The sequence below is a fragment of the Lycium barbarum genome, chromosome 7 (genome assembly GCF_019175385.1).
Source record: "Lycium barbarum isolate Lr01 chromosome 7, ASM1917538v2, whole genome shotgun sequence".
NCBI classification, from domain to species: Eukaryota; Viridiplantae; Streptophyta; class Magnoliopsida; order Solanales; family Solanaceae; genus Lycium; species Lycium barbarum.
In genome coordinates, this window is record NC_083343.1 from 104466640 (window position 1) to 104538728 (window position 72089).

General features: G+C 36.4%; 4 protein-coding genes and 1 non-coding gene across 17 annotated transcripts; 3 read left to right on the forward strand and 2 right to left on the reverse strand.

The window, feature by feature from the left end:
* Positions 1-25005: 25005 nt before the first annotated feature.
* LOC132603675 (probable sulfate transporter 3.4) lies at positions 25006-30841 on the forward strand. The gene is made up of 12 exons (XM_060316816.1): positions 25006-25619; positions 26368-26575; positions 27603-27774; positions 27905-27970; positions 28363-28476; positions 28558-28674; positions 28930-29056; positions 29290-29576; positions 29661-29851; positions 29937-30022; positions 30114-30190; positions 30287-30841. Exons 1-12 carry the CDS (start codon positions 25202-25204, stop codon positions 30440-30442), a joined length of 2019 nt encoding a protein of 672 aa, XP_060172799.1. The 5' UTR covers positions 25006-25201; the 3' UTR covers positions 30443-30841.
* Positions 27771-42595, reverse strand: LOC132603676 (uncharacterized). 8 transcript variants are annotated; one of them, XR_009568487.1, is made up of 5 exons: positions 41351-42586; positions 35004-35230; positions 32269-32469; positions 31378-31582; positions 27771-29684 (listed from the first exon to the last, which is right to left on the reverse strand). XR_009568487.1 is itself a non-coding variant. In XM_060316820.1 (3 exons), exons 1-3 carry the CDS (start codon positions 41572-41574, stop codon positions 29677-29679), a joined length of 459 nt encoding a protein of 152 aa, XP_060172803.1. In that variant the 5' UTR covers positions 41575-42589; the 3' UTR covers positions 27771-29676. The 8 variants fall into 8 exon arrangements, 4 of the variants coding, with proteins under 4 accessions (XP_060172803.1, XP_060172802.1, XP_060172800.1 ...); XR_009568486.1 differs by having other exon boundaries at positions 31378-31643; XR_009568485.1 differs by lacking the exon at positions 32269-32469 and having other exon boundaries at positions 41351-42589.
* Positions 42596-49871: 7276 nt separating this feature from the next.
* Positions 49872-49945, forward strand: TRNAR-UCG (transfer RNA arginine (anticodon UCG)). The gene has a single exon. It is a non-coding gene; the product is annotated as a tRNA-Arg (tRNA).
* A 4638-nt stretch (positions 49946-54583) lies between these two features.
* LOC132603677 (trihelix transcription factor ENAP1-like) lies at positions 54584-57112 on the forward strand. The gene has a single exon (XM_060316822.1). It carries the CDS (start codon positions 55735-55737, stop codon positions 56923-56925), a length of 1191 nt encoding a protein of 396 aa, XP_060172805.1. The 5' UTR covers positions 54584-55734; the 3' UTR covers positions 56926-57112.
* A 611-nt stretch (positions 57113-57723) lies between these two features.
* Positions 57724-68554, reverse strand: LOC132603678 (pentatricopeptide repeat-containing protein At3g16010). 6 transcript variants are annotated; one of them, XM_060316824.1, is made up of 5 exons: positions 68242-68553; positions 64626-64748; positions 62237-64084; positions 61903-62051; positions 57724-58377 (listed from the first exon to the last, which is right to left on the reverse strand). In XM_060316824.1, exons 2-3 carry the CDS (start codon positions 64699-64701, stop codon positions 62247-62249), a joined length of 1914 nt encoding a protein of 637 aa, XP_060172807.1. In that variant the 5' UTR covers positions 64702-64748; positions 68242-68553; the 3' UTR covers positions 57724-58377; positions 61903-62051; positions 62237-62246. The 6 variants fall into 6 exon arrangements, with proteins under 6 accessions (XP_060172807.1, XP_060172810.1, XP_060172806.1 ...); XM_060316827.1 differs by having other exon boundaries at positions 61903-62090; XM_060316823.1 differs by having other exon boundaries at positions 61903-64084.
* Between the last annotated feature and the right edge of the window lie 3535 nt (positions 68555-72089).

The window sequence follows — 72089 nt, forward strand, 5'->3', positions numbered from 1 at the left end:
TGTGAAATTCCTAGAGTTTTCGTCAGAAATTCGCTCGTTGGAAACATTTCATCGAAAATTCGGAAGCGTTCATCGGAAGTTCGCTTATTGTAGTAACTTGATTTACGTACCTTATTTTAGTGACTAAGTAGTGAATAATACCTACCGATTTTGTTAGGTCATAAGGACTAGGGGCTTTTGAGTATCATCATGTGATCATGTTACTAGTCTAGAGCGGAGAGTAATTGATAAGGATTCAGTTCCAAGGAAAGTTGAAGTTGGAGACTACAATACTAGGAAGTTCAATGCTTCATATAATATGAGTCAATGTCCCTATCATTATTAGTTCTCACTCCTTTATGGCACTATAAATAGTTGAATGGTATATTCGGAGAATAAACTTGTCCACTTACTGCCAACAAACCCCTCTCTCCCATTTTCGTCGAGTGCTAGAATTGTGGGGTTGTTATATATCTAAAGTCTTGGGTCACTTCAACTGATTATCCAAATCTATTCACTAAGAGTTTAGGGTCCAAAACACTAGTATCTCTTTTTGTTAGTGGCTCCAATTCTCTCTGATTTTTTTGTCATGAATTATTTCTTCCTAGCATTCCATGGCCGAACCAAAAATTTATATAAAGAAAATAAAAAAGTTCTACAATCAAATTTCTTTATAATGATGTTGTTTGTCAGGATATTTAACTGCTATAAGAAAATATTACTGCTATAGAGAACATATTCCAACAAAAAACTTCACTGTTATAGTGAAATGTTTTATGGAGGATGGATGTTATAGAGAAATCTGACTGAAGAATACTCCCTCCGGATAAAAAAAAATTCACTTAGTCATTTGAACACCCCTTAAGAAAATACTAACTCCTAGACAACAATAGGTAATTTGACTAAACTACTCCTAATTAAATAAGCATTGGGATTTGATCATATAACATTTACTAGGGGCAAATATGTAAAAACAAGATTAATTCTTTCTTGATTTGCTAAGTGGACTTATCCAAGAAAAAAAGGCTAAGTGAACTCTTTTTTTGAGCTGGGTGGAGCATTATTAATGAGATTGAAATTTGTGACCTAGCTAAGGCAACTTTGAACTCCATTTACCATTACACTAGATTAGGGGTGAATTTATGTGTAAATTTTGGGGCACGTGAACTCATGGTCTTTCCGTAAAACTAGATATTTTATGCACATATTTTTTTGAATTGATCTAATATTACCTGATGACATCCATGTTACAAAAAGGCTTAATGATGCACTTGGTTAAAAGCTTAGTTATTTATCAAGAGACAATAATCAATTCCCACTTAGTGCACTCATATTGTAGAAATCCTAGATTCGCCTCTTCACTAAATTCTTTTTATGCTACATTGCATTATTACCATATTTTACCGGTTAATTTCATGGATGCTAGATCACTCACTCAACCTTTATATTATTGTATCAAAGTCGTTACATTATTTTTTGAAACAAAAATCACTCAACTTCATGTAAGTTTTATGAAAGTCAAAAAACTATTTAGGATCAAGATATGCTCATTGATAAGGAAAAGACTTACCTAAATTATTGTTGGTTGCTGCTAACTATTTGTGGCCAATATCAGAACTCAGGATAATTGTTCTTCCTTATGATTGACCTTAGGCAACGAATAGAAGATCTCTATCTCAACGCACAATTTTCCCTTCAAGTGTTTGCGTGTTCGACATATGGAACTCTTAAGATGTGACCTTTGAACCAACTCCACAATAACAAGCACAACTTTACATGTACTTATCTTCTTCTTCCTCTTAATATTTTCCTGGAATTGCTCAAAACATCTCAAGTCTTTGTGGTGGCTATCTATGGAGTTGTATCTATCTGCCATGGCTAATATGAATACTAATTATTTACCTTCATCTTTAACTTCATTGATCCCTCTCCCATGCCAAGAAAGTCACACTTGAAGATAGAAATTAGAGGGTATAATTTGGATAAACTTATTATTAGCTGGTCGGTCAACAATTAAGCTTTTAAACACATTTTGACTTATCTATGCTTTTGATACAAAAGTACATTTATAAGATTTTAAGGAAAAGTAAGTCGATCACCCAAGCTTATGGCTTTTCAACTTTAGTACTTTCAACGATCACATTTTTTACTGTTTTATCTCAAATATCCTTTGTAACACTCGAAAAGTTCTTCCCAAAACAAACTTTGTAACTCCCTCTCCATTCATTTTCTACCATCCATCTATCTTTTATAAAGATACTTTTTTAATTCATATTTTTTATAACTAGCTTTCGGGCTTTTGTAGTCCTTTTTTCATAAAAATGTTTGTCAATATACTTTTGTAAAACGTATCAATTGCTTTTAGTTATTAGTATGAACAACTATATTTAAGTACATAACTATTTATTTATAAATCAGCACTTGATATTTATCAGCTACTTTTAATCAGCTAAACTACTTTTCAATGGTTGAAGAGTGGAAAATTTGTTTTAGGTTCGACTGGCCAACCCATCCGAGGCTTCTTGATACTAAAGATTAGTTACAGATTTTAAGTGGAGTTACTTTAAATGTTTAGTGATGAGTCATTGATTCACGAGTTCTTAATTAATACTACGGTACCTTTGACCAGAAATTATTATGTGTTTGTTTTTATAAATTGCATCGAATGTCTTATGTCCTCATGGCTTTAAGTGCAGTATTTAAAATGAGAAAATAGGAGAAAAATCTCCAACCCTTTGTTCTTGAAGATAAGTATATATTCTGATAAAAATTTCTTTTTGGCTCTCAACCTTAGAAACGCAACTAGCAACCATGTGTGGCGCCATTGAGTTGTGAAGGACTTGGTATCTTGCCGCTAATTAACTTCCTTATGAAATACGTAAATTTTGTTTGAAAAAAACTAGGAACAGCATTAAGTTGGAAATATGGAATATAACTAGCACTTGTTCTATTATCATTAATGCATATTTCATTATCAATGAAAAAAGGATCCCCATAAGAGAAGGCACATAAAATACATATACTAATTCCTGGACAGGTATGTTGCATGTCTATTTCATGCTAATTGGTATAAATATTTTATAATGGTATTAGTAATATTAGAATGTGTTTGACTACCGTAAAAAAGTCGTTATTTTTAAGAACTACAGCTATGTGGTGAGTTGAGAGACATTTAAAATGAAAGCTTTTAAATCTAATGGTCCTTAAGAAGACTGTATATCGCAAACTAAAGCTTTTGACATGCTGACATCCTCGACTTCAAGAGTTAATGTGATGACTATTTCCTTCAAATAGCTTGTTTGGCCAGATTTATTTTTCCAAAAAATGTTTATTTTTTTCAATAAGTGCTTATTTTAAAAAAGTAAGGTGTTTGATCAAGTTTTTGGGTGAAAAGAAATGCTTCTCGGAAGTAGCAGAAGTAGTTTTTCAGAAGCTAAAAAAAATAACTTTTGCCCAAACTTAAAGCACTTTTTTGAAAAGCACTTTTGAGAAAAATAAAATTAGAAACATTTTTTAAAAGCTTGGTCAAACATTAATTGCTCTCAAAAGTTCTTTTTAAATTAATTGGCCAAACACAATTTGTTTTTTGTCAAAAATACTTTTTGAAAAGCACTTCTGAAAAAATCACTTTTCAAAATAAGCTGATTTTAGAAGTTTGGCCAAAAAGGCTAAAAGTCTATATTATTTGTCTTTTACTATTTTTGCACTCATTAAAAAGGATATTAGTAGGCTTAATTTTAAGAGCGTTTATCCAGATTATATTACCCTTAATTTCTTTTAAAGCGTCTCAATTGATTAATAGTTCATCTAATTTGACTAGTAAGGGTAGATCTGAAAAAATTGTTATCTTTCTGTGTTCAAAGCAACAATTAGCAAAATCAGTTTCTGTTTTAAGAGTCCAAAAATTTGGAAAAACGTTAAGGACAAAAAAGTAGAAGAATCAGAATATTTTCGAGCCTATAATTTTCTTGTGTGTCCTTGAGAAATCTAATCTTCTCATAGTTGCCAAGGTTAATGGATTAATTCCTCTTAAGATAAAACGGAAAACTATTCTGCAATAGAGGCAATCCAAATTGCAGAATCAGCGACCTCAAATGGCGGCATCAAATTACACGACACTTATCTTTTGTTTGAAAACGATATACAAAGGAAGAAGAAGAAGAATTTCAGATTTTAAAAATTTCGGTGTTTTTATGCTTCAGTGAAATAAAATCTGAAGCAAAACTTCAACTTATATAGCCAACTAATGGGTGTTATGAAAAGTTGTGGTGACTATAAAAAAAATCACTTAATTTCCCATTCACACCACACAAAACCCAACAAAAATGTAGTGAATATGTTTTTGTTTATTTTTAAATGTCTAATATTTTGAAACATACTCCTAGTTAATTTTCCACACAACTAATATTTTGGGTCGATAATGAGTAATATATAACCTTATTATATAAAACTAAGACTGAAAGCTGAAAGGAATTACTAATATTATACTAGCATAGCATTCCACAAACAAAAGCAAAAAAAAAAAAATGAAAAATGGTTAGGCGAGGCATAATTTGGTCCATCGAAGGTGGATTCTTGAAACAGTAGTTATGATTTACAACTGTTTTTCCCATTCGCCGCATATAGAAAGGTCTACATATCACTGTCCTCTATTATTTTATGAACCTTCATTCTGTAAAGTTGACAAGTGTTAAAGTACACCATGCTACCTTTGGTATATAGGAAAAATATCGGCAGAAAGATTTATTCTTCTGCAATCAAATAGGGCGTCTAGTTTATTTTCAAAGGACGAATCAATCATGCATCAACATTATATTACGCGAAGTGAAAACTTTTGACCTTCATTTATTCTCCACTTCAATATTTATCAAAAGAAAGATACCTTTAATTAAAATGTTAGCCTCTACACAAATAGGATTTAAGTTTTATATATGATGGTGTACGAAACTTTTACAAGAGCAGTGCAATTAAATCGGCTATATATGACAATTATTTTAATTTTCATGTAACCAAATTATACTTATTATTGTAAAGTCACTCATATAGTCATGTTGTTATAAGTCAATTTAATTGATGATATGCAAAATGTTTATACATTGTTCGAGCATAAAACTTAAACACAGAGAAATATCATGCATGTAACGAAATGTTTATGTTTCTTTTTTGGATCAATTGACCGATCGAATTAGGTACTATTAATAAAGAATGATAAAGGACTTAGAATTGCTATAAATATTTAGAAAGGTTTTGAGTAGAATATGCATGTGTTTACATGCTAGAGAAAGATGCTAAAAATACTAAACTTTTCATGAGTTGCAATTAGCAAATGTAATTTAGAAGCTTTTCAGGGACGCTGCGCCTCCAATTAAGATCCCAAAAATAAGAAAGTAGAAGAATTTTAATATTGGAATTCCAATTTCACTTTAAGACTTGATTTAAAATATTTTATAACATCAAAAGGGAAAAAATGATATGATGTTATAGCTTTTCAATTTGATAAAGAAAGATAAAGAGAAAAAATAAATGAAGCAGTATCAAATATGGGGCATATTGAAGTGAAGCTCTTGGAATTATTTAGCTTGTGCAATGAGATCTTATTATCAAGATTCAAGACCAATAGATTGGAAAATTTCCCGAGTACTTTCTCAAATTAAATTCTGAATACCGCAATTTATCTATCTTCTCAAGTTCTTATCATGTTCAATGCTTATAAATCATTTTCTCGAAAAATAAACTGAGTTCTCTTTATGTTAAGCTTTCAAACTGAGGTGAGACATGATTGACATCCAATTTAGGGTCTGTTTGGGTGGACTTATAACTTATGACTTTTGACTTATTTTTGTTATTTTAGCTTAAAAACAAGTACTGAAAAACACTTTTTTATTTTATGCAAACACTACATTAAAAGCTATTTTAGCTTAAAAGCACATAAAATAAGTTGATCCAAACAGGCTCTTAAACCATCCGTCAAGAAAATCCTGAATCTTTAGTCTGAATTACTTCTAACAGACTTTAGTATCATAAAAAGGTTAAGTGCAATATATCTGAAACTAATTTAAATTGACAATTTAATAATTGATTTACGTAATCATATCGTAGCTAAAATTGTAAACCCACAAGATTAAGTCATGAGCCTCTAAAGAAAATTGAATTCTCTAAATAAATAGTGTCTTTGGGGCCTATCCCGAGATACTAATGTAACTGCAAACAAATAATAAGGAACGAGTTTCCCCCCGAATGATTAGTAGAAAAGTCCTTTAGCTGGGTACTGTGTCTAACTATAATGGCACTGAACTCGGTATTACTATGTCTGCATCCAAAAAGGAAGCAGGGCCTCTAGAGCTAAGTACCAACGACCAGGCACGTACTCAGCAGGTCTCATTGACTACTCCTAGAAGGTGGAGCAAGATTTACTACCAAAAACATGTAATGCATTTAAAAACAAAGATATGCAATAGAGGGGAGCTAGGATTTTGAAATTTATTGGTTCTGAATTTTAAGAAGATAGCTTATTAGGTTCTGGATAAGTTATCTATACATATTAAGTGAATGTTTAAACAAATATTAAGTTACTAAATCCTGCCGAACCCGAAAACGGATCTATAGCTCCCCTTTTGCAAATTCAGAACTGAATAACTAAAAACTAATATTCCAATTGAAAAACTGTTAAACTATTTTTTTGATAACTAACTTTTTCTATTAATCACCAAGTGAAAATAGTTATTAGCACCATAACTGGCTATACACAACCATATTGTCTAGTTAACCGTTTTAACACATTCCATGATCCAAGCTACAGATTGATTAGGTAATCTTAGTTCTTTCATTACTTGTTTCAAATACACACACTCCACATAATCACAGGCTTTTTGCAAGTCTATTTTAATCATGCACCTAGGAGATATATGCTTACTAATATAAGACTTAATCAACTCATGAGCTAGTATAATATTATCCCCCATTTTCTTCTTGTATAAACCCGCATGTGCATCACAAATGATACTTGGTTTTACCCTTTGAATCCTTATTTCCAAGGTCTTTCCAATCAATTCATATAACAGAGTGCAACAGACTATTGACCTGTATTCTTTGATACTGGCTAAATTTTCAGTCTGTGGTACTAGAGTGACTACAGTACAGTTGATAGACTTGTATAGTTTTTCTGTGGTGAAAAATTGTTAATTTAAAGAGCTAATAACCTGATTAACTGATAACCTACTAAATTGAGAGTCTGAATATATACTGAAAATGGATAGCTGAAATCACTTTGACAACTAATTTAATTGATAAAAGTATATTTATGGAACAGGTTTCAAGCAATAGCCATTCCTATACAAAATAATAATCGTAAACGGGTTAATGTGGGCATATCTCTCCAACAAGCAAGTAGCCCCTGCAAGTATGGAGTAGCTAACCCTAGAAACCTCAACATTCATGTTGGAGGAGGTTGTCTAGCTCTCTGCCTGAATGTGTCACAACCCATTTCGTGAACCAGGATGGCATCTACACTATTCCATCGGTAGGTGAACCATGCTCAAATATCTTGTGAAAAACATTAGATAAGAAGCAAGAGAATAAAAAAAATTCAAATCATAATCCAATACTGTCATAAAATAAGAAACGTGCAGAAAGAGTAGCAAAATCTGATTCAAACCCCAAAATCTGATATAGAGAATACAAGAGCACTAAATGTCTGAAACAAGTCCCAAAGGAGAAATACAACTGTCTGAAACAAATAGCTACAAGACTCATAAAGATGATATGTCCAGGGGCCACGAGTCACTATGTAGCTCACCTGAATATCTCGAAAGCAAGCCCTGGAGTGAGCCACGAGGGCCTGAGCTAGAACAGGGATCGGTATCTGTACATCAGAAAAAGAGTGCAGAAGTGGAGTATGAGTACAACACTCATACTCGAAGGCATCATAGGCTTGCAACGATTAGATATACGTAAATAGCGTGTAAATACCAAAGAAGCATCAAGTATGATAGAAGAGTAAACACCTTAAAATCGATTACTTAGCATGCTCTCATGAAGTCTAATAAGAAGTCAGATAAGTCATTCAAACATGTAGCACATAAGAGAGTAATGAAGTTCATGAATAAAGAAACTAAGTGCTATGCAATAGCCAAGAAAAAACTGGTACACAGATGCTATACGCCATGCCATATAATCATGACCCATAGGGGACTCATGAGGTCCATATATCTGTCACTGTACCGCCCAAGGTCCTTTCCCTTTGGACTGTGACCCCTCACTATACCCCCCTCCCCCACTTTAATGCCGACTGGGAGACACTCACTATACTGCCCGTCTATACCGCTGGACTGTGAGAATAATATCTTTACCTTTTTCGGTCCTTATATTGAATCACATTCTCAGGTAAACATAGCTCACTCAATGATCATAGATATAATAGCTGGTAAACATGAGCAACAATGCATAATATTCCATGACAACAACCACAAGAGTCTTCTAAAATGAGTATAGATCATCAAAATGTTTCATATGCTAACTCATGGAATTGAATCATTTACTTCAACAATTATGCGAGATAAGGAATGATGAGGTAATCAATCGAACCAAACAAGTAATAGTCAATAATGGCTATCATAGCCCACACAATGAGAAATCATATCAACGTAAGTGGATTTATCACCACAACCATACCCGAAGGCTTAACATGCTTCCCCGTCATTCTAACACCAATAATATACACTGATACCCCACCAAAGCGCTTATCGCAGTCACTACAGTGGGACCCCTATCACGCCAATACCCATCCAGAATTTATAGACTAAGTACGTACTCCAACCGGAGTCTAAAGGAGTAGACCATAATCTACCTCGGTGTTGCGAACAATCAACCATAAGCCCTTCCCTTTCTGAAATGCCTCAGAATGAGCAAAGTCCAAAAATCATGAATTCTACATTAACATACGATTCTAAAGGTACCCATAAAGTTATAGAAGAAATTTGGGCCAAACAGTTAACTTGAAAAACTCTTCCCAAACCCTGAGGGTCAAAACAATAATTTATCAAGAATTCGGGATTAACAAATTAAGATTCTATGTGGTCACGCGACTCTAACAACACCCATATTGCCATGGCTAAACCCAGAACCCAAAATAACCAAACCCGAGCCCCAAGGGAAAAATTAGAAATTGAACTTAAATTCACTGTACACATAGTCTAATTAGTCACAAGTCTTAATATCATCAAATTCTAACAACAAATAGGCCATCAATTTCATAAATTGCTCTAGTACCAAAAGGAGGAGGAAACCCAAAATCAATTCGTGAAAACACAGATTAAATAAGAAATTTGATGTTAGAAATAGTTTACCCAAAGCTTAAACAAGCTAAATGTAGGATGTCACACTAAACCCCACAAGATTTGGTCTCCAATTACAAGAAATATCCATTTCCTAAGTTAGGACTAAAAACCCCAAGTTACTAATCCCCAGAGTAAGAATTAATCACTAACTAATGGATTGAATCAAGGGAAAATGATAAAATAAGGGTTAAGATCTTGCCTCAACAAGGATTCTTGAATTTAGCACTTGATTTCCCCCAAAACCAAGCTTTGGAGAAGAAGTAATGAGAAAATGAGGTCAAATCCCAAAGTTGGAAATTAAATAATGTTCACTGAAGATTCTTCTTTGCGAACGCGAGAGGGACTACTGAACGCGGCCCCCGACCTGGCTAAAGCATCGCGAATGTGAGGCCTGGCTCTCGAACGCAATGACTAGGCTTGACTCGACCCAGCCATACACTCCCCTTCGCGAACGCAACTGAGGGCTCGCATTCACTTTGACAAATCTGGTCAACTCTTCGCGATTGTGTCCATCCTTCACGAATGCAAAAAAGGAAACCAACAACTGGACACCAGAAAATTCTGGTGTTCATCGTGGTTTTGATACCCGAAACTCACCCAGAACCCCCTTGACACAAACCAAATATGCATTTTATTATAAAACATGCTACGAAGTCACTTGCGCACTTAGATTTCCCAAAAGAGGTCATCTTGACCCGAGGTTTACTATGGTCAACTCCAAAACATCAAAAACTCAACTCTCCAACCAACTACCGAAAACACACTTGAATGCCTCAGGACCCGAACCAACTATCTCACCAAATCAAAGATCTCGCTCCTGACCTAACAGAACTATCAGAATTTGATTTCGGACGCGTTTACCCAAAAGTCAACTATTGGTCAAAGTTTCACTCAAAATCAAACTTTTCTTTTTTCAATTTTACCCATACGGGCCTTTTATTTACTCAAATAGGTCCAACAAAACTGGCCCAGATCAAGTCCAATCCAAACAAATAAATAAAATAAAATAAAAAATATTAAATCTTGTTCTAAAATTAAATTAGGAAAGTAAAAGGCATCAGATATTTTTTCCCCTAAATTCTCATGTTCCTCTCTCTTCATCACCGCTTCTCTCTCTTCAGTATAGGTGCAAAGATGATGATATAACCGGATTTCAGTGTAAAATTCAACTTCTTGATAGTCTGGACCTTATTTGTAGCTAAAATCATTGACCCAAATCAAACTTAAGGATTTTAGACTTAGATTTTTCACTCCGATTCTAATTCGATTGCCCGATACCCATGCCACTCATCCCCACAAGTCAAAAATACCGAACTAAGACAAAAGGAAGTGATGTTTAGGCAAAATTGGGCAAAATCACTAAAACGACCTTGCGGGTCGCTATAGATTGTGATCACATAAATGTATTGAACTGAATATTGAATTAAATTCATATATTGCATAAACGCACACATCACAATAACCAAACATAAATGCACACATCACAAGCTAGCATATTATGAGATCTATCTGTGCATATGAAATCTGAGCTAAATAGCATACGCGCGCGCGTGTGTGGCTTATAGGTTTTCTCCATATTTTAGGATGACTCTAAATCAGCTGAGGACTATTCTATTTTAGGGAAGTGCTGAATGCACCACCAACAACTAATCAGCTCATTTCAGCTGGCATAAATGATCACATTGCTGCAGCAACTCCGGGTACTCCCTTGACCACAACTGGAACTCCTTTTGAGTCTCAGTTTACTAGATCAAATACAGGTGATACTTTAGCGAACCTCAGTCCATTGAAATAAGTGGAGAATCAAGCATCTCAACTCAAGACAGTGAAGATATTGTATCTCCTAGACCTGATGCTTTCTCAGCATATGATCTATGAGGAATTCAGCTTGGAGTTGACTTGCCTCACTAGTTCAACACTAAAGCTAATCAGGATGAATAAACTACACTAACACTAGAAGAAGCTGTTGCTGAGACATAATCATCTAATGCACAGAATCATCACATGGTGACAAGGATACAATAAAAAATCATGTTACTAAGACACATATCCCAGGTTACAGCTAAGGATACCACATTAAGGAACTACAAACAGCGAATGAGGCACTCAACTCTCCATAGTGCCTTGCAGCTATGCAAGAAAAGATAAATGCAATTTACCAAAATAATATTTATACATTAGTACCTAAGGCAACCTGTATGAACATTATTGGCTCATAGGTGGGTGTTCAAGACCAAGATAAAGTCAGATTGATCAACTGACAAGTACAAGGCAAGACTAGTTTCCAAGGGATATTCATAACTTGAAGGAGTAGTTGAAGAAACCTTCAGCCCGGTTGCGAAAGCAACCATCATAAGGGTAGTTCTCTTAATTGTTGTTAGTCTCTACTGGTGCATCAGACAACTAGATGTAAAGAATGCATTTTTACATGGACATCTACACGAGGAGGTGTATAGGAGCCAACCAACAAGTTTTAAAGATCCTAGATATCCTGACAGTGTCTGCCTTCTAAATAGAGCAATGTATGACCTTAAGCATGCACCTAGAGCCTGGTTTGACAGGTTCATCTTACACTTACATCACCTTGGAATCAAGTTTAGCAAGGCAAACTCATCAATTGTAATGACCCATTTGGTCGTTATAGACGTTATTCTCTTTTACCTGAAAATACCCCCCTAATAGATTCTCTTCAGTATTATTTAACTCGTGGGGATGGGCAATGTAGTTCCTGAGGTAATCGGGTGAGTCTTAATTCATTCCAAAGTTGGATAATCGTCTACTTGAAATTAACATTAAGGGTTAACCTATAGTCAAGTTTTAGAAGTTAGTAGTGGGCCTAGTATTTTTTGGTACAGGTGCTTCGCACTTGCGAACGGCGGGCCGCATCTGCGAGCTCGTATCTACGTCGCTTCCTCCGCCTTTGCAGAAATATGAGTTCCTCCTCTGTGAACCTTAGTCCGTAGAAGCTAGGATGCATCTACGAGCCTCAGTCTGCTTCTACGGAATCACTGGAAATCAAAAAACCTTTTTTATACTTTGTTTCCAAACTCGAACCCCATTTACTCCAAATACATATCTAGACCTATGGAGCTGGAGGAAGGCCATTTTTGAGGAGTTTTCCAAGGTGGTTCATTTGGGGTAAGTTCCCTATCCCTATTTTATGATTCTATCTTAAATTAGTATAGGTTTTCATAGTGGGAACTTGTTTATGAAAAAGAGTCTATGACTCTTAAACCCTAGGTTATTAAATGGTTTTCTTTACTAAAATGATGGACTATTTTGGGAGGAAAGCATTTTTTTAAATTTGGGTTAGTTATTTCCAACTCCAATTTTGACTTCTAAATTAGTTTTTCTGGTGGGTTTACTTATGGGTTTCTTGAAATTGGGGGTTTGGGTAAATTAGAGGAACTTAAAGCTCATTTGGGGGTTGATGCATGAGAATTAGAATGTTGATTGCTTGAGCTTCAAATAGACTAATTTTGCTAAAAGTTTCGATTTTGCCCTTGTGGCCTGGGGTCATTTTTCTAAAGGTCATTTTCGATTCCATCTAGGAGTAAAGTAACGTGGGTTTTCGTAGACTTTTCGGCTAATATAGACCACTTATTTGATTGGACCTTACTTCGTTGGGATGGATGGTTCATGGTGCCTGTTCGGCTTCGAGGTAGGTTACGGCTTACTTGAGTTATACTTCGAATAGGGACACGTATGTAGACGGTAGTTGTTAATGGAGAAAGCATGATTAGGACTTCGGGTATAGTGTAAAGGTGAATTCCAATTAGGTTGGTATTGTCAGATTTTATGTGGGCTTGTCGCTATATTTGCTTGTGATTGTGACTAAGACTAAGGTGGACTATTTTCCTGATACTACGTTGTACCTCATGAATAGAGAAGGAACTTTAGTTGATATGTTGTGGCATTTATTAGTCACTTATATGTGATTTTCTACTCACCTTATGACTAGAGGAGGATTTTATTTAATAATGTCTTGTTGAGTTTGGCTTTCATGGCATGCAATACTGGATTCATAACTTGAGTTATTGTGAATTGATGTATTGATTGCATTGATTACCGTACATTGTGCATATGGCTTCTAATTCCTTGTAAACTTATATGTTGAGGTTGATTTCATGCATGGCATTGCATCCCACACTTCATATGTGACGTGTTACGATTATGATGGAAATGATAATAAAAGAGAGATGAGAGCTGTGATTCGAGAAATTTACCAGAATAGTAGGAGTGCTCGTGATCCAAGGTCATATACCGGAGCGAGAGAGTGTCATGGACTTTGCAGGTCCCCCATGGATCATAGTTATTAAGACATTGCCCTTAGCATATGCGTACGGTAGAGAAGAGCTTGTACGGAAACTCCTTGCATAGAGAAGGGTCTGTGTGGCAACTCACTGCAGTTGCATTGCATTGCGTCACATAGCATTAACATTCATTCATCCGTTCTTGGTTGTTACTTGACACGATTCTTCATTTAAATTTTGTTGATGACTTATTGAGTTGTTTCTTACCTGCAAGAGTCTTTTATTTAGAAATGTTATAGACATAAGGGATAGAGATTACCCTAGGTATATGATTTGAGAACAATGGGTTAATGGGTCATTGTGTCTTTATTTGTTGTGAATTTCTATCTGAACATGTTTAGTGACTGTATTTGATTGTCTATCTGCTTTACCTGCTTATTTCTGCCCATCTATATGCGTTATCTAATCATTGTTGGCGTATGATACCTACAAGTATGTATGTTTGTACTCATACTACTCTTGCTACACTATTTGTGAAGTGTAGAGTTGATTCCAGGTTTGGGTTTGAGACCTCGTGTTAGATCCGAGGATGTCATCAGATATGTTCGGGTGATGCTACTAACAAGATTTGCAATCCACAGTCTCTTCATATGTATTCTGTCCAATTTATTTCTCCAAACAGTATGTATCCTCTTTGGAGTCTGTGGTCCATTTCGAACATGTAACTCCTTGTAAAAGCTCTCGTACCGGTTAAGACCAGGTTTTGGGAAGTTCGTAATAAAAGTCTTTCTTTCCGTGTTGCTTATAGTATTATGATGTTATTTATGTTTCAATGTATTTGATTTCCGCTCATGTGTCTTAAAGAGGTCAATGTTTTGGGATGGTTCGCCTATCGGAGGGATAGTGTAGGTGCCATCATGACCCGTGATTTGGATCGTGACATAATTATTTGTATTAAATTGTTAAATAAGGCATAATTCTGCTTCTTTTGTATGTTGATGATATAATTATCACTAGGAGTCACACTACACTTATTTCATAAATCATTGGTGAAGGGAAAAAGTTTGCTACGAAGGATCTTGGCCCTCTGTATTTCTTCTTAGGCATTGAGGTCACCTATTTTACAGGAGAAATTCATCGAAATCAGAGTAAGTATGTTGAAGAGTTGCTTGCCAAAACTAATATGTCACTTGTTGACGAGCGCAAAACACAATATATTTTCAAGCGCTTCGCTAGTTAAAGATAGTATAGTATTTAGATCGTCACCACCTGGATTGATACAAACAAAACTTACTTAATATTCTCCAGGTGATCAAAACTTGAGTTTGTTGTGTCAAAACTTGAGTTTGTTGTGGTTATAAATCATAATTATCGACTACAACATAATTAAAAAAAATTGACAATGAAAGAAAAGGTTAGTATTAATTGAGAAGTAAGGGCAATAGACAAGATAGATACAAGATTTTAGTAATTAGCTCTGATTCATTCTATCTTTCTCTTCAATTATTTATTGAGTATTTCGAATTCAGTAAGTAATCTTTTCACTCAAAAATCTAATAAACCTCTTCCGATATTTATTCAAATTCCACAAATTAAACTAATGCAAGCCCCCAAATATTCAAAAATTATGAATAGAAATAGATCTTTGGACGGCTTCTCACGAATATCGCAGCTTATAACCCAAGATAAATAATTCAAGAGCCTCTTACGATTACTCAACAGGATCATTTAATCATGAGCTAAATCGGATTTATATTAAGATTAATTCATAGAACACTTCCTCTTCTGATTAAAGAATTCAAGATTATCTCAATAATCAAGTAAAACTACTATCTATGAGTTCAAGACTAACGAAAAGCCCTGTGAACATATGCAAGAAAAAATTAAGGGTTTAGTCTCTCGAATATTTCTCTCTCTTGGTTCAACCTATAATTCAAGAAGCTCTTTCGAAAACTTAGAAGAATCACCAATTAAAAACCAAACAAGACAATGCAAAGATATTCACCAAACTATTCCTCTTTCGATTAAATAAATAGTAAATAACATTGCAATTTAATCGAAAGCTCCATTAACGAATTCAAGCAACAAAACAAGAATCGAATCTACAAAACGTCAATCAATACATCTTGTCTTGTCAAAACCCTATAAGAAAACTACTCCATAATATAATAAAAGAATATTGAAGAAATAGAAATAGAAAACATTACAATCGACGATTGACAAACTTCTATATTGAATTGAATAGTGATGGAAAGCATTGAATTCGGGCGTCTGAACTCTTCGACGGGCCTTCAATGCTCCCTGGTTCAAAAGTTCCAAGATCCCTTAAGTAGGATGAGCTAAAACATTATATAGCTCTAGGGGTTTGTTCGTAAAATTCCGAAAGTATCCTCGACTTAAAACCCTTCGTATGCACGTTGCGCGATCGCGCAGTTGGACATCCCTTCGTGCAGCTGATCACGCACACTGTTGTGCTGAAATTTCGCCACTGGTTCACCTGTGTGAACTGCTACGCGATCAAGTGCTACGGTGCGCGGTCGCGCACCTGTGGTGTCTTATTTTGCATTTGTTCTTCTCTTGTTTCATCCACATTTTGCTGTCAAGTTTGGCTCGTCTTCACCTAGATGCAAAATGAAATAAATTAGAAATATCCAGATGTAGAATCTCTAACTTCACATAAAATCGCATCAAATAAGCTCATAAAACTCAGGAATATCTAATCATCACTTGCTAAATCAGTGAGCACAACTCTAGCACATAAGCATGGTCTACATCAAGTTGTAGGATGCTTCACTATATAGGAATGTTGTTGGGAGTCTACAATACTTAACTCTCACAAGACCAGACATAACTCGTGCGGTGAATTTGGTTAATTTATGCAAAGTCCAAACAATGCTCATTACTGAGCTGTCAAAAGGATCGTTAAATATGTGAATGGCACAGTTCAGTTTGGTTTGAAGATCTTGTTCCAGTCACCATTCAGGTTATACGGTTTCTTTGATGCAGACTAGGGAGGATGTGTTAGGATTTAAATCCCAAATCCGACCTTTGTAAGCAGGTTCCCAGGAAAGATTGGAGGGTTACAGCTGGACCACTTAAATACCAACCTCCTTAGACAGAACCTACTTACGCCGTGATGTAAGCGAAGAATAAATAGCACACACAGATTTATAGTGGTTCACCCTCAATGTGAGAGCTACGTCCACGTTGCTGCTGCAGATCTTATTAAAGAAGAAATATTACAAGTGTTTACAACACTCAACCTCACAACCCCAATCCCAATTACACTCAAGAATTTTACCACAGAAAATTCTCTCAAAGACCTTCTCTTACTTAGGCCTTTCACTAAGAGTATTTCTCTTAGATTTTTTCTCTCTTGGGATGTGTATAGCAAAATATCTTAATGATTTCTTACAAATGAACCATAAGCTACCTATTTATAGGAATGAATTTCCTATGATGAGGTAAGCGCTTACATCACAACTATTATGAGGTAAGCGCTTACATCACGACTATGTGAACAAAAGAATTGACTTGTTTGGCCAATTCCACACCTAACAGGATGTCCTATGACTAGAAGATCAACTACAGGCTACAATATCTATCTTGGAGCTAAATGTATATCTTGGACATCCAAGAAACATCATACGGGGCAAAATCTAGTGGAGAAGTTGAATATAGAACACTAGCTAGCTTCAGCAGCAGCTAAATGACATGGATAACATACATCTCAATGACACTGGCACCTGTTTAAAGACTGCACCAACACATTTTATGATAACTTGAGTGCACTATATCCGACAGTCAATCCAGTAATGCATGGTAGGACAAATCATGGTGAGACGGACTATCATTTTATTAGGAAAAAAAAATATTCTAGCGGTCAACTTGCCACAAGGTTTGTTAGATCAAAGAACTAGCTAGCTGATATTCGTACAAAGACACTAACTAAGCAGAGGTTTGCAAGTTTTCGAAGCAAGCTAGGAGTGTTAATTCCACCTCTCACTAGCTTGACGGGAAGTGTTGAAGAAGCTGAATGTGATAAGCATATAAACCCATACGAGATCAGGGATAAGCCTACACGAGATCAGCATCATTAGATAGCATTGTAGACTTTGATTCAACTCAATGTAATAGTCATATATCTTGTAGAAATCTAAGTCATTGTAGGAGTTATCTCTAGCCTAACTTTTAGCATACTAGGACTTGTATAAATACAACCATGTTTTGGCATTGTAACACATCTGAAAACACTCGATTACACAATATAACTTTCTCTCGGTCTCATGATTTTCTACACTAAACGTTCATCAACATGTCTGTTGCGTCCAAACGCACACGCAAATGTACGTGGTCGTACAAGTAATATAGTGATTATATAAAATCGGATGTCGAACCCACAGAGACTTATGACCAATACTTTCACGAAAATAAACTATTGCTACTAATTATGCAAGTAATGAATAAAAGCTTTGTTTGTTTTGTAACTTAATGCTGAAAACTAGATAACTAACAATGTAAACTAGATAACTAACAATGTAAACTAGAATTATGCTACAAACATCTTTGAGAGTTGCTTTTATCAAGATTTTAGAAATATTACAGGGTCATGGTTGGCTCACCAATCCTATTGAGTCATTCAAGCATCCTACCTTAGTAACTTTGTTCACAATTGCTAATTAACCGGATTATTAATCTAGTAATATTCTTCTGAACCACTACTTGCCGATTCAAGGTAATTCGCCTCCTATATTCCTATGTCTTAACTTATCAAGAATGCAATAAGAGCACGGTATGTAATTGATTGGGGTAACTAAGCATATTCCTATCCTAGTCACAAATCCTAGCCCAACTATAGGGATAATCAGATCACAATCTGTTTACTCCTTCTCTAAACTAACAACGTATTTCCCAAGCACGTATATCAATTAGTAAATAGAACTCAACTGTTGCAGAGACAATCAAGCAATTAAGCACAGAAGTAAAGAAACAATTGTATACGAATAAGCTACTAAGATTAAAATACTTGTCAAACGTCAATATTCATGGCTAAACCACAACCCCAGAATATAGGTGTTTAGTTACACATGATTCGAGAATGGAAGCTAGAATTCATGAATAACATAGGGTTTCGATGTAAAAAAAATGAGCAGGAATAAAACCTAGAAAGAGTTTCACAAGTCTCAAAAATCGTTTAAGCCGCCTATGTAATGTTTAAAACGACTATTTATAAGCTAGGGAAAATATGAGATAAGCTGGCCCAATCCCGATCAAATTAGGATTACTAACGCCTCTTGTGCGCTGGCTATGTGACGCATGGTCTTCCTTGTGTTTTGCTCATGCGACGCACGACCAGCGAATGACCTGTCTGAGATTCAGGGATGGGGTTTTTGTGCTCTGGCTGTGTGACGCATGGCCAGCGCATGAGACCCTTCAGTGGTCAGATTCTGCCTTCAAATGCTGGAACTTCCTTCCCAACGCTTAACCAACGTGCACAGCCTCAGAATCAATCACAAACTGCTCGGAATACCCTTCACTGGTCCTTGGTGTACCTATTCATACAAGCATACCAACATAAGCTCATATACAACAATTTACATTAAAAACTGCGATTAAAGTGCTAAGAAGTAAAGTACAAATGACACTAAATCTAGTCCTCAGTTAATTTTAGTCTAGTTTAAAAAGTTACGGAGCGCTACACTTCACTTCATGAGTTCAATTTTTGTGAACTTGTGTGTCATTTGATGAAGTCTAGTACGTAGATACTGACACCAAAAACTATCCTACGACTTTGTGAGAAATATTGATAATGTAAAACTGATAACTAAATATTGGTTTAACTATTTGAAGTCACAAAAGGAGAAAAGCATTTTTAAAAAAGAAAAAAGAATATATAAGTGTCCATAGATAGTTAACATGTTGGCAATAAGACTTATAAATTCCATTTGATTAGCTGATAAGTGGCATTGCTATCATTGGCTTCTTTGGCAAGTCTATTCCAACCAAAGTTTGAATGCAAGTCTATTCCAACCAAAGTTTGAATGCAAGTCTATTCCAACCAAAGTTTGAATGGTGTATGTATATTCGAATAAAGAAGAGGTTTCCAGGAGGATGTATGGAGCCACTGAATACTTCTTGAAGCAAAAAATAAAATTAATATTTTTGGAGAATAACTTTTGCATTTGCATTTTGCAGCAGATATTCGAGGGGGTCATATATAGTTTGAACACTTACTTTTACATGACACTAGCAAAGGTAGAATTAAAAGGCAAGCAATCAAATTGGGAAGAAAAGGAGATTCACCGAATTGAAAGTTGCATGGAATATATCTATTTTACTGGCCAAGATTAGCATAATCTGGACGGTTGAAAGTAGGTGCCAGATTTTCTTCGCTAATACTCAGCTATTCCATTCTTTATTCACGTTGAAAAAGAAATGAAGAAATAACCCAAATAGCCATCTATCTAACTGCTTAAAAATAGCCGACGCCGATGGATATATAACATATGTATAATTTGTGTATATTATGTGTATTACCGGTATATAATTACTGAATAATTTATGTATACTGGATAGGAAAAGTACATAGTAAATCTGGTCGACTATCTGTAAAAGATCCCAAAAGAAATTCCACTCCTGCTTTGGCAAATTACAAAATTTTATAATGAGTTTTCTATTCATAGATAGTGTTATAATTAATTAACTATTTTATGTTATCCGATTAATTAAGATATTTTACAATAACATCTGACATTATAATAAGTTTGATTTGGTAATATAAAAATAAAGTAAATACAAGTTATAAAAAAATTGTATTGACAGTGTTAAAATAAAATGCTATATTTTTAGCCTATAATTAGACTCTTGGATATTAATATATGTTTTGCATATATGGCTGCGATCCTAATACTAGTAAATATTACTGATAAACTATAATGCCGTTTTTGTTTATTAGATTTGAATGATCTACTTCAACATCTATTGGCAGGAGATCTATTCAAACCATTGAATATGGAATATAGTAAAGTAGCTCCCGAGTGGGGAACTACTCCTTTTATGGGTGTCCCCTATGGATGTATTGGTGTTATTTCTATCTATTATCTGGGAGATTTATAATTCTTCCTTTTTTATAAGAAGACCTGAAATCACAATATCAAAGTTATATGACATATTTTAACATAAACAACAATAACATACCCAGTATAATTCCACGAGGTATAGTGTGGGGAACAGGGGAAGGGGAAGATAGAGTGTACACAGATTTTATCTCTACCTTAAAAGATAGAGAAGTTGTTTCCGATATACGCGCGGCTCAAGTTCCGATATGACACATTTAATTTTAAGTTATTGATAAAAGAACTCAACAAGTAACAATTCCCTTTCCATTAAAGCGTTTTGCTGACATTCCTCACAATGAATGTGGTGTTCTAATTCCACATTGCTTTCTCTTAAAAAATGGAAATTAGGACGACAAATGTATAACGCATGTATCTTAAGTATACAAATAATGGCATGTGGTGTCTGGTCAATAAGAGAAAAATAGAGCAAAAAAACATGGAGTATAAAAATTACTACTACGTACAGTGCCAATTCAATAATCTAAATAATAAAGTCCTCTTTACATCCCGACATTTTGAAGAATACTTGTCTTTCTTACAAGGGACAAGGGTCTGATTTACCCTCTACTTTGGGAAAAGGTTCATATTTACCTCCCGTTATACTATCAGCCCATTTATACCCCTACCGTTACAATAGTTGAAACATTTGCCCCTATTTTTAACCCCCCGTCCCTGATAGTATAACGGGGGGTAAATATGAACCTTTTCTCAAAGTAGAGGGGTAAATCAGGCCCTTTTCCCTTTGATTGCCGATTCTTCTATTTTTAGATAACGTTGCAGGTTTCCTAACTAGTTCTGATTTGCTAAAAGAACAATATACACAAAAATTTTATGCAAAAGTGAGACATTGCTTCATCCAAAAGAAGGTTTTACAATGGACATATTATAACAACAATTTATCCAAACGAGGGCATTACATTACATTCATCCAAACAAAGGCATTTAAAACAACTTCATGATAATATTTTTCAAGTTACACCAAAAACATAAATACTAGTCTCGTAAGGGCAATCACTTCATCATTGGAGCTGTAATGAAACCCACGAAAGGTGCCAATGAAACTATAATTACCATCCACATCTTTGTTACTTTGTCTTCCAAAGTTGACACTTTAATCACTTGAGAATGACTTATAGCCTCCAATTTGGCTACTTCTTTCCTCAAATTGGATGAATGTAATGTAATGCCCTCGTTTGGATAAATTGTTGTTATAATATGTCCATTGTAAAACCTTCTTTTGGATGAAGCAATGTCTTACTTTTGCATAAAATTATTGTGTATATTGTTCTTTTAGCAAATCAGAACTAGTTAGGAAACTTGCAACGTTATCTAAAAATAGAAGAATCGGCAATCAAAGGGAAAAAGGCCTGATTTACCCCTCTACTTTGGGAAAAGGTTCATATTTACCCCCCGTTATACTATCAGGGACGGGGGGTTAAAAATAGGGGCAAATGTTTCAACTATTGTAACGATAGGGGTATAAACGGGCTGATAGTATAACGGGGGGTAAATATGAACCTTTTCCCAAAGTAGAGGGGTAAATCAGGCCCTTTTCCCTTCTTACAATGAATGTGTGCGCACAAAATTAATCAAGAATTGTTTTTAATCGAATCTTGTCATGATTACATGTTCGATAAAACAGCATTACTAGTGACATTATTGATTTACTGTTGAAGAGTCCCACGCCAGAAGGAAAACAAAAAATGTATAGTATCCCATCTCCTTATATAGTCTTTGACAACTCTTTCCTCACGAATTAACTATTGAATTGAGTTAGACCCAAAATTCAATTATTATTGTGCTCTATGAGAGTTCGGGATTCCAAGCTTAACCTAGTTGATCATCCAAAAAGACCAGCTAAATGAGCGCGAAAGGCTCAATTGTGTTCAGCATGAAAGAAAATATTTTTCAATTTCTCACATTCGGTTGGTCAAAATTTAAAAAAAAAAAAAAAATCTCTAAGAAAAATATTTCCTTAAAAATGACGAAAATGACTTACATAGTGAAAATAGGGAAAAGAAGTTTCATAAGTGATATTCCACATTGATTCTGTCTTTTCCATCCTCCAACACACCTCATCTTCACCCGCACTCTCGTAGTCCCTATCCTCACCATGATGGTTACACCAGACCACACCCCTATGCCCACCCCCACCCCTTCTCCCACAGCATTTAGGATAATATTTTTTTGTTTCTGATATCAAGCACAAAAAAATAAATAAAATACCTGCTTATTTCCTGAATTTTCCTACCGAACACACCCTCATTCTCCTTGTTTTTCGGATTAGATAGAATGTTGATGGGGCTGTCACTTCTCATTAGTGACTGCATTCTCCAACACTTCGAACATCGCAAGATTACAATTTACAAAACCACTAAGTTTGAAGTGTTGTCCTCTCAATGTGAACAAAATTTTGAACATGTTTTAAAGTTGGGAGAAACAGAAACTTCAACATTACTTTTAAGTAATTAATCCATACCTGTTAACCCAATATTTCAAAAGATAATAATTATCAAACAAACGAATATGTTCTGGTGCGCTTTTTACTAAATGGAATATACTCATTCTCACTCAACCAATATAGTACCTATATCCTATTCTATAAGATAATTTTTTTTTAGTCTATTGTAAAAAGAATGATAGTAGTCGCTATTTTGAAATAATTTTAAAATAGCAATTTTGTTTTTACGTTTAATAACATTATTTATTTTGACCAATTTGGTATAGAAGTTCATTTTTCCTAAGAGAGAAAAAAAATGAAAAATTGTGTGGAACTCTCACTAGCACTCATTTAAATTATTGGTAGTTATAAAAGTAATTTTGGTATTTTCATTTCTGATATTTAACTTATGGATCTAAAGTCTTCCTTAATTATTTCATAAACGTACTATACTTTCAGTCAAACATCTTCACATAATATGGGATAGATGGTGTATATAGACCAAGGGAATGTATATTATTTTGAAATAGATCATAGCGCAGACACCAAGAAATTAATAACTATTTTATCTGTCTATTTTTTTAAAAAAATTAAACCAATTCGACGGCAGATAGTTAAATAGAAGACATTTTAAGGGCTTACATCCTAATCTGACCATAATTTTTGACATTGGGTTTGAGATAAGAGTAACTTATATGACTTCATTTCATTACTCTTTCGGTAGTAACTTATATGACTTCATTTCATTACTCTTTCGTTATATATAATATAAATTCTTGACATAATTAATGTTAAAACACATGCAACAGAGAGTTCTAGCTTGTAGAAATGAAGATATCGAGGGAGAACATTACACATATTTTGGTAGCTAGTGAGGAGGAAAGTTATTCATGTATTAAATACTGCATAAGTAATACCACACTTGATAGTTGGTTATGAGGCAAGTTATTCATGTATAAAATTATGTGGTGTTTTATTTGTGCAATTTAGAAATCCGCATAACTAATACATGCATAAGTTATGAGAAAAATCTATGTATTATTTTATGCAGGATAGAAGATGGAATAACTAATACATGAATAACCAAACTCTGTAAAAATTCCCTCATAATTAATCCCTACATTAATTATCAATACCTGCATAGCTCTAGCCAACTACTATACAACAATGTTACTTTTATGATGCGGAAGATGACACAGGAAAGAAAAGTAGCCATGACAGACTAAAATATTGATCATGCCCTGGACACCAAATAGCTACAAAAGCAATGAACTCTTGATTAATACCACATATTCCATCTTAATATCAATGCCGATTCCAACATCGGTCCTTTTATATTTTATTTTTGAATTTAAGATACATACACATATAGTGTTAAAAAAAAATTACATTTTCAAAATTATTTAATATGTTATAACAGGTAACTTCCAAATTTTTTCATGCTACCAATCAATACTAATCATAAAAGTTTGTACTAATTGTCTTTTAAATGATCTGATTCACGTGTAAACAGGGACGAAGCTATCATTTTTATTACGAGTTCGGCAAAATCCAATAATTTTGGCACAAATTCTATAAAATCCACTAATTAATACTATCTATTAATAAAAATTATCAAGAACCCATTAATTTCCTTTTTTTAAAAATCTGGAACCCATAAACTTCAAATCTAACTCCGCCTTTGTTTTTAAATATTGTAAAGAAATTTAGACTTCTTTTTTGTAACATTAGGAAACAAAAACCAAAAAAATCTTGTCCTTTGAATGTTGCCATAGCACCACCTCTTGTTTTTCTTTTCCTTTTTTCCTTTTTATTAGGTTGGGGCTTCTTTGGGGATGGTGATAGTTAATGTTGCCCCTATAAAAGGATGGTGAGTGTCCTCCTATATTTACCAACAAACAACTGCCTAGTTCTTAACTCTCTACTAGTCCTCTTCTCTCTTAACTCTTCCTCCTTTGCAAATTCTTGACAAGTACTCTCACCACTTCTTACTTAGTTTTAAAGTACACTCGCCTCTCTTTTTATTCATTTGTCGGTCTGAATTCGAAGACCTTTTTTTTCTTGTAAAATTAGAATATGGGACTAAATTCAACCAGAGTGGAAGATTTATCAGGCCATGCATGCAATGAGACATTTGTTACTTTTGAAGAGTCCGAACAACACCGTACAGAATTACGAATATTGAATCATGAACCACTTGAAGTGCACAGAGTTTGCTTGCCACCACACAAAACAACACTTCAAAAACTAAAGCAAAGGCTGTTGGAAGTATTTTTCCCAGATGATCCACTTCATAAGTTCAAGAACCAAACATGTTTGATGAAGTTTGTTTTAGGTCTTCAGTTTTTCTTTCCTGTTTTTGAGTGGGGCCCTCAGTATAATCTCAAGCTATTAAGGGCTGATATCATCTCTGGACTCACCATTGCTAGTCTTGCTATCCCACAGGGAATTAGCTATGCTAAACTTGCTAATTTGCCACCTATTGTTGGCCTATGTAAGTTGCCACATTTTATCATTTTACTATTCTTGAAAATCTAATTTTTCCTTTTTATCTCTTAATCAAAAGGAAAATTTTAATTTTTGTTACCATATATGTTTGATTTTTAAGTAATGGAATTTGTGTGTTTTTAAAATTTACTAACATTTTTTTACAATTATAATGGGGTTTCAGTTGTATTGGAACGAAGTGGGGTAGCATAGAGCTGCAAATTGATACTATAAAGAATACATAGTCAACTTTTTAACTAGTTTGGCAGATCAGAGGAAATTGGTGCACATAGCGCTTTACAATTTCAATACAATTTCAATAGAAGAAAATAAATAATCGTGCAAAAATCTCGTCTTTTTTTCTTTTCATATCTTTTTCAAACAAGACATAAACTGAAAACAAATTTATAAAGGGTTACAAGGAAATGAGATCTGTTACTTTAAGTTTATAATTTATTAGTGGAGTCTACACTTTTATTAATTGAAGGCAGAGACATGCAAGATTTTATATCAGTCGGTTCAGAATAGTTCCAGAGTACTTACTATGAATTGTGTGTGGTATTTTGAATGAAAAGTGATGCACCCGCAGCTTGTAAAGTTTACCGTCCATGTTGAAGGGTAAATGTGCTTAATCAAATACGATAATCTATTAATTCTTGTGCTTTTCACCGCCTCTGTAAATAAAAATCACACTATAATCAATTTAAAATATTTACTAATATAAGGGTGAGAACTAATGGATATGATATGTGCAGATTCAAGCTTTGTGCCACCATTGATTTATTCAGTTTTGGGGAGTTCGAGACACTTAGCAGTTGGTCCAGTCTCAATTGCATCACTTGTAATGGGCACAATGTTGAGTGAAGCTGTTTCTTACACTGAAGAGCCAGTTCTTTACCTTCAGTTGGCTTTTACAGCTACCCTTTTTGCTGGACTATTTCAGGCTTCACTCGGATTTTTCAGGTATTAATTTTGTTCGACTTAAGGAATATTTACACAATTATATAAATGTTATAATTGGTAACATAGAAGGAATTGTTAGTGTATATAACCTAAATCCTTTTGTTAATTGGTAACATAAAAGTTGTTAATTTGACTTTCTAATAGACTCATTATTTTAAAAACAAAAACACAGTAAAAGAGGAGAATAAAGATAGCTTAAGTAACGTACTACAATGACTAAGTGGGAAAAAAAACCTTTTGGAAAGATATCCCAGAAGAATCATTTTTAGAGACATTCGGCACTTGCACTAATAAAAGCAACAAAAAACGAAAGGGAGTGGAATTTTATGCACCGTATAAAATGGACACTGGATTTTTTATGCACGGTCTTAAAATAAGTAACAAATATAGCTGGCGGCAAAAAAAATGATTCCGACAAATAATGTAAATACAGAACTTTCAACTTAAAACCAAAAAAAAAAAAAGGAACTCTACTGTTTCTATTATGCTAACTCGAATAGTCTTTAGCCATATAAACATAGTGTTACTGACCCATAAGTCGAGAGAATTTGAAGTTAGCTGAGTATTGAATTGCAAAATTACTCGACTTTATCGATCAACTATATGCCTTAATTCTAAATTAGTTGTGTGGGCTATATGAATCCATATATCCTTTCCACGGTATGCAAGTCCATTTCATTCTAACTCTGTTTTCAAGTAAACTAAAGGTTCTCAAAAATTTACTTCTAAGAATTTTAAAATTCGTTAGCATGTGTTTACGGATTATTTTAGAGCTCAGTTAGGTCAAATGGCGTGCAACTTAAATTTCATGGTTTGCAGGCAGAGGGCGGATGTAACATACCGACATCAAGTCCATCTAAACTCAGTACTTTCGAAACAGAGCATATTTTTATATGTAAAAGTTCATGAAAATTGTAACAAATAGTAGATATGAACACATAACTTTAAAGATATAATTGGTTCAATGCTAAGAACCTTAAATATTGAACCCATAAAACTTAAATTCTGGATCCGTCTCTGTTTGCAGGTTAGGATTTATCATTGATTTTCTGTCAAAGGCGACTCTAGTTGGGTTCATGGCTGGTGCAGCAGTGATAGTTTCATTGCAACAACTGAAAGGGTTGCTAGGAATGGTCCACTTCACAAATCAGATGCAAATAGTTCCTGTATTGGCTTCCGTTTTCAAACACAAAGATGAAGTAAGAAGAAACTTCTTTAATTAATTTTACAACTCCTGAGTTACCAAGATTGTGGAAAAAGCAACAATATAATCTTTGTCAACAGAACAAATCATATTTAGTAATTTTACTCTCTCTTATCTCTTTGCAGTGGTCCTGGCAAACCATTGTTATGGGCGTTTCTTTCCTGGTCTTCCTGCTAACAACAAGGCAAATAGTAAGAGTTTGGTTTATTTACAGAAAGCATTATATGCTGATTAATATTCATTCCTTGTTCATTCACTACAAAAAGGACCAGAATTAGCCTATGTTAATCGAACTTTCCAAAAATGTTGCTACACCCATGTCGGATTCTCCAAAAATGCACTATTTTTGGAGTATCCAACACACACCTGTCGACATTTTTGAAGAGTCCAGGCAACATAGGCAACATAGGAATTAGCTACAAACTTTGTCGCTAAAATGCTCGTAGCTAACAGTTTTTTTTTTTTTTAATAATCCGTCGTTAAATTGGATTAGCGACGGATTTTGCTGCATCTATCGCTAATTCCTATAGCACTGATTTTCTAAATAAAGGTTTTGACTTTGAATCTTCCTCTGTGATAACAGAGCACAAGGAATCCAAAAAAATTCTGGCTTTCAGCAGCGTCTCCATTGGCCTCGGTTATTATCTCAACTCTCGTAGTCTCCATCCTTAAGTCGAAAGCTCATGGGATTCAAACTGTAAGTAAAATGCATCAGCTTTACGTCCATCCTTAGTTTTTAGACAGAATAAAACTGAAAATAACTTTGGAGTTATTGCAGATCGGACACCTGCAAAAGGGTCTAAATCCACCCTCAATGAACATGTTAACTCTGAGTGGCCCTTATCTGCCTCTTGCCATCAAAACTGGCATTGTATCGGGAATCTTGGCGCTCACAGTAAGTCATTGGTAACTATCACAAGCAATTCTCACATAAATATCACTAAAGAAAAAAACTGAAATTACCTATGAACTTCGTCGCTAATCTGTCTCCGAATTGCTAATAGCTAACATGTTTTTGTGATGATTTGTCGCTAAATGGGATTAGCAATGAAATTTGTTGTTTAGCTATAGAATTTGTCCGTTACTAATTCCTGCTTTTTTAGCAGTGTATAAAGATTGCTTTGTGATTGACATTTTAATGGACCTGTAGGAAGGGATTGCAGTAGGAAGGACATTTGCTGCTTTGAAGAATTACCAAGTTGATGGAAACAAAGAAATGATGGCTATTGGACTAATGAACATGGCTGGATGTTGTTCATCCTGCTATGTTACAACAGGTACCAGCCTCATTCACTGGCAAAGCTAGAAATGTCATGTGTTCATAATTTAATACATATCTATAGAAAGTAATTATTGACCTAAATATGCACGGTATAATTTTCTGACGAAGGGTGTTTCGGCCTATGTGGCTCCGCCACCGGCCTCATTGGCCTGTGGTTTTAGATTTCATTATAGATAAGTAAGATTTTCTCCTCTCTTCTTTTTACTTAGATAAGTTTTACGTTTACAGGATCATTTTCTCGATCAGCAGTAAACTACAATGCTGGGGCACAAACGGTCGTTTCAAACATAATAATGGCAACAGCTGTGCTAATCACCCTATTGTTTCTAATGCCACTGTTCTATTACACCCCCATCGTCATCTTGGCAGCAATCATCATAACAGCAGTGATTGGCCTAATCGATTATCAAGCTGCATTCCGTCTATGGAAAGTTGACAAGTTCGATTTCCTGGCTTGCTTATGTTCGTTTTTTGGTGTTCTTTTCATCTCAGTACCTCTCGGCCTCGCCATTGCAGTAAGCTTCTCTTCAAAAGTCTCACTTTAAAATATATTCTTTTCTCGTACCTGATGTATTCTGCTTTTGATCATGAAACTTTAGGTTGGAGTTTCGGTTTTTAAGATCCTGTTGCATGTTACAAGGCCAAATATTAATGTCTTGGGAAAAATTCCTGGAACTCAAGTATATCAAAACTTGAACAGATACAAAACAGCGGATAGAATTCCTTCTTTCCTGATCCTAGCTGTAGAAGCTCCTATCTACTTTGCAAATTCTACCTACTTACAAGAAAGGTTAGTTACTAACATAAGGTTAAGCTAATTTGTTAGATTTATTTCACAGTTTTATTTACTTGAAATTCACATTTTGTAACTACAGGATATTGAGATGGATCCGCGAAGAGGAAGAGAGGATAGCAGCCAACAAAGAAACTGCAATCAAATGTGTAATTATCGACATGACAGGTCAGTTGAAGAGAAAAAAAAAATGACTAACATTTGCTCATCTTTTGTATCCAATATGTTTGAGTAACAAAATTATGTCTTCCTTCACCAGCTGTATCAACCATAGATTCAAGTGGAATCGACACTATATGTGAACTAAGAAGGACGCTGGATAAACGATCTCTTAAGGTAAATCTATCAGCTACATAAAATATGCTTCTTTGTTTCCCTTCATTAGTCAAATATTTTTCTTACAAACATTTGTTGTCCTTTTTTACTTTTCAGCTTGTGCTGGCAAATCCAGGTGGGAATGTTATGGAAAAGTTGCATGAATCTAGTGCTCTTGAGGGCTTTGGATTAAAGGGAATATATCTAACTGTTTCTGAAGCAGTGGCTGATATCTCATCCTTGTGGAAGAATGAACCTGAATTGTCAGTATAAGATTTGCATTGTCAAGAAAAAAATTGAAGTGGCATGTGATGATACAACTCCAACTCAAGTTGGAAAGCTTACAATATCAAATCGTTAGTTGAAGTTTTTTATATTAGAATTTCGTTCAAAGTTGAAACAGTGTATGAATTTCAATTCACTGTAATCCTTGGGTATTTCCCCACTTAACTATGTAGCTAATCTTTACTTAACTCGATCCAAGCAACATTCAGAAGTTTCATATCTTTTTTGTTGAATCGACTCAATCAGTAATTCCCGAGAAGTCTTTTTGAAAATTTTGAAAAATTGTAATGTCGGAGAATAGTTTGTTGACTCAAATTATTTGAGTCCTCATCATGTTCAAGATTTATTTTTTATTTAAAAAAAAAATCCTTAATTTCTTTGTTTTTCTATTTCCCTTTCATGCTAATCTCAAACTCAGAATTTAAACAAAAGATTATCGTAAAGTGAAGGGTGGAAAGTGAAAAGCTTAATACAACTTTAATTTTTATGAAGATTAGTGTTATGGCTCTTGATTTTTTATTTTATTTTTTGGGACTTGAAGCACATTACATTTACAAGTTGTCAGACCCTAATCTTTCTTCTTGTACAATTTATATGACACTTCTGATACATCTACCATTACCATGCCTCAATCTTAAACAATCGGCTATATAAATATGCCTCAATCCAAACAAGTTAGATAAACTATATGAATCCGCACTGACCATGTTTCTCATTCTATACGAAACTTATATGACACTAACCGTCTAATAATTAACTTCCCATTGTCATAAAACACAAATATACTTTGTGTCATTATTACCATGAGATAAGAATCAACATACATAACAAATGCCCATGTTAAGGAAGCAGCAGACTCATGAAGGAAAGGAATTTAAAAAAAAAAAAAAAAAAAAGGTTCCGAACTTGATTTGAACAAGTACCTCCAATTTTTTCTCTTCATTCATCAATAAGCAAGATGAAATGTTTTTGCTGTACCATCTCTTTGTGCACTTTGAACCATTCAAAGATTTTCGCTTTCCATTCTACATGTTCTAAATAGAACTTCATAAAGTAAACATTTAACTTTTCTTCAATATGTCCAGTAATGTACTAGTTTTTCCTCCTATTCAGCCAAAAGAAAAGGGCCTGGAAGATTATTCTGATATATTAGTAACTCAAACAAATTCTTCGACTATTTGCATTCGTCCTGGTTCAAACACAAGAAAAGCCAACAGGAACAAGTAGGATTAAATGACTTCTAATTAACTGATCAGAATATTGACTGCAAAATATTGAACTTGACATATAAAAAATTGATCAATCCTGAGTGAATATACAGGTAGCTTGGCAACAACGAACATGCATTAAAGTTGCTATACTTCTTTCCAAGTTTACTCAGATCGAACAGAATTCACCATTGAACCATTTAAAGATTTTCGATTCCCATTCTACATGTTCTAAATAGAACTTCATAAGGTTAACATTTAGCAAGTTTTCTTCAATATGCCCAGTAATGTACTAGTTCTTTCTCCTATTTAGCCAAAAGAAAAGGAGCTGGAAAATTACGCTGATATATTAGTAACTCAAACAAATTCCTTGACTATTTGCATTTATCCTGGTTCAAACACATGGAAAGACACGCCAACCAGAACAATAGGATCATCAAATAACTTCTAGTTAACTGATCAGAATATTGACTGCAAAACATTGCAGCTTGATCTAGAAAAATAGTGATCAATCCTGAGTGAATATACAGGTAGCTTGGCAACAACGAACATCTATAACAGTTGCTATACTTCTTTCCAAGTTTACTCAGATTCAACAGGAATCACCTAATAATTCGGCTGCTTAGCTTGTCTTGCTCTATGCATTTGGTGTTATCCTAGCAGTCCCCGATATGTCATTGCCATAGGCATGAGAAATAAATTGCATAGAGAAACTTCAATTCTCAAATAGAATGAGTCAAAGAAACCACCGCTGCATGACTAAAGGAAAAATGCTATTTGCTGTTGAACATCTACCTAGTCAAACACCTACACATGATGAATTTCAAGTTAGTTGTACTAGCAGAAATACATAGCTCTCTAGACTTTATGTATGATGTGTACTTCGAATAATATGCATGTCATTATAGTTCATTAAAGTCATTTCATGATGAGTCTCTGAGCCTCTAAAGGATTGAAGTTCTGATAATCATGGGGCACAGTGATACAACCCCAACAAGAACTGCAGCGTCCAACTAAAATAAAACCAGAGAAGTAAAGATGAGGTGCCAAAGCATAGGAAAAGGATCCATCTCCATGGCAACTTAATTTCCATAATGCTGGATGGTTTCAAATTCGTCGTGTGTATTCCTAATCTCTTAATTTTGTTCCTATAAAATAAGATACGTATTTGAAATGCTTTTGGGAAGCGAGACTGAGATGGTTTGGGCATGTGAAGAGGAGAGATACAGATGCCCCAGTGCGGAGGTGTGAGAGGTTGGCCATGGATGGTTTCAGAAGAGGTAGGGGTAGGCCGAAGAAGTATTGGGGAGAGGTGATTAGACAGGACATGGCACAGTTACAGCTTACCGAGGACATGACCTTAGATAGAAGGGTTTGGAGGACCCAGATTAGGGTAGAAGACTAGTAGATAGTCTCGTTATCCTTCCTTATTAGTAGTCGCATTATCGCAGTATAATTTCTTGTGCTTTGATTTCTGCTATTATCTGTTATTTCCTGTACTTTGATTATCCTATTTTACCTGTGTCGCTTTCGTTATTTGCATTTCCATATCGCTTTGAATTTCTTAGCCTTATCTGACCTCCTTTTATGCTTTTTATTGAGCCGAGGGTCTTTCGGAAATAGCCACCCTACCTTGGTAGGAGTAAGGTCTGCGCACACTCTACCCTCCCCAGACCCCACGTTGTGGGATTTCACTGGGTTGTTGTTGTTGTTGTTGTATTTGAAATGCTTTTGGCCGCATTACCAGTATCTTCCGATCAGGTGATTCAAGCACGACAAAAAGGTAACGTTAAGAAAACTCTCCATTTTCTCTTAAAATCTAGTTGTCTCTTTCTTTTTCTTTTTCTTTTCTTTTTTTTTTTTTTTTTTTTTTGTGGGGTTGGGGGGTAACCATGGTTACAGAAAAACTAAACCCTCAATTCCTTCTTTGGTTTGTGGCCCCTCACACTTTTGCTAAGCAAATATGGATCCTAAGCATAACTAAAGGCCAAGTCCTCTTATGACATGAATTGGATAGTACTTGGCCTTGAGTTCTACGAAGAATCCGCCTTAAGTTTCTAAAGAGGGGATTCATGAAGATATATCAGCGGTTGAGTTGCTCGGCACAGTGTTTCCTTCACAGAAAAAGAAGTTTTAACCAAATTACAGGAAGAATGAAAAGTCATCCTACGATGTCGCCATTTTCACATTGATACTGCAATACTGGGGATCAGCTAAAACACTAAGATACACATTTGGGAAAATAGGTACTGAATAAGGCTAATGGCATCCCAGACATATTTTTCAAATTCTAGAAATTACATCAACTAATTCAAAATCTGATGGATGAAGGGGACATAATCAGAACAAACCCCAAACACCTGGTACAATTTGACAATTTTTACTCTAATTTATTTATTACTGTCAGAAAATCTAAAAGATCCCTCTTTATCCATGGCAACTTAATTTCCATAACGCTGACAATGACGAACCTCTCAGTTATAAAGCCCAGCATCTTATTCAATTACTGAAGGGAAGTTAACTGGCAAGTGGAAGAAAGACACTTTACTTCATGTAGAAAAGAGAATCATGTTCAAGGCAAAGTCAACCTCGAGGTCTCAGCGCAATATTCTGCAATTTTATCCCATTAACTCCCATCAGTTTCTTCAGATGCTGACTCCCTCTCCCTGCCTTTCTTTTTTGTTGTGTTTGTGGTAATAATCCCAAATTTGTAACTGCAACGCTCTAATTTTTGTTCATAACCTTGAACACATCACATATAAGTACTAACTTGTATCCAATATATGAATTCCAAAACACTCGGGTTAGTGTTCTCAAGGTTCATCCATGAAACCTCATTCATAGCTATGACAACCAGTGGCCAAAGCACCATAGTAAGTGAAATTTTCTAGAAAACTACCAGTATAGTTCAATATATAGATACAAATGTTTACATGCTATGGAATACTGAGGAAGATGAGGTTATAATGAACTTCTGGCGACATACGACATATACAAAACTAATTTTACCACTGTAGTTCACCTTAACAGGTTCAATCAATTCATGCCACTCAAGTGTAATAGCTAAATGTACAAGAACTAACAAGGAAATATAAAGAAGTAAATATAGATAAGAATGGACAGAGAACATCAACAGAATGCCAATTCACATCATAATTAAGAAACGGCAACAATCACAAATCCTAAGGAAAAAACATTAGAATAGCTGAAAGAGACCAAAATCAAAGTGACAACACATAGGCCAACAAGATAGAGAGATTATAGAAAATAATAAAGCTTTTCCTAAAACGATGGTGATTCTATAATCAGTTAGGTGGGAAATGGAGAGAAAAGGAGCTTACTTGATCGGTATCTTGAAATGGGAATTTCTCGTAATTCACGTTTTATGCACAAATATTCACCTAACAATGCCATCACAGCAAGACCAGTAACCTTCACAATCCACCATGTTATTGAGGAAGGCCAACCACCATATACAATGCATATAAAAAGATGGATGATGTAGAGTGTTGCAGAAAAATCCAGGCACTTCTTTGCTCTCTCAATAACATATAGTAAAACGCCAGCTCTGTTTTGGGCAACAAGACAAACTGGAAATATAATTATACAGGTCAATCAAATTCTCTGTAAATTTGGAAGCTATTCACAGATCAATATTTTGTCACCTGAGGAACAACATGTGTAAGAAAAAACCACAAAGGGGTGGCACAAGTATACGACTTTGGAGCATCTACCTTATCCCAGAAAGAAAAAAGAGTATACAGCTTTGGAGGAGAAGTAAAATACATAATTTATTCTTCACTATTTTTTTGGCCTTATTTGGTACTGCATTTGCATTTGTTGTCTTTTCTTCCATTATACGGTCCATCTTCCCCGTTTCCACCAATTTATATTTGGCAAATAGAACTGTAGAAGATGTAACACAAGGAGTGCCAGTAAAGTACTCTTTGATGTTAGTCAAAATTTAACGAATATTATAGGAACGAAAGATAATAGGAATACAACGCCATTAGGAATACACGCGATGAAACTGAAAAGATATGTATCTTAAATTCAACTGAAGAATATGTAACACACAGCAAAGTACTATTCAACTAAATTAAAATTTAACAAATATTAATAATTTGATGCTAGAGTTTATCCAGACCTCCCCAGCAAAAAGAATAAAATCTCCAAAACAAAGAAGAAGCTGAAAAGATCAATACTTTAAAACACAGGTAACATTTGTTCGAATTCTAACACCTGAAACCCTAATAACTCAAAGATATAACCTTTATCTCACCAATTCCAAGTCGAATATCTTCCCATAAAACATGTAAGAGTTCTGAGGCTTTTAAGGAACCCTAAAGTGAAACCCTAGAATTTCAAATTGATGAAAGATGAACAAAAAGGAAATTGCAAGAAATTGGAAGATAGGAGTGAGACACAAGAAATAATGATCTAACAACAAGCTTGGATTGGATACCAAACCCTTCAATTAGAAACAATCAAAAGCAACTACACTATACAGATGATTCCACAAGTGAACAAGTTCATGTGAGAATCATAAACCAAGGTTCAATCCACAACAATAGAATCACACACTAAACTAGAGTAGTCACTCAAGCTATGAACTAAGTAGAAAACTAAGGAAATAGGTTTTTCATCAATTGTCAAGGTGTGGGATAAAATAATACGAAGGCAACTATATATAGTCTTCCTATTACAACAAAGGCCCAAAAGTGGCCTCTGCACAAATAACCCCACATGGCTCTTCTTCACTTGAGCTGAAATCCTAACCACTTTTTGTGGCTTCCATCAATTGATCTTCACCTCCTTCCCAAGCAATCATCCATATGTTGTAGACTCTTGCAAATTGCTCTTCAAGTGCCTCCAACGCTCCTCGTTTCATGAACATAGCTTGCAAGGCTTGGAGCTCCTTCCCTTGGCTATGGGTGAAAGGCCTTGTGCTCTTTGGGGTCATATCATAGATTGAGTGTATGCCGACAAGTTTCTTGCATAACTCGAACTTGTATCTTGGTACCACCTTGTTCAACATGTCTGCAGGATTTTCACTCATATGAATCTTCTTGACTTGGAATGATTCGTCTCCACTTGCTCACAAGTCCAATGGTATCTCACCTCCGGTGCTTCTCACTCTTTGAAAACATTTCTGGGTGCGTCGGATTCTTCAAAAGCTATGCATTTTGGAGGATCTAACACGAGTTCGGCAACATTCTCAAAGGGTCCCAACAACATATCTCACCTCTATGTGTTTATTCTTGCGTGGTACATGGAGTTTTTGCTCAAGTCTATTGCACTTTGACTGTCACAATATACCACATACTCCTCATGTTGCAATCCAACCTCTAGAAGGAACTGTTTCAGCCATATCATCTCCTTGCCAGCTTCATCAGCGACAACGTATTGTGCTTCAGTTGTAGATAGTTAGACACACTTCTGCAACTTCGACAGCCATGATATGGCTCCTCTTGAAAATGTAAACAAATATCCAGTAGTGGATTTTCTATTATCAAGGTCACCTGCCATATCAGCATCCGTATAGCTCTTCAAGATTGGATCAGTTCCTCCAAAACACAAAGAGTCTCTTGTAGTACCCCTCAGGTACCTGAGTATCCACTTGACTACTTCCCCGCATTCTTTTCCAAGATTTTCAAGAAACCTACTGACAACACCGATTACATGAGCAGTATTTGGTCTAGTGCATACCATTGCATACATCAAACTTCCGATGGCAGAGGAATATGGAATTTTGGCCATGCTCTCTTTCTCCTCCTTTGTTTTAGGACATATCTTCTTGCTCAATTTCATGACATGTCTTCTTGCTCATGTCAAATGACTTGGATAGGTCTTCCTTTAACTTGGCAATCAACTTCTTGTCTTGTCCTACAATCAACATGCCATCCACATACAACAACAATATGATAAATTCGTTAGTAGAAAAGCTTTTGAAGTATACACATGGATCTAAAAAAGTATTTGTAAATGTTTGACTTTTCATAAATGAGTCAAGCTTCTTATACCACTATCTTGGCGCCTATTTCAGCCCATCCAGACTCTTTTTCAATCTGCACACCATGTGTTTTTCCCTTTTGCTTTAAATCCTTCTTGCTGGTCCATGTAGATCTCTTCTTCCAAATCTCTTTGCAAAAATGCAGTTTTCACATCTAACGGCTCCACCTTAAGATTTAGGCTAGCTATCAAGCTTAGAATAGTTCGAATAGAAGTCATTTTAACAATTAGTGAAAATATCTCACCAAAGTCAATACAATTTTTGGGTTCGAACCCTTTTACCGCCATTCGAGATTTGTAGCTGAAGAGCTTACCATTTCCATCTTTCTTGAGCTTAAAGACCCACTTGCACTTGAGTGGTATTTTACCTCTTGGAAGTTCAATCAGTTTGTACATGCCATTCTACAGTGATACCATCTCTTCTTGCATGGCATTCATCCACCAGTTCTTTTCTGGATGAGACAACACCTCCTTAAGATTTTTGGATTCCCTCTCATCATTAATAAGCACATACTCTGCGGAAGGGTGCTTGGATGACTGTACTCCTTGTCTTTCCGATCTCCTCAGAGGTTGTGATAGCTCTTCTTCTTCAATAGTACGGAGCTCCACTTGCTCGACCTTGTCACCAAGTTGCTCCATGCTTAACAACCTTATTAGGTTGCTCCCCCTGCTCGGCAACCTCGTCAGTCGTACTTTTTACAATTGTGGGATGGTTAGAAGTAGTAGGAATGGTAACAATGTTAGGGACTACACCATTCTTTTTCTTGGCCTTCTCTGACAAATCAGCCGCAGTCAACTTCACTTTCTCGGAAGACTACCTCTCTGCTTCTGATGGCCTCCATCTTTAAAGGATGCCAGAGTTAGTACCCGAACTCTTCATCTCCATATCCGATGAATATGCAGGGAACAAATTTATCCTCCGATTTTGTTCTCAGCTCCTTTGGTACATGTGCAAAAGCTCTATATTCGAACCCCTTCAGATGCGAGTAGGACACCTCTTTACCCATCCAAACACTCTACAGAACGTCAAACCCCAATGGAACTGATAGACTTGGGTTAATCAGGTAACATGTTTTGCAGCTGCTTCACCCCAAAATGACTCATTTAATTTAGCCATTTTGAGAATACTTCTCACCTTCTCAACAATGGTGTGATTTATTCTTTCAGCTACACCATTGTGTCGTGGAGTTTCAGAAACAATCTTTTCATATCTGATCACATGGATTGAGAAATATTCTTCAAACTCCCTTGAAGTATACTCACCTCCATTATCAGTTTGGAGGCGCTTCAATTTTTTACTATCTGCTTTTCTACTCGATCATGAAAATTCTTGAAAACTTGAAACGCCTGGTCTGTAGTTTTCAAGAAATAAATCCACAATTTTTGTAAAGCATCATCAACAAACATGAGAAAACATTTGTTACCTCCCATTGATTCAACCTCCAATGGACCACAAACATTAGAATATACTAAATCAAGTATATTTGATTTTCTGCCGGGAGTTGTTTGAAAGGGTACCCTGTGTTGTTTCTAATAAACAATTATCACAGGGATTTATAGTTTTGCCTTTGGCAAAGGTGATGAGTGACTTCTTGGCTAGAATCTGCAGCCCCTTCTCACTCATATGGCCTAATCTCTGGTGCCATAAATCAGCAGGTGTGTCATCTGTAGCAGCAGGTAATCCACCTTCACATATCTCAGCCATCGTCTTGTACGATGTGCCCCGAGCAACTCTTTTTGCAATCACCAATGATGCCTTGGTGAGCCTCCATTTCTAGTTTGCAAAATAATTCTTGAATGGTTGTACCCATCTCGATCTAGAGCAATTCCTGAAATCAAATTCATTCGCAAGTCTGGTACATGACACACATTTTTTAAAACCAATGTGCATGTGACATTTGCTTTTGATACAAATGTCACTGATCCCCACGATCTTCGAGTTACTAGTATTTCCCATCTTCATCGTACCAAAATCTCTTGCTTTGTACCTACAGAACAGTTCTCTTACCGGAGTAGCGTGGTAGGATGTTGCTGCGTCAACCACTCATTCTGACTCTTGGCTTGCCAGGTGCAAGCATTCCTCCTCATCGTGAACTGCTTGACCACAACCATAGTAGTTTATACCTTTTGAACGGTACTTGGACTTTCCACGACCTTTGGATTTATCACGGCTACTCGAAGCTCTGATACCAGATTTGCGGGGCCCAGCCCATCAATGAATACGAAAGCATGCAAAATGAACATGAAAGTTATTCTTCCTATTTTTAAATGATGGTGGTTGCAAGCCATGTTTTCATTGCATTCACAAATGTCAACGTGACTTTTGGCATTTAGATGATGTAATCAATGACATCTGCCGGTCAATTTTACCCCTCAAAATTGAGAGCTTCAACACATTTGTAAGTACACCGATTGAGCGAGAAAACTCAGAGAGCTATATCTGAGAATAAGAAAATTGTACAAATAGCGTATAAGAAAATAGTTTGTGGAAAAAATAGATGTGAGCGATATTGTAGTGAGGTGGGAAAATCAAAAGAGTGTTATTTCTTTTGAGTGCGTAGTGGTCTTCGGAGTTTTTTAGTCGGCATTACAAGGTGTAAAATTCCTCATTATAGTGGATATCAGTTGCTCCTATTGCCCCCTGGTTTTTCCTTTGTTCAGAAGGGTATCCACGTAAAAATCTTGGAGTCACTATCGATCTTTTAATTCATGTTGATTAGTCGTTTTTAGCATTCTGCTTTTATTGCTAATATATACCGCGAATATTATTTTTGTGGCCAATTTATTCCTAACAAAAATGACTTATGATATGGGAATTAGCATGCTTTCACTCACTAATGAAGGCATACAATATCAACAATATTAAGTACTATGCCTCAATCCAAACCACCTATTCCAATCAGCCCTTCATAAATTAGATTTGATCATATTAGGGGTACTCTAAAACTAAAAATGCTCTCTAAATAGAACCTCAATCCTAAACTGATTTACTACAAATCACTAACTGGTGATGCAGGTTTTGGGCAATAAGGTCTTCATCTATCTATTTTTTTTCTTTTTTATTCTACTTTAGGTCAAGCAAAGAGTGGAGGTGGGTAGATTTTTGGAAGGAGAAAAAAAAAAAAAAACAGATATCAACAAATTAATATCCTTTCTCATACTTCCCCTATTGCAGTTAGGAGCGAACATACGAAAAATTGGCAATTCACTAACATAATATACTAAACAACCAACCCAAATAAAGCATCACAAATAGAATGAATCCTCAACCAGTCTTTACAGCACAAAAGGTTAGACAATTCTTGATTTAACAGAGCCACTAAATCAACAAATATCGGAATAAATGAACACATGACAGTATTAGTTACTTTCTTGGTGCACCATGAAGTTGACTAGGTATTATTTGTAAGGAACCATCCTTTTGTGCAGACTAACTAGTTTTCTATACCATTTTTGTTTTGATTCTTTTTTTCTTTTGATAAACAGGCTTATAGTGAAAATTTTCTCACCACACTACCAAAACTAGAACCTGACTAAGTTCACAAGAAAGGGAATTAAAAAAACACAATTTATCATTATGACTCGATAAAACATCACAAAACTCTTAACCAGAACGCCGTTGACAAGGAATTGCAGAACTTATATGCGAAAACACAGAAAATAAAACAAATCTCACCCTGCAAGTGAACTGAGAAGAAAGGAAGCAATGACGCACCATCCGGTGACAGTTGAAGCAGTAACAGTGGCATAATCAAAGAAATAGACAAAACTCATCCGAGAAACCCGACTCCCTACAAGAGTTTCCAAGAATATCCCTAATGTCAAATAGTATATGCATTGAAGAAACCCAATTTGGGCAACAATTAGCCATGGATCCCATACCACTGAACCATAGAACATGACTTTTGCTGAATTCTTCCCCAACAACACACAACCAACAATGTTTCAATTCCCTCAAATCCACAAGAAGTATGTTTTAATCTGAACTACAAAACACACCAAAAGTACAATCTTTGATGAACCTAAGTTCAACTTCAATATACACCAAAGGTCAATATTTTATGACTGTTAGTGAGTTCCTCCACACAAACAAAAAACAAACTTCCAATTTCCTCAAAACTCACCGAAGTTCTCTCTGATCTGCAGTATAGTTCAACCTCAAAACAAATCAAAATAAAATCTTTTGATTAGTCTTGCTGAGTTCTTCCACCCCACAAAAAAAAACACACACACACACAATTTCTCCAACTCCCTCGAATGCCACCAAAATACTATCTAATCTGAATCAAGATTCAACTTCAAAATACAACCTTTGATGCTTGTTTCCGGGTTCTTCAAAACCAAAAGGCGTACTTTTCCAATTCCCTCCAAACCCAAAAAAGTACTATCATATCTGAATTATAATTCAACCTCAAAACACACAAAAACACAATCTTTCATGTTTGTAGCCGGGTTCTTCAAAAACAAAATGCCTGTTTTTCCAAACACAAAAAAAATACAATCTTTGTTGACTCTTTCTGAGTTTTGCCACAAAAATAAAGACCCACCAAAGTACTCTTTCATTTAAATCAAAATACACCAACATGACAATATCTGATCTAAATCAAGATTGAAGGAAAACTAATAGTGAAGCATGAATTGCAATGATTGAAAATTGCAATAAAGCAATTTCAAAATTAAATCTGAATCTAATTCTGGATAATAAAAGGGTTGCAGTGAGCAACCGCACCGTAGCGGAGTACATTTGATAGCAGAAAATGAAGTGTGACGAATATTATTACTAGTAGCAGTTCCTTTGGTTCATAGAGGCAGAAATTATGATTATTAAATGCATAATATATACGGTTTTAGCGGAATGCTTGCTCCATTGAAAGATGTGTTTGATTTTGATCTTTCTAGTGTTGTATCCGGGCTTATTAATTTTGTATTAATATTCCTTTTTGCATCCTCTCAAACTGTGTTACTATTCCTTTAAAATTATTAGAAAGAAAATGGATTAATTTTTTTCTTATATGCAGATGATAACTAATGTTATATATTTGATTAAATGATTAAATTACAAATCTCTACTTGTGTTAGATAACAGGAATTTTGTTTCTTTTTAATTTTCTTCTACTTAATAGTTAAATAACATGAAGACGAAATAAAAATTAAAGAAGTTAATGTTCAAACAAAATAGTAAAGAAGCTTATAGCCGATAAAATACAAATTAAAAGAACGAATTACATTATTGTTTAAGACTTTCAGTCTTTCAACTCTCGTGCGTCAAGAATAATCGATAAATCTAGAAGATATCTAATATACCATCAGTAAGCAGTATTATCAGCTTAGAATGAGCCTCTTTTTGTCAATATTTTACTCTTAGTTTACTGCAATAAACTTTTTGTTTCGTAAATAGTTATGTCATCGATCGAATCTATATTATGTATGTGCATAAGCGCACACACAAAAGAATGTTTAAAGGAATAAAAGTTGACTTAGTATAAACATTAACTATAATACTGTAACTTTTTTTCTTTTACTAATAATTACAAGAAAGCAAATAGAGTTTATCAATGTTAGTTAAAGAGGGTCAAGAGAACTTTATGTCTGCGATCTATTCCTACCATAATGGTAATCACAAAATGTTAGATTTTTCTTGCAGAAGTTAGTAGGATCTTTCATTGCCAACTTATTCATTAGTTTAATAATTTTGATATAATAATAACTAATATTGCTTCTATTTAATATCAATGTTATCTCAGAAAGAAAGAGGTTATAAAAAACAAACACTTCTATCCTTCTACTCTCCGCTGCTGGTTATTGCTGCCCTTGTAAGAAGGATCCCTCAGCCCATTCGAGAAGTTCAGAAAAGTTAGATAACGAAAAAAAAATTCAAAAATGTGCAGTATAGTTGAAGAAAACAACACGGAAAAGATAAATCACCAAAATAAAATCATACTGTATTTGTTACTGTTAGAAGCCGAAGCCAAATCCAATAACTGGAGACGAAAACAATTTACCGATATCATGAGAAAAATACAAATAATGAGACAAGCGGATATTGAGACTCTAGAAGGAGAAAAAGCACAGAATTAAATTTTCAAAGACCAGCTAGCAACTATCTAGTTCTATTCCATCATCTTGCATGGTTACAAAGTTGGATCTATATGTTTTATTTACCACGTTCACAAAACCAAGGAGACAAACTATATAAGAATTCCAAAAAAATGAAACGTTCTGTGTAAAACAAAAGGTTGTCAAAACGTAAGGTTTGGTGTAAGCATTATCCTTTCCGTTACTAACTGTTAAGTTACTACCCCTTATTTCTTTCTTCCAAATTCTTATGCCTTCATTGGTGTATATTGATGTAGTGTTTTTAATACCATAATTCAATGGACAATTAAATACGGACAGTAGAGGGGAAAATGCTACTCACTTCTTTGGCATAGTTGGAACAAAAAGCAAAGAAAATGAAAAAAAATGTCAAAAAAAAAAGAAAAAAATAAATAGTAATGGTGGCCATAGAGAGGTGCCACATCACCTTGTCTATGCCTAGCTTTATATTATATATAGATATTATTTCAATATTTAATAAGTTGGCAATTTAAACATCCTATCTCGCAAGTTTAATACAACAAAATTCAAAGGACATTTTAATATATTATATACATTTCTGTTTTAGGATCACAAGATTAAAAAATCTCATTATATTCTTTATAAACTTTATACCAGTCAAACTAAGACACATGAATTGAGACAGAAAAAGTAACAAATTGGTATAAAATAATTGTGTTCGCAATTCATATTATCAAGACAATCTTTTGTGTGTTGTAAGTTGGACGCCCATCACATGAACTTGGGCACCAAGAATACTTGCCCACCAAGTATGTGTGGCCACCAAGTTGTTAACTCATTTCCACCCACCAAGTTGTTAACTTATTTCCTCCTATAGATAGGAGTTCATTTGTAGAAGTTATATATACAATCAATTCCTCTCTATATACTTCTCTCTTGTGTATTTACTTCATAGTCTTTATTTTATAACACATTATCAGCACGAGACTCTGTCATTTCGAGCAAACACTTTGAAAGTCTCGAAGGTATTGACTTTCTTTTTCTTAATTAATGGCAAATCTTTCCAAACGTGAATTTGCTGTCTTAGATATATCTGGCAAAAGCTACCTGTCTTGGGTTCTTGATGCCGAAATTCATCTTGATGTGATGGGTCTGGCAGACACCATCAAAGATAAAAATCAAGCATCGAATCAAGACCGTGTCAAGGCAATGATATTCCTTCGCCATCACCTTGATGAGAGCTTGAAAATGGAATATCTCACTGTTAAAGATCCTCTTATGTTGTGGAATAATTTAAAAGACATATATGACCACCTGAAGATGGTTGTGCTTCCACAAGCACGTTTTGGTTGGATCCATCTGAGGCTTTAAGATTTTAAATCTATTTGGGCGTATAATTCTGCCATGTTTAAAATTATTTCTCAGTTGAAATTATGTGTTGAAAATATCACTGATCATGATATGCTGGAGAAAACATTCTCCATTTTTCCGGCCTCGAGTATGCTCTTGCAGCAACAATACCGAGAGATGAAGTTCAAGAAATATTCTGATCTAATCTCACATCTTCTAGTGGTTGAACAACATAATGAATTATTAATGAAAAATCATGAAAGCTGACCTGCTGTTACTGCCCCATTCCCTGAAGTGAATGAGGCAAATTTTCGCCATTCTAGGCGTGGAAGAGGTCGTGGCCTCAGTCGTGGTCACGGTCGTGGTCGAGGAAGAAATTTTAATCATGATTCTCGTCTTGCACCAAATAACACCCTTCACCACCAGCAGTGTAAAAAGAAGGATGAAAAGCATGAAGCTATGCAAAAGAAAGATTCAGAAAATAAATGCTACCGATGTGGAGGAAAGGGGCACTGGTCACGTACATGTCGTACGCCAAAGCATCTAGTTGGGCTTTATCAAGCCTTCCTCAAAAAGGCAGAAAAGAATGCCGAAGCAAATTTTATTTCTGAAGATAATGTTGAGCCCATGCATCTAGATGTGGCAAATTTCTTTGAATTCCCTGAAGGAAAAATAGATCATCTGATCGGTGATGGATCTGTGATAGTTTAGATATTTTCATCCATGTTGTTACTATTAGCTATAATAGTTATGTTTCCATAGTTATGTAAATAAAGTTTGTGTAATGTTTTGTTTAATAATAATGCTCACTTTGTCTATTCTTTCATTTTGAAGAATATATGGAAATCCTTCAAATTTTATTTCGATCAATGACCAATCATGAAGATATTTGTGTGATTGATAGTGGAACAATGCATGCCATATTCAAAGATGAGAAGTACTTTTCTCCCTTGCGTAGGAAAAGGGAAAATGTTAATACAATTTCTGGCAATTCAAAAGTGATTGAAGGCTCCGGAAGAGCTACTATATTTCTGCCTAAGGGGACGAAACTTGTTATAGAAGATGCATTATTCTCTTCTAAACCCCCAAGAAACTTGTTGAGTTTCAAAGATATCCGTCGTAATGGGTATCACATTGAGACATTAAACGAAATAAATGATGAATATCTTGCCACTACAAAGAATGTCTCCGGCCAGAAATATGTTTTAGAGAAATTAACAACTTTGTCTTCTGGTCTGTATTATGCAAAAATTAGTACAATTGAAGCACACGCGATCGTAAACCAGAAGTTTAATGATTCAAGTACTTTTGTGCTTTGGCATGACCGAATAGGTCACCCTGGATCAATAATGATGAGACGAATTATTGAAAATTCAAATGGGCATCCACTTAAGAACCCGAAGATTCTTAAAAGTGGTGAATTTTCATGTGCCGCTTGTTATCAGGGTAAATTGATAGCTAAGCCATCACCAATGAAAGTTGACATTGAATCCCCTGCTTTTCTAGAGCGTATACATGGGGGTATATGTGGACCTATTCATCCACCTTGTAGGTCATTCAGATATTTTATGGTCCTAATAGATGCATCTTCAAGATGGTCTCATGCTGCCTCCTATCGTCTCGCAACCTGGCGTTTGCGAAATTATTGGCACAAATAATACGCTTAAGGGCACAGTTTTCGGATTATTCCATTAAGGCTACACGCCTCAATAATGCCGGAGAATTCACGTCTCAAACTTTTGATGATTATTGTTTGTCAGTTGGGATAAAAGTTGAACATCCTGTAGCTCATGTTCATACCCAAAATGGTCTTGCAGAGTCATTTATTAAACGACTACAATTAATAGCAAGACCACTACTTATGAAAACACGGTTGCCCACTACCGTCTGGGGTCATACTATCTTACATGCAACATCTCTTATTCGTCTCAGACTGACTCATTATAATAAATACTCCCCGTCACAATTAGTATTTGATCATGAATCAAATATTGCTCATCTCCAAATCTTTGGCTATGTTGTATATGTGCCAGTAGCACCACCACAGCGCACTAAGATGGGCTCCCAAAAAAGGTTAGGAATATATGTTGGGTTTGAATCACCCTCTATTATTCGCTATCTTGAGCCATTGACGGGAGATTTATTCACTACTCAATTTGCGGATTGTCGATTTGATGAAATAAATTTTCCACAATTAGGGGGAGAAAGAAAAGAAATCAAAAGAGAAATTGCGTGGAGAGTTTAAAAGAAATCAAAAGAGAAATTGCGTGGAGAGTTTCATCACTATCTCATTTTGATCCACGTGCCCCTATATGTGAACAGGAGATCCAGAATATCATTCACTTACAAAAAATAACAAATCAAATGCTAGACGCATTTACCGAATTGAAAAGAATTACTAAGTCACATATCCCTGCAGAGAATGTGCCTATCCGAATTGATGTCCCAAAGGGAAAATATACTAGTGTCATAGCCTCTGAATCTCATACACGCCTGAAGCGTGGTAGGCCATTGGGTTCTAAGGATAAAAATCCTAGAAAAAGAAACACGAAAAATAATCAACATGACACTATGAAAGCATATCATGAAGATATTCAACACCTGATTAATCCTGATATTCTTAAAGATATTAGGGAACCCGAGACTCAAGTGAGTAAAGAACTATCATTGAGTTCTTCTAGTGATGGGATAGATTTGAATCGATCGAAGATTATGGTGGATAATGTTTTTGCAGATAATGTTGCACTGAATATTATGAAAGACATTGAGGATCAGGAACCTCAATCTGTCGAAAAATGTCGACGAAGATATGATTGGCCAAAATGGCAAGAGGCAGTTCAATCAGAATTGAATTCACTTGCCAAACATGAGGTTTTTGGACCGGTAGTCCAAACGCCTAATGGTGTAAAACCAGTTGGCCACAAATGGGTCTTTGTGCGGAAAGGAATGAGAGAAATGAAATTGTGAGATATAAGGCACGCCTTGTTGCACAAGGATTCTTTCAAAGACCTGGTATCGACTATGAAGAAACATATTCACCCGTTATGGATGGCATAACATTTTGATATCTCATCAGTTTAGCTGTACATGAAAACCTTGAAATACATCTGATGGATGTGGTTACAGCTTACCTTTATGGCTCACTTGATAATGAAATCTTTATGAAAATTCCTGAAGGATTTAAAATGCCTGAAGCAATTAGTTGAAGGTCTCGGGAGATGTATTCAATCATATTACAAAGATCGTTGTATGGTCTAAGACAATCAGGGCGCATGTGGTACAATCGCCTTTGTGAGTACTTGGTAAATTAAGGTTATATAAATGATGTCATTTGTCCATGTGTTTTTATTAAGAAAACAAAATTAAAGTTCGTTAGAATTGTTGTTTATGTTGATGACATAAACCTAATTGGAACTCCAGAAGAGCTCCAAAAGGAGATTGAATATTTAAAGAAAGAATTTGAGATGAAAGATCTCGGAAAAACAAAACTTTATCTTGGTTTGCAGGTTGAACATTTAGCAGACGATATCTTTATCCATCAATCTGCTTATACCAAAAAAGTTTTAAAATGATTTTATATGGACAATACGCATCCTTTGAGTACTCTAATGGTTGTTCGCTCACTTGAAGGTAAAGATCCGTTCCGACCTCAAGAAAAAAATGAAGAGCTTCTTGGTCCTGAAGTATCATATCTTAGTGCAATTGGTGCACTTATGTATCTTGCTAACGCTACAAGACCTAACATAGCGTTCTCTATTAATTTGCTAACAAGAGATAGCTCTTCTCCTACACGAAGACATTGGAACGGAGTTAAGCATAAATTGCGATATCTGAAGGGAACTAGTGATATGGGTCTGTTTTATACTAACAAAAGTAGTACAGATCTTGTTAGTTATGCAGATGCAGGTTATTTATCTGATCCACGTAAAGCTCGATCTCAAACAGGCTATCTGTTTACATGCGGAGGTATTGCTATATCATGGCGATCTACAAAACAGTCCATTGTTGCTACTTCTTCAAATCATGCTGAGATAATCGCTATTCATGAAGCAAGTAGAGAATGTGTGTGGTTGAGATCAGTGATACATTTCATCAGAGAAAGATGTGGCTTGAAATGCGATACAAAAATACCCACAGTATTATATGAAGATAATGTTGCATGCATAGCTCAATTAAAAGGAGGTTTTCATAAAAGGAGATAGAACGAAGCACATTTCACCAAAGTTATTCTTCACACATGATCTCCAGAAGAATGGTGATATTGATGCGCAACAAATCCGTTCAAGTGACAATCTTGAAAATTTGTTCACCAAATCTTTGCCAACTTCAACTCTTAAGAAGATGATATTCAAGATTGGAATGTGAAGACTCCGACATCTGAATTTTGGTCTTCGTCAGGGGGAGTGAAATACGTGTTGTACTCTTTTTTCCTTAACCAAGTTTTGTTCCATTAAGGAAGTGTTGTAAGTTGGATGCCCATCACATGGGCACCAAGAATACTTGCCCACCAAGTATGTGTGGCCACCAAGTTGTTAACTTATTTCCTCCTATAAATAGGAGTTCATTTGTAGAAATTATATATACAATCAATTCCTCTCTATATACTTCTCTCTTGTGTATTTACTTCATAATCTTTATTTTATAACATTGTGTTCTTTATCCACATTTTCAACATGACATAGCCTTGTTACTTGTCGATGTCATACCATTACCGGCTTTGCAACATATTGCCCATGCAAATTATTGACTTCACAACCCTATTTCTTCCTCAGTTATTACAGAAGCAAGAAGACCGCATAGCGCAGTGGATTAGCGCGTTTGACTTCGGATCAAAAGGTCGTGGGTTCGACTCCCACTGTGGTCGGACTGTGTATAACTACTCTTTTGTTTCGGATGGTTCTTCTTGCGGAACCTTTTTTTTTTTTTCCTTTATCCGAGCAAATGGGTGTTTCAACTTTCACGATGTGTTCTTTTTTGTCTTCTTGCAATTGCATATTATATGCTCCACTGTTAATGGCACAGTAGCAGTTTTTGCCACTTTTAGTCATGTAGGAGTTGGAAGTAACCATAATTCTATGATGTTGCAGTTCAATTTGTAACACATCAAAATTACCAAGAGTTATACTCTCTTTGTCTTATGTGGCACAGTTCGAATTCCACGAGTAAAACAGTTTAATTTTGATTGTAAATTTGGACATGAAACCTTTATATTTTTGGAAATAAAAGTTACAAATTTGAAAACTTCATAAAAAGTATTACTCCGTCCGGTTCAAAAAGTGTCCACTTAGCCATTTATACATCCCTTAAGAAAATACTAATTTCTAGGCAGAAATAAGTAATTTGACTAAATTACTCCTAATTAAATAAGTAATTGGTATTTTGTCACTTACCACTTAATAAGGGCAAATTTAGAGAAGTAAGGTTAATTTTTTCTTGATTTGGTAAGTAGACTCTCTTTTTGAACCAAAAATAAAGGCTAAGGGTGTGTTCGGTATGGAGGAAAACATTTTCGATTTTCTCATGTTTGTTTGGTCAAAAATTTTGAAAAATATTTTCTTTAGAAAAACAAGTTCTTTAAAAATGAGAAAAATGAATTCCCTAATAAAAGTAGGAAAAATAAGTCCACAGAGGCATTCCATCAACCACCCAACCCCCCCCCCCACCCCCCCCCCCCCAAAAAAAAAATATTTTCTTTTTTTAAAAAAGTTTTGAAAAGTTTTTTTTTTGCACCTCCCCCCCCCCACCCCAACCCCCCGCTCCCCAAAAAAAATTATTTTGTTTTTAAAAAAAAGTTCTGAATTTTTTTTTTTTTGTTTTTTGCACCACCCACCCCACCCCCACCTATGACCCAGCACCCCACCCCCACCCCAAATAAATTAATTTTTCTTGAAAAAATGTTTTTTTTACACCATCCACCCCCCACCCCTACCCTTACCCCTTTCCGAATTTTCTACTTTATATATTTAATTTTACTTTTATAAAAATGTTTTATAAAAATGGGAGTTTGCATGGTTATATTTGGTATGAGGTAGGGGTGGGGGCAAGCAGGGTGGGTGAAGATGAAATGTGTTCGAGAGTGGTGATTGGGTGGGGGTGGATTTGGTTGGGGTTGGGAGGTGGAGGGTGGGTAGTGGGGGTGGGTGTGGCGTGGGGTGGTGGGGTTGAGGTGGGATTGGGGGGCTTAGGTGGGTGTTTTTCAAAAAAATGTTTTCTACCAACCAACCGAACATGAAAAAATAAGTAAGAAATTCACTTATTTTCCAATACCCAGCCAACCATGAAAAAATAAGTAAAAATTCACTTATTATTCAAGAACACATTTTCTAGGAAAACATTTTCCCTCTGTACCGAACACACCCTAAGTGGACACTCTTTTTGAACCGGAGGGGCTATAAGGCACAATAATTATCAATTGAAAATATATATTAAGATATATGACAAAATTACAGCCAAAGAAAGACTAGTTTGAATCTCGAATCTGAAAGGTGCCACATAAGTTGTGATCTGGAGAGTAAAAAAAAAAAAGTTGAATTCCCACCCGGTGTCCAAAACCAACATAAGAGTCCGACTATATCCGGATTGGTCATTCACACAAATGCTCCTATTTCGGGGTCGTCTTGGAAAAATTACGCTCTATGTCTATTTTTGAAAATATTTACGCTACGTAGCTCATACTTTATGTATAAACACCTGATTTAGCCTCTATTTGTGTATAAACACATTTTATACACTATTATAAACTTTGTACAAGGTTTATACATTAGTATAATGATTTTCTCCGGTAAAATGTTGTATAATATTGTATCATGTTGTATAATATTGCATATTGGGCTACGTGGCGTAAGTATTTTTAAAAGCTGTATATTTTTAAAATATATCCATTAATTTTTGCCCCTCAAATTTGTGGTTTTTAATTTTGCTTTTATCACTTTAGATTTCGCTCGACATAGTTTAGATTATATCACACAAGTTATGTCGGACACTACAAAACTTTCAAACTCCACAAAAACATGCTTTATGTCGAGCGAACTTAATTTGTACATAACCTTTGTCAAGCGAAAAGGTTCAGTTTCCGAAGCTAAATGTTACAGAACTTATACAGAGCGAAATAAGTCTGAATATTTTCATTAAATGAGTAGTAGGGACAAAAGGTAAAGACCACATACATGAGGGACAAAAATAAAAAACCAGTGCTTTGAAGAGCAATCCCTGCAAAAACTTCTATCTGAACTACGCTAATACTCCCTCACGGTCTCAAATTAAGTATTTTTATGTCCAGAAAAATCAAAACAATTGTTGTTTTGATTTATTTAAAATCAAGATAGAATATATTACCTTTTTTCTTTCATTTTTACCCTTTTTGTTACAGGGTAAAAAGTAGTAACTAATAATAGCATTCATTTGTCAATTGTAGGACCTCTCAATAACAACTAATAAAGGAAAATTCGATATATTACATCTTATACTCAATATTTTTCGTAATGAACGTGTTAAAATTTTAAAAGGATAATAATACGTGGAGAAAAATATCACATTAAGGCCTTATTTGTTTGCACTTAATGACGATCCTAATCTTATCATTCAAATTTCAGTCATCAATGTGTTTGTGCGTTAGATTTAAATCTTAATCATTAAGTGCGCTTGTTTCTATAATTCTACAATCACTTAATGAATATGGATAGATCTGAATGATTAAGGCCCCGTTTGGATATGATTTGAAACCATGGTTTGAAAAAATGATTTCAAACCATGTTTGGACATGCAATTTGGATATTTTTAAGTTGTGTTTTCTCTTATAGACATAAAAACCCCACAAATTGTGAAAATTATCAAAACATTCTCAATTCTTATACAATCTTACCAAATGAGCAAGTCATAGTTCATAACAAAATTAGTACACTACTAGAAGACCTTTCTAAAAAATAAAGAATCAATTAATTAAACTTTAGTTCAATAAAAACGAAAATTTAATATGAATAGTAATATAACTACTCTTTAATATAATCCTCCCACATAAATTAAAGGTTGGTAGACATAAATAAAGGTTGGTGGAAGTTAATGAGATTGGTAAATAATTGATGGAGGTAATTATTAAAAATATCTACCAACTTATGGGGTTTTTTTTTTTTTACAAAATATAAACTTATGATTAAATTTTATATTTAAAAAAGTGGAAACCATGGTTTCAAACCCCAAATCATGCCTTTTTGGATGATTTGGAGTTTGAAACCATGAGTGAAAACGCATGTCCAAACGCTGGTGTGGGTCATGATTTTAAACCATGGTTTGAAAACGCATGGCCAAACATCCATTAAGACTTATGATAATGGCTTAATATCATTAAGTTGCTTATTCAAAGATTTCGACAAAGATGGCTTGTAATTGATACTACTACATCTATTTTCATTGGTAACCGTCGTTGTCGCCTCCCACCATTATTAATTACTACCAACAAGAACCACCATCATTAGCCACAACTAACACACCCGCCGATCACCACAATCACTTATAAGCACAATTAGCCACAGTTTACAATCATCACCACCAATTACCATTATAACCACCAACTACTAACAACAAAACCACAATCAATCACCATTATACGTAGCCAACCAATTCACTACCACCATTAGTTATCACTATAGTTCACCACAACTATTAGGGGTCGTTCGGTAGCTGGTTAGGAGTAAGTTATTTGTGTATTAAAATCCTGCATAAGTAATATTGTGTTTGGTAGCTAGTCATGAGGCGAGTTATCCATGTATAAAATTAGTACGACGTTCGGTTTGCAGTTTAGAAATCTGCATAACTAATACATTTAAGTTATGAGGGAATCTGTGTAACATTTTATGAAGGGCAAAAGGTGGAATAACTAATACACGAATAACTAAGCCCTGCATAACTAATACCTACATCAATTAATACATAGATTCCTTATCAATTCATGTATTATTAATACTTGCATAACTCTAACCAGCTACCAAACGACCCCTTAGTTGTCACCACCAATTACCATAACCAATAACCACTGTTAATTAAAACAGTCAGTCATCATCACCACTAGTTACTACCTAGAACACAACTCACAACCATCACCGAACACAATCCCCAATTAGCATTCACTACCACCATTGCTAATCATAATCACCTTTCAACTGTTATATAATTTTTTTAAAATATTTTATTAATATAGTATTAAATTAATTTATTATTTCACTTAAAGTTTATACTTATAAAATTTTATATAAAAACAAGTGTTATATATTCAGATGTTGAGAAAACAAATAATCTTATCTATTCAGTATTCAGAATTTAATATAATATCTTAATATTCAGATATTCAGACATCTTATTATTATGACGAGCATTCAAATTGAGACACCTAAATCTTAATAAAAATAAATCATGCCTAAGTATGTGGTCATATTTAATTTCCCAATAAAGAGTTTGCTTCAGAAAAAAGAAGAAGAGATTGTTGAAAAAGTTAAGAAAAGAGAAAAATATTAACAAACCAAATAATGACAACTGGACGGGGTTCTTAGACCTGTGCTGTTGTGGGGCCCAATAGACAGGTGAGATGCAGCCGGAAGAAATAATCACACTCTCTGCACTTCAGCAAACCTTGGTGGTTCCACTCCCACCTGATTTTTGCGACTCTCTCTCTCAAATCTTTAGATGAACCCTACAAATCTTGGAAATTTTTGGAAACTTTGAATCCTTTTACAACCTCAGATCCTTAAAGTTGTTGTCAGTAAGGTTTTTTTTTTTTTTTTTTTGTTGGTGATAGGTGTTTGATTTTGCTCTCAAAGTTTCAAACTTTAAGGCAATTTCAAGAACAAGAATCCCTTTTCTAAGGTAAGGGAGTTAAAGGGTATTTGATGTTCTTGTTTTTTGGATGGATTTTGGTTGTTAAGGTGTTTAATTTTGCTCAAAGTTCCCATCTTTAAGGCAATTTCAAGTACAAGATTCCTTTTTTTGAGATAAGAGAGTTAAAGGGTATTTTTTATTCTTGTTTTTAGGTGTTTGATTTTGCTGAAAGTGTCAAACTTTAAGGCAATTTCAAGCACAAGATTCCTTTTTTTTGAGGTCAGGGAGTTAAAGGGTATTTTTGTTTTTGTTTTTTAGATGGATTTTGGTTGTTAAGGTGTTTAATTTTGCTCAAAGTTCCCATCTTTAAGGACAAGCCAAAAAGAATTCCTTTCTTGAAGTAAGGGTATTTCTTCTAATTGGAACTTAATCTTCTGAAAACGAGAAGTTCTATTTTTTTTTTTTGATGGATATTTGTTGTTTAGGGGTTTGAATAAGTTTCCAGCTTTAAGGCTATTCAAGCACAAATTTCCCCTTTTACAAGGTAAGGGATTATAGGGTTTTAGTATCAATTGGATTGAATCCTTTGAAAACGAATAATTCTTGTATGGATTTTGGGTTGTTGTAGGCATATTTTCTTGATTTTGATTAATGAATTTTGCTTGTATGTTGGAGAAACTTATTCATCTAGTTGCTAGGAATAAAATGTTAATTTGGGGTTAACAATGGGTCAAATTTGATCAAGAAAACATTGTGCTTAGAATTTGGAATTTTACGTTAGGCTCTCTAATAAGAGGGTAGATATTAGTGTGGTATAGTAGTAGTCTCTTGGTTTCTTGTGCTTCAATGGATGACATTGAGGATAATGGGAGATATCCTCCCAACCCTTATGGAATGAGTCAGGGTTATGAGACATCCAACCGCCACAAGCTTCCTGTTCACGACACTTCTCATTCAAGGCATGTGAACAATCAGTATGTTGAGGAGGCCGATGATGATGACGATGTTGATAACGAAGTGGAAGCAGAAGAAGAAGAAGAAGAAGAAGAAGAAGAAGAAGAAGAAGAGGAAGAAGAAGGAGAAGAAGAAGAAGAAGATGATGATGATGATGATGGCGATGAAAATGGTGTTCAGCGGATAGGGAAAGATGTGTTTGAGGATGACGATGATGATGATTATGGTGATTCGCAAAGGCATCAAAAGAAGAGGAAGTTAAAGAGCTTGTTATCAAGTTACGAATTTGCACCTCGAGTACCACCGCCTCCATCATCTACTACAGCTGCAACCGTTCCAAAGCCTTCGTTTGGCGGGAGGAATCCACTTTCTGATTGGACTGAACACGAGACGTTTATTTTGCTTGATGCATGGGGTACTAGGTTTGTTCGACATGGGAGGAAGAGTCTTCGATTAGAGGAATGGCAAGAAGTTGCAGAGAGAGTATCTCAAGGGTCCAGAATTGAGAGGACGGATACTCAATGTCGTAACCGTTTGGATACTCTGAAAAAGAAATACAAAAAGGAGAAGATGAAGCTCGCGGCGGAGACAGGGAGTAGTTCCACTAGTAGTAAGTGGGTGTACTTCAAAAAGATGGACATGTTACTATCATCAACTCCTCAGCAAGCGGGTGTTTCATGTGGAATGGACTCTGGAGAGTATGTTTTTAGGAGCCCTAAAGTTTATCTGAATCGTGCTAATGGTTTGGATGAGATGAGGGACAGTCCTGCTAACTCAGGATCTGCTGATTCTGAGGATCTTCCACCAAAAAGATCAAGAAATGTACAATCAGGAGGGAATGGAAATGGAAGTTCTTTCAAACTAATAGCAGATTCTATCCATAAATTTAGTGAGATATATGTGAAGATTGAGAATAGCAAGAGACAGCAAATGCTGGAACTGGAGAAAATGAGGATGGATTTCCACAGAGAATTGGAACTGCAAAAGAGGCAGATTGTGGAGAGAGCTCACGCGGAAATTGCAAGAATACGTCAAGGAAGTGATGAAGAGAATGACATGTCTGCTGAAAATGTTAGTGGATGATTTAGCCGGACTATCTCTCGACTCGTTGTATGTTGGCTATTTTCCATTGTTGTATTATATCTTGCATGTCATTCTCTCGCGGGTAGGGATGGCAATATGTAAGACAACTTAATGTGGTGTAAGAATGTATTTGACTGTAGTTTCAGCAGCAATAATAACATAATAGAGATCACAAATTCTTCTTTCACTACTGTAGAATATGTCTATTAACCTGATTCGCTATTATTAAATTATGCTCTATAGCTGTTTTGTGGTTAAGCACTTACTCTCAGTTCAATCAGGAACCATCTGAGTTTTCTCAAGATACGGGAAATAGCATGAAGCAATGCTGGGGAAGCAAGTCAGTGATGAATCCAAGGTTTAGAGCCGATGTCAATGAGTTTTGGTCTTTACACACAAGTCATTTTGTTTGAGAGTCGATGTCAATGAGTTCTGGTCTTTATATAGAAGTCTCTTTGTGTTTGTGTATTGTCCGAGCTAAACGCCTTATTGAATATTCACAGGAAAACCAAAGAAAAAAAATGGAGGAGCCATCACGTAGCCCACTTCACATTTTAAGCTCATTACTTTTAATGTGCAAACAACCACAAGTAACTTCACTTTTTGGGCAAATCCAAGCAATGTCTGCCCATTAATTTCCTCACATTTGTTGTTAATGACATTCTAAAATTATGCACCTTCCTAGTCCCCTGGGACTTGGTTCATCATCCATATGCTCCAACTGTAGCATGTGTTACTAATTCATCTAAAGGCTGCTGGTGGTTTAATAGAAGCTGTAATTGGAGACATTTCTAAACGTAACCACACACCACCTATCAACAAGATATTTCAAGTGAATGTTTTCATATACAATTGTTACATGTGTTCTCAATATCAAATATATTGCCTTCAATATTCTTTTACATCTATCAGACTTTCTATAGTAAACATAACTTAAGAGTTCCCAAGATTGTTACATTTAAGCATTCCCTGGTGATACCCACACGACATATGATAGCTCTCCTTCTGAAGTATAGATAGCCTATGTCCAAGAGATTTATGGCAATTGGTCAGCTAGTTTTACATTTTCTAGCTCTCCTTCTGAAGTATAGATAGCCTATGTCCAAGAGATTTATGGCAATTGGTCAGCTCCTCCTACGTTTTTGACCTGCCACACATCCCAATCGACAATATCTGTATCAATAGTTGAACCTCAAGACGGTTAAGCCCAGCTTCTTCCTCCTTCAACGAGACTTGTAAAAGACAAGAATAACTTTGGTTAAACAAGAATAACTTTGGTTTTTAATTGGTTGCTTTCTCCCAGATATACATGAATTTCAGGATGGCCCCAAGTGCTGATGGCTTCAAGGGACTATTACAAACTGCATAATGCACATATTATTGCAGCTTGGATGATGAGAAAAATTCTAGACCAGATGCAACAATTACGGCAGCCAACACCAGCAGGATATCCTACAAAAGAAATCTGTCATATTATTTTCTTGATCTGACAACAAAATCAATGGCATTTCCATTTCAGTTTTATACAAATTTCACGCAAGGATAACACACCACCAGCATAGATTACAGAGAACCATGGCAATAAGCCTACATTCAGTATCAGAAGTATGAACTAGGAAACTGCAAGGAACTACACTCTAGTTTGACGAAATTAAATGGACCTTCCTTCTGGTTGAGAATGACAGACACCTCCATGACTGAATAATAGAAGTGGAACAAAATATTGTTGATTGAGAAATATTTTACTAGTTTACAAGTCATTCATCTTTATCTTTTGAATGAATAGACTCTGACTCTATTCTTTGCTCAAGACAGACAGAACCGGAGTAATTCTTGAGTTTGTCAGTTCCAGGTGATAAGCATCTTATACAAGCCAAAGAAACATAGCGCCAAAGATCAGTATAAAACGATACAACCCAGCCACCATGATTTAAACCTGCTCCTCCTTTCTTTAGTCCTCCATTTTGTTTCCTCTCCCTCCACTCTCTTCATCCTCATTTTCATCTTTTCCTCGTGTTTCATTTTCTTTCTTTTTTCCCCTTTCCCACCATTTTTTGTTACAATACTGTCTTCCTTCATTCTCTATGTGGTCCCTATTCAGTAACAGCCACTACCATTAGCAATGCCAAGTGGTAACTCTTCATGATCTCCCATCATTTATGAACCCCTTTTGTATTTTTGAATTCACTGCCGTTTCTTCCTTTCCACTTGTGGGACTACACTGGGTATGTTGTTGTTGTTGCACTACTGTTTCTTCCTTCCAGAGACCATTGACTTCTCCCAAAGAAGCTCCAAGCGGAAGATGTCTGTGTACTACCAAATTTATACCTATTTCGAAAAAATACAGGTGAAACAGTCGAGGTATTCCTTGTATACAGTCGGACATCTCTGAGGTGGTTGGCAATATCTCAAACAAATCCTGATGACATCGTGCACCCTAAACCATGTCAAAACTGGATCCTAGCACATATACTCATCAAATCATTACCTTTTTGAAAAAAAAAATTCATTAAATTAAAGCAAAGGTATCTGTTAGCTTCTCATATCAGGCAGGTTTTGTCATTTTCTAACCTAGAGAAGGTATGTACAGATGGTCCTGGAATTTAACCCAGATGATAGTACGAACACTCTGTCACGGGCCGACTCCTCCTAAGCGGCAGCGGCACACAAATAGCCCGTGCGGCGCCCGTAGTCCCACCTGACTACAAGCCAGCCTTTCCTTATCCCAGGTTTTCTTGGCACGACCCCATGCCTATGGTGAAGCTTGCCTCAGAGGCTTAGCTTTCCTTGTGCCGCCCGTTTGATGTCAAGGCTTCAGCCTTGTCTTGCTATCATACCCTTGTGGCACATTTCATATGCTGGGACTCGTCTACGCGCACCCCTTAGGTTGGCTACGGACATGCACGTCCCTCGCCTGGCACTGAGCGTCGCTCCTGCGCGCACAGTCCTATCCTCAAGCTTGACACTTGCCTTGTGTCGTGCCCGAGTAGGGCAACTTCCAATCCTTGGCCTTTGTCAGGTGCGGTCCTCTTTCATGTGCCTATGGTTGTCCCATGGCATTGGCGAATATAGCCCTCGCAACTTACTTCCATCCCTCGTGGTGCAGCGTCACCCCACGACTGCACGTCTAGGCCAACGGACCCTTGCTTGCAAGGCTGAACCCAAGCCAAGCTCACAAGTCAATACACGAGGCTCTTGAGTGGTGCCTCGAGTATTCAATCGGCACGGAGGTCTTTAACATCCATAAAGATAGCCCGCGGGGCATAATCAGTTCCTATGTCAAGCCTCCGGCACAAGTTGTGCGCCCAACGCGGCCCGCAGGCACGACGTCGTCCATAGAGTCCCCTAACTCGTATGGATACCTAGGACACTCCTATGAGGTGCCTAGGCAGGCCCTTGAGGTCCTCCCTCAAGGTTGCTCACTTGGTGCGACTGGCCGACAGCACGCACGGGGGAGGCTGGCTGAGCTGTGACACCTCTGCCCCCCTTATATATGCTTTAAAAAGAAAAACCCAAGTTCTAGCACTGGACATCATTTTGCCAGAGAATCACAATAGGCCTTTCTCACTCTTCCGAACTCCAAATGAGGCGCCGTCTGTTCCTAACTCTTTCTCTTGACTTCCTTCACTCCTCCATGAAGTTTCGTCTCATCCCCATACTCGTGGAACGAGATATAGCCTTCGGGAGATTTCTCACTGACACTGCTCCTTGGCTAAGTCAAGCCCTTAGGTGAACGATCTTCAAATGACGCCAAACTTGGTAAGCACATTCCATAGCATCCTAGGAAGGGTCCTCTCACCATAAATCCCAAGATTCCATCCATAGCTCGGAAACGCACGGGACTGACACTCAGGCTCGCGCGTGGCCTCGTCCGCCGACGGCCCATGGGCTCATCCCAGATCCTTGCTAAACTTCCTTGGCACTCTTATAATATGCCATAGAGCATCTCTAGATGCTTATTGACTCTCGCCCGTCGGAGCCCCTTTTCCATGCACGTCGCCCGCGCACGGCTGACACTGCCTGCGCGGCCGACCCTGCCTGCGCGCACGGCTGACACTGCCTGCGCAGCCGACCCTGCCTGCGTGCACGGCCGACACTGCCTGCGCGCGGCTGACACTCATCTGCGCCCGTCTCCTGCACGACTGACACTCGCTTGGCCCTCCTGGGCGCGCAGGGGTTATGGGCGCCAAGGCACAACGAAGGCAGCCCGTAACAACTCATATGTACATATAGGTTTCTTTTTCGACCAAAAAAACCTACAGGACGCACAGGGAATGGTTGAGAAAAACAATGCCTTTAAGGTAAAGACATAACAAAACTAGACTGTTATACTCATCTTCTTTTACATGTTTGTTTTACAGACTGGATATAGTAGGACAAGACATCCCTGAGCAAATCATCTTTTTCTTTTTTCTTTTTCTTTTATCAGGTAAGATAACTTTCACTAAATAGTACAAAGAAGGTACTGCAAATGTACAAAGAAGATAACAGCTCCACCATTACACATTAGCTCATGCAGTGCAAAAATTCCAACATGGATTCTATACTCTACCTGCCTATCCTTACACAAAACAAAATGATTTTGTTATAATCTTTTTTAACATATGATATATGTTGCTTTTTCTCAACATAGAAAAGTATGCCACATAAATTGGGACGGAGGAAGTATCCAGGAGGGCAAAGCAGTGGAATTCTGTAGTGAAAGTATCTGATGCAAAGGACAAGCGAAACCTACCTTCTCTCCATCCCTCCCCTCCAAAGGAAAGATCACTAAGGATATCTTTATATAAATCCACATCCACATTTTTCCAAAGCAAGTTCTTAGAACGAAGGAGCTACCAACAGGTAGAAGAAACATAGACTAACGGAAATATATAACTAGTTTCACATAATCACAGACAGAATTAGAGATATCTAACATAGAGAGAATCATGAAACAAAAGGAAACTAATCAGGTATCAATTGCCAAAAGCTCACCATCCTTTGTCCTTTGTTACAGGGTGCTGCCAAGCTAATTCCACCCAGCGATTTGAGAAAACAGGTGGGAGATGCTGCGTGCATGCTAATATGTGTACTGAACATACCATTTCAAATCCTCAACACAAAGTGAAAATCCAATCACATAGCTGCAGAAGCCAAAGCCAGCAGTAAGAGTAACCAAAATGCTGCGATTATTTGCCACTCAGTTTTATTAGAGCACCGTAAAACCTTACAAAGCTGTGTATATTTCCAGGCCAAGATGATTTAAAGGTTGCCAAGTACTAAATAGCAAAAATAAATAGAAGCACCAAACTAAAAGAATCTACCATACCGAAGCTCTCTCATGAAGTTTGACATGTACCATACTCATCAATATGGCCGACTGCTTCAAGTATTGATGAGTATGTAATAAGATCATAGTCAAAACCATTGGCCCTCATCTCTTTCATCAGCCTTGCAGCTTCCTCAAACATGCCAGCACGACTTAGGCAACCAAGAATGGTGTTGTAAGAGACAGCATCAGGTTTAGTTGTTGAATGTTTCATCTTTGTAAACATCTCGATCGCTCGCTGTGGATCACTAGTCTTGGCCAAACCATTTAGTATTATGTTAAATGAGTTTAAGTCAGGAGAACAACCATTTTCTTCCATATTACGAAGCATGGAAAAAGCATCATCTAGCATACCTGCCCTCACCAGCCCGGACATGAGTGCATTATATGCATATACATCAGGAGAACCTCCCAGTTTTTGCATCTCATTGAAAAGATTGACAGCCTCATTCAAACGGCCACATTTCCCAAAGTGCTTTATCATTACAGCATATACCCGAGAACTGCTAGATCCACAACTCTCTTTTAATTCTTGAAACAACTCATTTGCAGCTTCATAGCGTTTTGCTTTTCCAAGACTATTGATCAAGCTGCAATAGGCAGCTGGACAAGGAGGAAAGCACTTCTCGTCCATCTCCTCAAGCAAGGCTAACGCCTTTTCAACTCTATTTCTCTTGCAATACCCATCAATAAGTATTGAATAAGTAAAAGAGCTTGGAGCAACACCATTTGCTTTCATTCTGTCAAACCAAGATGAAGCCTCGGATACTGGTGCTTTCGACTCAAACAGGGATTTTATAATAGTATTATATGTCACAACATTCGGTTTACAGTTTAATGATTCCATTTGATTAAACAATTTATAAGCATCACCTATACGTCCTCCCCTTCCTAAAAGGTTTATCACATTGTTTATTAACACAACATCCGGCTTACATCCCTCTTTTAGCATGGACAGAAATATAGAGTACGCCGCCTCCATTCTACCAGCTTTACCAAGCCCTCTTATCAATTCAGTGTAAGTATACACAGTTGGGGCACAAGCATTCTTCTTCATCTCATTGACTAATGCTAAAGCCATTTCAACCTTACCCAATTTGAAGTAAACTGCTAACAAGGTTGTATATATCTTTGCAGTGGGATGTAAACCATTATCCTTCATTTCATCAAACAACCTAACAGCAGAATCATCACGACCTAGCTTTGCATAGGATGATATAAGAGCACTGTAAGTAACTGTATCAGGGAAACAATTGCCCTCATTACACATTTCACTGTAAAGCTCATGTACTTTTTCATGTTGACCCTCTTGCATCAGCATAAAAATAATGGAATTGTAAGTTGTTGCAGTTGGCTTGCACTTGCGGCCTTTAATCAGGTAAAATATTGATAGTGCTTTGTTTACCATTTTTGCCCTGCCCAAAAATCTTATTGTCTCGGAGAGATCAGCAGGAGTAACGACACATGTACTCCGTGCCATTTCTTGCACTGTCTTCCACATTTCGCCTGTCAGCCCAGCTTCTTCAAGACATCGAATCAAAGCCAGGTAGGTAGTTGAGTCATGTTCAAAGTTCCTCCTTTTGCCAGCCCACTTGAAAAACTGAATTTTCACACTGATCTCCATGTCAATTTTCAAAACCTCTCGAACCAATTCATTATCTACTTTCAGCTGTAGCACCTCCAAGGCCTTTTCAGCATCAGGACCCCACTTAAATATCTTCAGAATCCTGATGAACCTCTCATCCAATATCCTTACAGAGCCCCTTCTTAAGGGTGGTCGCTTCTCTTGGGAGCCTTCTGTTTCGGCCTTAGGCCTTGAGATTTCAAACATTTTAACAATTTCACTTTCTGCAACATAAAAGAAATAAAGGGTATTACCATCACTATCTTTGTGCCTTTAGGAAAAAATCAATGTTTTTTACAAAGTTCTACGTGTCATGAAAAATCCCAGCATCTGAATTTGGCACACATAGTAACCTCAAATTTCCTACTACTCTCTCCGTCCCATTTTAGCTGTTATTTTAGCTAAAAAAATAGTCCATAAATAATTGTCACTTTAGAAATTCAAGACTAAAGTTGGCAATTGTTTCCAACTATACCCTTAACATTAAAGGAGTTCTTTTTTAATACTGCTCAATTCTCAAAAAACAAACTGAGTAAACTATACCTTGTATTTTGTTTTTCTTAATGAGCGTGAAAAGAGTTAAAGCTACGGTTACTAGAAAAAAGATACCAAAAGTTGGAATCTAGTAGTACATCTATATTTATGCATCAGTAATATACCATAATCAATACACAAGCTCTTTCCTGAATTTACAAACAAAATGATCGATAAGTACATTTTGAATACCGAAAATCAATAATATAGTTCAGACGAAGAAATACTGACCTGTCTGCTTAATTCTCTGGCACAAACAAGAAAATTTAGATATGCTTCTCCTTGAACAAACTGTTCCTATCATCATTGTATCTTTCAACTTCAAGAAGCAAATATACTGCCCACAATCAGTACCTATAATAATATTCGCTAAAATTCATGAGCACCCAATACGATATAGAGGAAGATAAGTGCATGTCAGGCTAAAATAGTCGGCAGATGTAAATTTACTATACACTACTCTGACGGAAACAAAAAAGGGGAAATTTTCAAAAATATACGGCCCAACATAAAATATTATGCCACGTATCCATATTTTCAGTTTATACAATATTATACTCCCTCCAGATCAAAAAGAGTGCCCACTTAGTCATTGGCACACCCCTCAAGAAAATACTAACTTCTAGATAAAAATAGGTAGTTTGACTAAACTGCCCCTAATTAAACAGGTATTGGGATTTGACCACATAACACTTAATAGGGGCAAATCTGAAAAAATAAGGTTAATTTTTTCTTGATTTGATAAGTGACACTTGGGGGTCTCAGGAGGCCGCCGTGGTGGGCACCGAGGGGATTGGTGGTGGAATGGAGAAGTCCAAGGGAAGGTGGAAGCAAAAAAGCAGGCATATGTGAAGTTGGTAGATAGCAAGGATGATGAAGAGAAGCGGACGAACAGGGAAAAGTATAAGATGGCGAGAAAGGAGGCGAAGTTGGTAGTTTCGGCAGCAAAAACGGCAGCCTTTGAACGCCTTTATGCAGAACTAGAGGACAGAGGTGGGGATAAGAAGCTGTTTAGGCTGGCCAAGGCGAGAGAGAGGAAGGCACGCGACTTGGATCGTGAAGTGCATCAAGGACGAGGATGGCCAAGTGTTGGTACAGGAAGTCCACATTAGACAGAGATGGCAGTCATACTTTCATAAACTCTTGAACGAAGGAGGGGACAGAGACATTGTGTTGGGAGATTTGGAGCACTCCGATAGGCGTCGCGACTTTGGATATTGTAGGAGTATAAAGGTTGAGGAGGTTAAGGGAGCGGTTTGTAGGATGCGCAGGGGAAGAGCGACCGGACCTGATGAGATTCCTGGGGAATTTTGGAAGAGTGCAGGCAGGGTAGGCTTGGAGTGGCTGACTGGGTTGTTTAATGTCATTTTCAAGACAGCGAAGATGCCGGAAGAATGGAGGTGGAGTACAATAATTCCCTTGTACAAGAACAAGGGCGACATTCAAAGCTGCAATAACTATAGAGGTATCAAGCTGCTAAGTCACACTATGAAAGTGTGGGAAAGGGTGGTGGAAATGAGGGTGAGGAGAGGTGTGTCTATTTCAGAGAACCAGTTTGAATTCATGCCGGGGCGCTCGACTAAAGAAGCCATTCATATTATAAGGAGATTGGTGGAGCAGTATAGGGAGCGGAAGAGGGACTTGCACATGGTATTCATTAACCTAGAAAAGGCCTACGACAAAGTGCCAAGAGAGATCCTATGGAGATGCTTGGAGGCTAAAAGTGTACCTGTAGTGTACATTAGAGCGATAAAAGACATGTATGATAGAGCTAAGACCAGGGTAAGGACGGTAGGAGGAGACTCGGAGCACTTCCCTATTCTGATGGGGTTGTATCAGGAATCAGCTCTTAGCCCGTTTCTATTCACCTTAGTGATGGATGAAGTGACGCGACAAATACAAGGTGAGGTGCCTTGGTATATGTTGTTCGCGGATGACATAGTCTTGATTAACGAGACTCGCAGCGGAGTTAACAATAAGCTGGAGGGCTGGAAACAGATGTTGGAGTCTAAAGGATTTAAATTGAGTAGGACCAAGACAAAATAATTGGAGTGCAGGTTCAGTGGCGTACCGCATGAGGCTGACGAGGAAGTGAGGCTTGGTACCCAGGCCATTCAAAAGAAAGGAAGTTTCAAGTATCTTGGGTCTATTATACAGGGAGATGGGGATATCGACGATGATGTTTCACATCGTATTGGTGCAAGGTGGATGAAATGGAGGCTCGCCTCCGGAGTGCTGTGTGACAAGAAAGTGCCACCAAAACTTAAAGGCAAGTTCTACAAAGTGGTGGCTAGACCGACTTTATTGTACGGGGTGGAGTGTTGGCCAGTCAAGAACTTTCATGTTCGGAAGATAAAAGTAGCGGAAATGCGAATGCTGCGATGGATGTGTGAGCACACTAGGAGGGATAGAATTAGGAATGAAGATATCCGGGATAAGGTGAGAGTGGCATCGGTGGAGTACAAGATGCGGGAAGCGAGGCTGAGATGGTTTGGGCATGTGAAGAGGAGAGGCACAGAGGTTCCAGTGCGAATGTGCGAGAGGTTGGCTATGGACGGTTTCAGGAGAGGTAAAGGGAGGCCAAAGAAGTATTGGAGAGAGGTGATTAGACAGGATATGGCATAGTTTCAGCTTACCGAAGACATGACCTTAGATAGGAGGTTGTGGAGGACTCAGATTCGGATAGAAGGCTAGGTTGCTTATCCTTTCACCGTAGTAGTTGTAGTTTTGCTCATTCGTTTATTGCCATTTGATTTCTGCTTATATTTGTTGGGCCTTTGTACTTTGATTATCTTATTTATCTATGGTAGTTAATGCTCCTTTCTACCATGGCTTTCTTGCTTTTGTTATTCCTCGTTTCCATATTGTTTTTGATATGCTTGGCCCTATCTGACCTTTTGTCTTGTTTTCCTCTCTTGAGCCGAGAGTCTTTCGGAAACAGCCGCCCTACCTTTTAAGGTGAGGGTTAGGTCTGCGTACACTCTGCCCTCTCCAGACCCCACATGGTGGGATTCTACTGGGCTTGTTATTGTTGTTGTATTTGATAAGTGACACTCTTTTTGACCCAAGAAAAAAAGGCTAAGCGGACACTCTTTTTGATCCGGAGGGAGTATTATACAACATTATACCTGGGGAAAAGCATTATACATAATGTGTCAACCTTGTATAAAAGGTTTTTATACACAAATATGGGCTAAATCGGGTAACAAACTCAAAATATGAGCTAAACCTAAGATGTCATGAGTACCCACTATGACTGGAACTCTATATATAGTCACCCCACACTTTTAACTTTAGCATACAAAAGCAACATATTACAAGACTTAATTAGCTCAATTCTAACAATATAAGCCTCATAAAGTCTTACTTGAGCATATTCACAACCACCTTATGTGCATATATTAGAGAGCATGTAGAACTAACCCAAAAAGTCAAACAAGCAAGATGTATACGTATATGTGTACTACATGCTTATCAAATTCAACGATCAATTTGCACACTTCAATCACAAGAAAAAATTACAGTGGCAGGTATAAAATTAAGCTTACTATACACTACTCAACAGAAAAAAAAAAAGGAGAATAACACTTTTGGTCCCTTCAGTTATTACAAAATTACGATTTTGGTCCTTCCGATAGTTAATTAGAATGTGTGTTTTTGGTCCATTTACATAGGAAATATGTTATACTTAAGACTATTTTAGAAGTACAATAACCTCAACTTGAACGGTATAATGGTTAATAGTTATAAGAATTTGTGAATATTCAGAGATCAAAAGACCACATTTAAAGTAATTAAAGGTTAAATGTACTGGATCAAATATGATAAGGACTAAATTAGAATTTACCTATAATTGAGGAATCAAAAATGCTATTAGCCAAAAAATAATGGATGAAGCGATATTTTTTCCACCTGCCTTGAAATTCAGTTTATAGGGCTCTCAAAGTGAGTTGGGATTTCTTTTTTTACTGTGCAGTGATTTTTCAGAAAGTGAGAAAGAGATTGGGTAAAATGAAAAAAGTTGAAAGGATTAATAAGAATGGAGAATTGGAATTAATGGAAGCAGTGAGGTTTGAATGCTTAAGTTGGTCGTTACGGCTTGGGGCAATGAATTTGAGGATGAAAATTGGCACAATTGCCGCTTTTTGGACACTAATTAAACTTTAGCCAACCTAAAAAAAATGAAAATGGCAAATTGCCACTTTTTGAATGATTATTAAAATTTGACAAATTACATTTGGCCGGTCTGCAAATAATAATTACATTGCTAGTTAAATGTATCCAAAAATATACATCATGTTGTATATTTAATATATATTAATTTATATATATATATATATATATATATATATTCGCGGACGACATAGTCCTGATTGACTAGACTCGTAGCGGAGTTAACGCTAAGCTGGAGTGTTGGAGACATACTCTGGAGGATAAAGGGTTTACGCTGAGTAGGACTAAGACAGAGTACTTGGAGTGTAAGTTCAGTGAAGCACCTCAGGAGGCTGACTTGGAAGTAAGGCTTGGTACCCAGGCCATCCAGAAGAAAAGTAGTTTCAAGTACCTTGGGTCTATTGTGCAAGGCAGCGGGGGAGATTGACGATGATGTCACACATCGTATTGGGGCAGGGTGGATGAAATGGAGGCTTGCTTCCGGAGTGCTATGTGACAAGAAGGTGCCACCAAAACTTAAGGGCAAGTTCTACAAAGTGGTGGTTAGACCGACTATGCTGTATGGGGCGGAGTGTTGGCCAGTTAAAGTTGCCGAGATGAGAATGTTGAGATGGATGTGTGGCCACACCAGGAGTGACAGGATTAGGAATGAGGATATTCGGGATAAGGTGGGGGTGGCCTCGGTGGAAGACAAGATGCGAGAAGCGAGATTGAGATGGTTTGGGCATGTGAAGAGGAGAGATACAGATGCCCCAGTGCGGAGGTGTGAGAGGTTGGCCATGGATGGTTTCAGACGAGGTAGGGGTAGGCCGAAGAAGTATTGGGGAGAGGTAATTAGACACGACATGGCGCAATTACAGCTTACCGAGGACATGACCTTAGATAGGAGGGTTTGGAGGACCCAAATTAGGGTAGAAGGCTAGTGGATAGTCTCGTTATCCGTTCTTATTAGTAGTCGCATTATTGCAATATAATTTCTTGTGCTCCGATTTCTGCTATTATCTGTTATTTCCTGTGCTTTGGTTATCTTGTGTCATCTGCTCCGATTTCTGCTATTATCTGTTATTTCCTGTGCTCTGATTATCATGTGTTATCTGTGTCGCTTGCATTATTTCATTTCCATATCGCTTTAAATCTCTTATCCGAATCTCTTAACCTTATCTGACTTCTTTTTATGCTTTTATTGAGCCGGGGGTCTTTCGGAAACAGCCGTCCTACCTTGGTAGGAGTCAGGTCTGCGTACACTCTACCCTCCCCAGACCCCACGATGTGGATATATATATATATATATACTGACTATTATTTTTATGAGCGGTTATTCATGTCAATTTTCTCGTTCAATATTAGCCAAACTTTTAAAACTATTCAAAGTTTATCTATTTTAATGTGAAAATAAAATTAGATAAAATATCACTACATTGTAGCTAAATCACAAAATTAGATTTTGAGATGTGCAATTCAAATTTTAGGAAAATTTTATAACTTGAACGGTCACCTCTGAGAAGATAGTGTAATTAAATTTTCGTGAAGTTTCACTGACACTATTTTGAACTTTACTCTAGTTTGAACTTAAGTATTTTTACTGAATCTCATGACCTTCCTAAAGTTCTAACTGAATACTATTATGAACCTTCAATTGTATAAATTTTAATATCCTTAAGTTTTACTTGTAGAAGTTGAAATTCTATACAATTTTCTTAAAGTTTGAAGATATAGACCATCAAGAAATACCATGAGGAAAATAATAATAATAATAATAATAATAATAATAATATTGTCTGGTGCGCATATAGAATTTATTAGAAGATACTATCAATGAAATAATTTCTTAATGATTTGAAGTAAATAATTTAATCAAAACGAAAAAGAAAAAGAAAAACTTATTTTCTCTCTCCTGCGATGCTCTCGGCATAGGTGACGCTAACGTGCGGCGAGTTGTGTGCCAATGCCATGGCGGGGAAGAGAGAAGTAATTGCAATAATTGGAAGCTCTGTGAGTTCTAAGGTTCATGGAGCTAACCCAAGGGAAATAAACATCACAAATAGCGCAAGCTCCGAGCCATCAGAGAGGCTCTGCTAATTTGACAAATGTGGGTCATATTGGATCTTCCAATTCGGTAATTCCACCAGCTATTGTACAAAGCCCACCGCAATTTGCAGAAAAATCGACTAGTTTAGTGGATGATCGGGGTAAAGCGAAGCTAAGGAAATCAAAGGTGAGTGCTATTCCTTTAGATCCAACAGAGCTAGAGTTAGCAGCTGGTGAAAAACCATCGATTGAACAAGCGAAGCCTGCATCAGCTGAGCAAATTGAAACCCCATGGGTCAGCCTCTTTGCTGGGAATCGCGTCGCTGCAAATGCTATGTCCCTAAGCTATATTACCCCTAAGATAGTTGATGGTACTGTTGTTGTGAAACTGGAAAAAACGGAACTAGAAACGGAAGAGCAGAAATGGAAGAATTCATTAGTGCTATTTGTGCTTGGAGAATTGCCAGGGTATAATTATATGAAAAGGTATCTAAATCAAGTTTGGGCACATGTAACCACACCAAATTTGTACTACTATAAGGATGGATACTACATAGTGGAATTCCTTAAGGAAGCTGATATGAAAGAGATACTGTACTCTGGACCATATAGTGTCAACAATAGGCCACTGATTCTAAAACAATGGTCCTCCTAATTGGATTTTAAGGCTGAATTCTTGACTCAGATACCTTTGTGGGTTAAATTCCCAAAGCTTCCAATGAGATGTTGGAGCTGTGACTCGCTCAGTCGTATTGCTAGTGCAATTGGGATACCTCTATTTGCTGATGAATGTACCACTAAGCAAACATGAATCTCATATGCTCGAATGCTAATCGAAGTAGATGTCACCAAGCCTGTTCCTCAAACAATTGCAGTTATGGATGCTAGTGGTCAGATCCTTCAGCAGGCAGTTGAATTTGAATGGAAACCAGAGTACTGTGGGGTATGTCTGATAGTTGGACACAACTGTACAAGAGTGAAACCAACTCCTCCTCCACCAGAACAAACTGCCGAGAAGAAGAAGCCGAAGCAACCAAAGATAGTTCCGCAATGGCACACTAAAGCAGTTCAGCCAATGGGAAATACTCTTGTGGTTCAGAAACCTCAAGATCCTGTGGAGAGAACACAGGCACTTGACAAGCAGAAAGCTCCAGAGGCGTAGAAAACTCCTTCTCAGGGAGTTTCGACATCTGAGGGAAAACAAAAGCAAACACCAAGTGGTCAAGGGAATGTAATCATATTTGGCACTGCAGAGTGGCAGTCATCAAAGGGGCAAAAAAGCCTGAAGGTGGCAAGTGGTACCATTATCGGCTCTGATCCTGTGAAAACTAATGAAGCTGTGGTGGCACACACTACACCTCCTGATAAGGGAGGGGGATCATCTAAACCTATTTGATGACTTGGTTAGCATGGAACATAATGGGGACAAATAAAAGGTACAAACAGAAAGAATTGAGTACCTCTATACAAGAGAAACATATCAAAGTAGTAGGA

Excerpts from the sequence above, each read along its gene's own strand:
- LOC132603677 (XM_060316822.1), top strand. The coding sequence starts at position 55,735 with ATGGATGACATTGAGGATAATGGGAGATATCCTCCCAACCCTTATGGA.
- LOC132603675 (XM_060316816.1), top strand. The coding sequence starts at position 25,202 with ATGGGACTAAATTCAACCAGAGTGGAAGATTTATCAGGCCATGCATGC. Across the intron at positions 26,576-27,602 it reads GCTTCACTCGGATTTTTCAG|GTTAGGATTTATCATTGATT; the intron begins GTATTAATTTTG and ends CTCTGTTTGCAG. Across the intron at positions 28,675-28,929 it reads CGGGAATCTTGGCGCTCACA|GAAGGGATTGCAGTAGGAAG; the intron begins GTAAGTCATTGG and ends ATGGACCTGTAG.
- LOC132603678 (XM_060316824.1), bottom strand. The coding sequence starts at position 64,701 with ATGATGATAGGAACAGTTTGTTCAAGGAGAAGCATATCTAAATTTTCT. Across the intron at positions 64,085-64,625 it reads CCAGAGAATTAAGCAGACAG|AAAGTGAAATTGTTAAAATG; the intron begins GTCAGTATTTCT and ends TTTATGTTGCAG.
- LOC132603676 (XM_060316817.1), bottom strand. The coding sequence starts at position 41,574 with ATGTTCTATGGTTCAGTGGTATGGGATCCATGGCTAATTGTTGCCCAA. Across the intron at positions 35,231-41,350 it reads CTTCTCAGTTCACTTGCAGG|AGCTGGCGTTTTACTATATG; the intron begins GTGAGATTTGTT and ends TGCCCAAAACAG. Across the intron at positions 34,405-35,003 it reads CATTTCAAGATACCGATCAA|GTTATGAACAAAAATTAGAG; the intron begins GTAAGCTCCTTT and ends GATGTGTTCAAG.